The 68,829-nt window shown below is 44.1% G+C and overlaps 1 protein-coding gene across 1 annotated transcript; it reads right to left on the reverse strand.

Annotated features, from left to right (window-relative positions):
* Positions 1-22,917: 22,917 nt before the first annotated feature.
* On the reverse strand, positions 22,918-47,844 carry LOC121536178 (interferon-induced GTP-binding protein Mx2-like). Its single transcript, XM_045219709.1, is given in 13 exon segments — positions 22,918-23,139; positions 25,843-26,060; positions 26,560-26,616; positions 38,060-38,218; positions 38,393-38,525; positions 39,122-39,244; positions 39,346-39,424; positions 40,252-40,450; positions 40,534-40,672; positions 41,033-41,187; positions 42,854-42,991; positions 43,453-43,634; positions 47,822-47,844. Coding segments are annotated over 13 exon segments (1,827 nt in total).
* Positions 47,845-68,829: the final 20,985 nt, after the last annotated feature.

A 68,829-nucleotide genomic window follows, 5' to 3' on the forward strand; every position in this document is an offset into this window, starting at 1 on the left:
CTTTCCTGGGGTCCTGCAACATTAAGACAGTTGTATACAATTTAAAATATTACATGACATTATATTTCATAACACCTTACCCAATGCATTTAGTGTGTTTCCCTCAGGCCACTACTCCACTATCACATATTTACAATACAACATCCATGTGTACGTAGGTGTAGAGTGAGTGTCTATATGTATGTGTGTATGTACCTGTGTGTGTGTTTCTTCACAGTCCCCACTGTTCCACAAGGTGTATTTTTACCTGTTTTTTTAAATCTGATTCTACTGCTTCCATCAGTTACCTGATGTGGAATAGAGTTCCATGTAGTCATGGCTCTATGTAGTACTGTGCGCCTCCCATAGTCCGTTCTGGACTTGGGGACTGTGAAGAGACCTCTGGTGGCATGTCTTGTGGGGTATGCATGGGCGTCCGAGCTGTGTGCCAGTATTCCAAACAGACATTATTCCGGTACATTCAGCTCGTCGACACCCCTGTAGGACCTGCCTAGTTGATAGTGTTGTTAAGAAGGCAGAGCAGCGCTTAATTATGGACATACTTCTCCCCATCTTAGCTACTGTTGTATCAATATGCTTTGACCATGACAGTCTACAATCCAGGATTACTCCAAGCAGTTTAGCCACCTTAACTTGCTCAATATCCACATTATTCATTACGAGCTGTAGTTGAGGTTTAGTGTTTAGTGAATGATTTGACCCAAATACCATGCTTTTAGTTTTGGAAATATTCAGGACTAACTTATTCCTTGCCACCCATTCTGAAACTAACTGCAACCCTTTGTTAAGTGTTGCAGTTATTTCAGTTGCTGTAGTAGCTGACGTGTATAGTGTTGAGTCATCTGCATACATAGACACACTGGCATTACTCAAAGCCAGTGGCATGTCATTAGTAAAGATGGAAAAAAGCAAGGGGCCTAGACAGCTGCCCTGGGTAATTCCTGATTCTACCTGGATTATGTTTGAGAGGCTTCCATTAAAGAACTCTGTGTTCTGTTAGACAGGTAACTCTTTATCCACAATATAGCAGTGGGTGTAAAGCCATAACACATATGTTTTTCCAGCAGCAGACTATGATCGATAATGTCAAAAGCTGCACTGAAGTCTAACAAAACAGCCCCCACAATCTTTTTATCATAAATGTCTCTCAGCCAATCATCAGTCATTTGTGTAAGTGCTGTGCTTGTTGAATGTTCTTTTCTATAAGCATGCTGAAAGTTTGTTGTCAATTTGTTTACAGTAAAATAGCATTGTATCTGGTCAAACACCATTTTTTCCAACAGTTTACTAAGGGTTGGTAACAGGCTAATCGGTCGGCTGTTTGAGCCAGTAAAGGTGGCTTTACTATTCTTAGGTAGCGGAATGACTTTTACTTCCCTCCAAGCCTGGGGGCACACACTTTCTAGTAGTTTTAATTTGAAAATATGGCAAATAGGAGTGACAATATCGTCCACTATTATCCTCAGCAATTTTCCATCCAAGTTGTCAGACCCCGGTGGCTTGTCATTGTTAATAGACAACAATAATTTGTTCACCTCTTCCACACTCACTTTACAGAATTCAAAATTACAATGCTTGTCTTTCATAATTTGGTCAGATATACTTGGATGTGTAGTGTCAGCAATTGTTGCTGGCATGTCATGCCTAAGTTTGCTAATCTTGACAATGAAAAAATTATTAAAGTAGTTGGCAATATCAGTTGGTTTTTTAAATGAATGAGCCATCTGATTCAATGAATGATGGAGCTGAGTTTGCCTTTTTTCCCAAGATTTCCTTTAAGGTGCTCCAAATACTTTTTACTATCATTCTTTATGTCATTTATCTTTGTTTCATAGTGTAGTTTCTTCTTCTTTTTATTCAGTTTAGTCACATGATTTCTCAATTTGCAAAACGTTTGCCAATCGGTTGTGCAGCCAGACTTATTTGCAATTCCTTTTGCCTAATCCCTCTCAACCATTCATTTTTTAAATTCCCCATCAATCCAATTTAATAGTTTTTACAGTCATTTTCATAATGGGTGCATTCTTATTAGTAACTGGAATAAGCAATTTCATAAATGTGTCGTACAGTGTCTGTTTGCTCCTCATTACACACCATGGACCAACATATATTCTTTACATCAACAACATAGGAATCACTACAAAATATATTGTATGACCTCTTATACACAATATAAGGCCCAGCCTTTTGAACTTTGGTTTTCCTAGATATGGCTACTATATTGTGATCACTACATCCAATGGATTTGGATACTGCTTTCAAACAAATCTCTGCAGCATTAGTAAAGATATGATCAATATATTACATGTTGATGATTTAATTCCTGTAATGTTTGTAACCACCCTGGTAGGTTGACTGATAACCTGAACCAGGTTGCAGGCACTGGTTACAGTTTGAAGCTTTCTCTTGAGTGGGCAGCCTGATGACAGCCAGTCAATATTTAAATCACCCAGAAAGTATACCTCTCTATTGATATCACATACATTATCAAGCATTTCACACATGTTATCCAGATACTGACTGTTAGCACTTGGTGGTCTATAGCATCTTCCCACCAGAATGGGCTTTAGGTGAGGCAGATGAACCTGTAGCCATATTACTTCAACAGTATTTAACATGAGATCCTCTCTAATCTTCACATGAATGTGGTTCTGAATATAAACAGCAACACCTCCACCATTGGCATTTCTATGTTTTCTGTAAATGTTATAACCTTGTATTGCTATCATCAAAGGTATTATCTAAGTGAGTTTCAGAGATAGTCAGAATATGAATGTCATCTGTTACTAGCAAATTATTGATTTCATGAACCTTGTTTCTTAAACTACACACGTTAACCTGAGCTATAATGAGCACTTTTCTTCTGGGATGCTTACTTGTTTTTATTGCTTTACTGGGAAGCTTAGCAGCAGTAGATGTGCTCATGTTGTTTATGTTAGTGCAGGGTGAGCTGCACACAGTGGTCTGCCTCCTCGGGTACACCGGCTCAGTGCTAACAGTATAAATCTGGTTCTTATCATGATTACTGCACACAATAGCTGTAGGATCAGCGGTGGCATTCAGGGCAGTTAGAGGGACATAAATTAGGTTACTTATATTGTGACTACCGACGCCCCTGATGTAATGTAGATTTGCTGAAGCATTTAGACAACTCTGCATCACAATGGTAGGGATTAGCAGAGCTGGGCTTGGGTCATAGCTAAGTAATTGACTCAACGCAGCCTTTAATGCTGTGAAAGGATCCAGGAACACAAATTATTTGGGTGGATCCCATCCTTCTTATAAAACGTGTTTTGTTTCCAAAAGGTATCGAAATTGTCAACAAAAGTTACACCCATTGAGCTGCAATAATCAGGTAGCCAGTTGTGAAGAGCAAGAATCCTGCTAAAGAGAGAGGGCACAGGGCCAGATATGATTGTTTTTTTGTTAGTGTCTAACAGCTCTTTTAAAATCCAGTTTCAACTGTTCAGAGCTGCCTTTCATAATGTCATTAAAAACCACATGGACTACGAGTAGAATCAATTTCCATGTCCTGACATAGTACGTTTGGAGCAGCTTATTAATGTAATTTACTCGAGCTCGGGATAGGACATTGTTTTTGCACCAGGAACGGTCACATTTCTTAGCATGGAGCTGCCCAAAATCACGGCTGGTGAGAAGGACGAGGAAATTTGCCCACTCCCACGCTTCAGATGGAGAAGCCCCGCTCGATTCAGAGCAGGGACGGAAGGTTGCCGACGTCGACTTCGAAATTGTTGTAGTAGGCACTGCGGCCGCAGACACAGGCACCCCCAGCGACGAAGGTGCAGGAAGATTAGGCTCTCCTCATGCTGTGCTCCTTCGACAGCGCTATCAGATGGGGGAGCTCCGGGCAACACCGGCCAGTCAGATAACGACAAACGACAAGGCGGAGATGTATCCAAGAAGCGTAAATGCCGTTCAGCCGCTGGCGTAGAAAACGTAAACATGCCACTCTGCGTTTTCCCCAGTTTCTTACGTAGGCTGGCGACCTGCGACCTGCGACCTGCGACCTGTGACCTGCGTGATCAAGGAAGCCACCTCAAGACTATAATCCTCGGCAAGTAAACAATTGCCGCATTGGAACTCAGAGTGATCCCGTTTGTCCCGAAACAAAGCGTAGTAGAGCACAGCTCCTACACCACTGGAACCGTTCATTTAGTTCTCCAGACAAAGAGGACTCCATTGAAAAACTCATCAGGTACCAACTTTGTTAGCTTGATGGTGTCGTATCGGGTGAATGGTGGCAATTATTGCTGTCAACAAAGAGTCCGCTTAGGCTGCACAATGATTAGAGGCTTTTATTAATATCACAAGGTTACAGCATAAGTTACAGACCCGCGGTGTCTGGAGAACGGCGTCCCAGATTGCAATGGCCGTTCTGCCCTTTCTGTGTCAAGCCCCTATTTATAAACAATGCAAAAAGATGGGTGGCTCCCTCTTCTGGCCAATCACCAGTCTCCCCTGGGGCGTCACCCTCCAACTGCTACATTCAAACTTAACATAAACAACATTCCATTTCTTCAAGAAAAACATTTAACTACGTCATAATCTCAATACACGACAATGGCTAGCAGCTTAGCGTCTCTGTTAAGCAGGCTCAACCTGTCTCTTGATGGCTAGCAGCTTAGCTAGGTTAGCGGCTCTTTCAAGCAGACTTTAACCTGTCAGTTAAGTGAGATTCCAGAACAAGAGATAGTGGTCCAACTGGTAAAAGCTAACTGCGATGCGGAATCCATGCAAAAACACGTTCGGTATTTATGTTTGTATAGAGAGGAGAAGCCTGCAGTCTCTCAACATCTAGATCTCTGCCAGTCCACCACCATGTACCTGCACCTCCTCATCCTGTCACGAGTTACTAAGCCAGAACCCAGAAGCAGACCAGGACAAGGTAAGTTGAAACGAAGGTGAGTGTATATTTACAAATTCAAGAGTGATGCTGAATCATCCAGGGAACAGAGCGGGCGGCGTGATTAGTTGTTAGGGGTGTAGTGGTTGATCCAATCATGGCTCGGCAGCCGCCCGACCACCAGGCAGAGGTTGGATGAAGGTTCCGGACGAGTGACTGCAGATGGAACAAAAGCGGAGGTAAGTAAACAACAAACCAACAAGGTGCAAACAACAAAACTAACGCTAGACGCTCTAAGACTGATACTCTGATAAACCTACTGTTCATGCTACCCGATCCGGCAGGGAATGGATGTTAGGCCAGAGCCTAAGAAGGGTGATGATCAGGACCAGGTGTGCAGATTGCAGATGGGATGCAGGTGCGGAAATCAAGAGAGCTCCCCGGAGGCGTTCCAGAACCCTCGGGAAACTGGAGATCCCGAGCAGAAAAACTAGTCCACAGACAGGACCCGACTCAGACTGCCGGGATCGTTACAGTACCCCCCTCCGACGAACGCCACCGGGCGGACTCCCGGAGCGCCAGGATGGAGGCGGTAGAAGTCACGGATGAGGTCAGCATCTAGGATCTGTCGCGCCGGAATCCAACTCCTCTCTTCAGGACCATACCCCTCCCAGTCCACGAGATACTGGAAACCCGGCCCCGCCGTCTGGAATCCATGATGCGTCGCACCGTGTAGGCAGGACCACCTCCGATCATCCGAGGAGGAGGAGGAGGAGGCGGAGGAGGCAACAGAGGACTGAGGAAAACAGGCTTGAGGCAGGAGACATGAAAGGTGGGGATGGACTCTGAGCGTCTCGGGAGTTTGAGTCGAACTGCCACCGGATTGATCACCTTCTCCACCACAAACGGACCAATGAACTTCGGCACAACTTCCTAGACTCAGTCCGTAAAGGAAGATCCCGTGTGGCCAACCAGACCCTATCTCCGATGGTGTAGGTGGGAGCGGGGATCCGGCGACGATTCGCCTGGAGCTGATACCGGTCCGAAACTCTAAGGAGTGCCTTTCTGGCCCGATGCCAGGTCCGTGGCAACGACGAATATGGGCCTGAACAGAAGGCACTGAGAGCTCCTTCTCCTGAGAAGGGAACAAGGGAGGTTGGTAGCCATACAGGCACTGGAAGGGAGACATCCCAGTGGCAGATGTAGGGAGAGTATTGTGGGCATACTCAACCCAAGGCAACTGAGAGACCCAGGAGGTGGGGTTGGAAGAGGCCAGGCAGCGTAGCGTGGATTCCATCTTCTGGTTGGCTCTCTCCGCCTGACCATTAGATTGGGTGAAAACCAGATGTGAGACTGACTGTAGCTCCAATGGCCAAACAGAAGGACTTCCAGACAGCAGAGGTAAACTGAGGGCCACGGTCGGAAATCGATATCACTGGGCAACCCGTGGACCCTGAAAACCTCCCTAACCAGGATCTCGGACCGTCTCCGAGGCAGAGGGAAGCTTGGCAATAGGGCACAAAGTGGGGCGAACTTGCTGAATCTGTCCACGATAGTCAGAACGACCGTGTTCCCCTCAGAAGCGGGCAACCCAGTGACAAAGTCCAGGGCCAGATCGACCATGGTCGCGGGGAATAGGGAAGGGGGTGAAGTAGTCCAGAGCTGGGCCGATTGGTACCCTTATTCTGCGCACACACTGGACAGGCAGCAACATAACCCCGAGTATCCTCGGCCATGGCAGGCCACCAAAAACGTCTGCGAAGAAACGCCATCGTCCGAGCCACGCCAGGGGACAAGCCATCTTGCTGGCGTGGGACCATTTGAGGACCGCAGGACCGAACCGACTCAGGCACAAACAACCGACCGGGTGGACCGTTACGGGACCGGGCTGCGTCGAAGAGCCGCCATCACCTCCTCCTCAATCTTCCACCTAACAGCTCCCACGACGCAGTTCCGGGGAGAATTGTCTCGGTCTTGGACCCACTCTCCCTCCGTCTTGGAGAACATCCGAGACAAGGCGTCCGCCTTGCCGTTCTTAGATCCAGGTCGGAGCGTCAGGGAAAAATTGAATCGTCCAAAAACAACGACCACCTGGCCTGACGGGAGTTGAGGGCGCCTAGCCGATTGCACGTAAGCAAGATTCTTGTGGTCCGTCCAGACAATAAACGGTTGCTCCGCCCCCTCCAACCAGTGGCGCCACTCCTCCAAGGCAAGTTTCACCGCGAGAAGCTCCCGGTTACCCACATCGTAATTCCTCTCGCAGGCTGAAAAGGCGACGAGAGTAGTAGGCGAGGGATGGAGTTTGCTGTCCGTGGAGCATCGCTGCGACAGGATGGCGCCAACTCCCACATCAGACGCGTCCACTTCAACGGCAAACTGACGGGCCGTGTCCGGTTGAGAGAGAATCGGTGCATTGGTGAATCGCCTCTTCAAATCCAGAAACGCTCGATCCGCCTCCGGATTCCACTCGAGCTCCTGATACTGGAAGTCAAGGCAGTTAACGGAGGCTGGCCACACGGCTGTAATCCCGGATGAATCTGCGGTAGAAATTCGCAAACCCCAAAAATCTCTGGAGCTGCAATCTCGTACATCGGGCTGGGCCCATTCCAGAACCGCTCTAACCTTCTCTGGTCCATCCTAATCTCTCCCCTGGAGATGATGTACCCGGAAAGGATGTCGTGTGGGCGTGAAACTCGCACTTCTCGGCCTTCACGAACAGGCGATTCTCCAACAATGCTGCAGAACCTGCCGGACATGCTGGACGTGGTCGGAAGGTTCCTTGCGAGAAGATCAGAATGTCATCCAGGTAAACAAACACAAAGAGACCGATCATATCTCTCAGGACGTCCGTTCACCATACTCTGGAATACCGCTGGAGCATTGGTCAGTCAAACGGCATCACCTGATACTCAAGTGACCCATCGGTGTATTGAAACCCGTCAACCACTCGTCTCCTCTCTGATCCGGACCATGTGATCGCATTGCGTGGGTCTAGCTGGTGAACACCGTAGCACCCTGTAAGAGTCGAAGGCAGAACTCATCAAGGGCAGGGGGATACTTGTTCTTGACCGTGATGTCATTCAACCCCCGATAATCAATACACGGTCGAAGAGCCATCCTTCTTACCCACAAAGAAGAATCCCTACCCCCAGGGGTGATGCGAGGGACGAACGAGACCAGCAGCTAGGGACTCCTTGATGTAGGTCTCCAAAGCCTCACGTTCAGGGCGGGAGATACTGTATAACCCTTTCCCTTGGGGTAGACAGCTCCAGGGAACAGGTTGATGGCACAATCATATGGTCGGTGGGGAGGGAGTGACAGAGCCTTCTGCTTACTGAACACTTCCCCCAAATCGTGATATGTCTCGGGAACCAGGGACAAATCTGGGGGTTTAGCTCAATCACAAAGGCTATCCTAGCCTTGTCTGTGGCATAAGAGTAGGGCTGTAGATCGAATACTAATCCACACTGCATAAGGAAGGGAACGGCATCTTCCCAGCTCCCCCTCTATTTATCCGGCGTCGAACCTTGGGCTCACGGAAGGACACAGCTCCAGAAGCGGCAGGCGAGATGGGTGAAACCGGTAGTGGATCCTCCACCGGACTCTTGCGTTGGTTCTGGACCTCCGTCAGACCGGTAGAAAGGTTCCAACTGACAAGCGATCTCCTGTAGTACCGTGCTATGATGGCCCAACATCTTCTCCTGATGGGTAATGGCATGGCGAACAGAGTCCAGGTCCGCTGGGTTCATTACTGGCCGGATCGTTCTGTCACGAGTTACTAAGCCAGAACCCAGAAGCAGACCAGGACAAGGTAAGTTGAAACGAAGGTGAGTGTATATTTACAAATTCAAGAGGATGCTGAATCATCCAGGGAACAGAGCGGGGCGGCGTTGATTAGTTGTTAGGGGTGTAAGTGGTTGATCCAATCATGGCTCGGCAGCCGACCACCAGGCAGAGGTTGGATGAAGGTTCCGGACGAGTGACTGCAGATGGAACAAAACGGAGGTAAGTAAACAACAAACCAACAAGGTGCAAAACAACAAAACTAACGCTAGACGCTCTAAGACTGATACTCTGATAAACCTACTGTTCATGGCTAACGATCCGGCAGGAATGGATGTTAGGCCAGAGCCTACAGAGGTGATGATCAGGACCAGGTGTGCAGATTGCAGATGGGATGCAGGTGCGGAAATCAGAGAGCTCCCCGGGAGCGTTCCAGAACCCTCGGAGAAACTGGAGATCCCCAGCAGAAAACCTAGTCCACAGACAGGACCCGACTCAGACTGCCGGGATGGTCACATCCTCCTCAACTCCTTTCCCTCTGCTGGTGAGTTCATCTAATCTGTACATTATATATCTACAAAGAACCAGCTAGTAAAGAGTATAGCTGATTATTCTCTACAAAGAACCAGCTAGTAAGAAGGTATAGCTGATTATTATCTACAAAGAACCAGCTAGTAAAGAAAGTACAGTTGATTATTATCTACAAAAGAACCAGCTAGTAAGAAGGTATAGCTGATTATTATCTACAAAAGAAATCCAGCTAGTAAAGAAGGTATAGCTGATTATTATCTACAAAGAACCAGCTAGTAAAGAAGGTACAGCTGATTATTCTCTACAAAGAACCAGCTAGTAAAGAAGGTATAGCTGATTATTATCTACAAAGAACCAGCTAGTAAAGAAGGTACAGTTGATTATTATCTACAAAGAACCAGCTAGTAAAGAAGGTATAGCTGATTATTATCTACAAAGAACCAGCTAGTAAAGAAGGTACAGCTGATTATTCTCTACAAAGAATCATTTGGTAGCAGACAGTAACGAAGGTACTGTATTTTATTTTAAACAATTCTGTGTTGTTGAACTGAAACTGTGTTGTTGATTTCTTCTGGTTGTTTCATCTGATTTCATATCTGTAAAGAAAAAGGAATACAATGCCTTGCAAAAGTATTCATACCCCTTGGATTGCTTCACATGTTATTGTGTTACAAAGTGGGATTAAATGATTGTGATGTTATCAAAATGTATGTGAGATTCTTGAGCATTTTCATGTATTTAGAACATATGTTGAGTACATGATATATATTTAAATGTTTTTGTTCTGTATGCAGAATGGTATCCATGAGTTCTTCTGTCTCTGGGTAGAAAAATAGGGCTTTACTGCCAAAATGACCACCATCCCTTTAAGTTGTGTGTGTGTGTGCCTTTTCAAGGGAGATTCAGGGGACTTCTTATTTGCAGAGAAGAAAAATGTGGCACAGGGTTTTGTTGCTTTTACTAATTCAACAAAATGTGAGGGGGAGGGACCTCTACTGTTTCTACAGGATTAGCTGAGTATGTTTTTTCTTTCAATAACCTGTTGTTGGTATAGTCTTTCTTGGTCTGTTACGGATACAGGTATCCTGTGTCTTTTTGTGTTTTTCCTCTCCTTCTGCCCTAATCACAGGTGTCCGGTATGTTCCTGATTGGTGGTCGTTGAGGTGTCTGCTGATTGCTAAGGTGGACCAATCAGTGAACATTCCTCTGCATTGCACCACCTGTAGCTGGTTTTTCAATCACACATCCCATTGTTTAAAAGCCGGTCAGTTGTGTTTGTTGTTAGAGACTATTTCCGTATGTGAGTATGGATACTGTGATGTCCTGTGTTTTGTTTACTCACTAAGTTGCTGGTTACTCTGTTTGGTAACTTTGTTAGAGACTATTTTCGTATGTGAGTATGGATACTGTTGTGTTTTGTGTACTCACTCATTTGCTGATTACTCTGTTTGGTAACTTTGTGTGTTTCTGGGAAAAGGGGAGTTTAAGCAAGTTGCCCTTGGGCGTACATTACCCGTAGGAAGAAATCTGTCTAAAAACATTAGTTAGACCTGAGCGGACCACCCCCTGTACTTTTGTATGATTAGCAGTAGCTTAGCGGTTCTTGAGGCAGGCAAGATCAGTTTGGGGGTGTTTTCACTATTGTTTCATTTCTTGGGTCCTGCTCAGCCCTTTTTTCCCCCAAACCTTTACCGTGTGCTCAGCAATAAACCTTTTATGTTTGACGGTAGTTTATGGTTGTCGTGTAGTTTTTGTTCTCACTGTTCCATGTCACGAGTCTAATTTGCATGAATTATGTTACGGGTCTCATGTCCATCCACCTAGACGTTTAAAGCCACAGGGGTTCGTAGCATAAAGTGGGGGTTCGTCCGGGATCATTCTCATTGATACCCATGCTACTCATGCAAATTAGTTAGTGTCTGGTTCAGTGTTGAGCTTGACAGCTGTTACTACCAGTTTTTTTTGTGTGTTCAGTATTCGACGGCTCATGTTGCTAGTTTAGGATGGCTACTTTTGAGTTGGATGCATTTTTGGAAAACCCTACGTGGGAGGTTTTTGAGAATTGCCGTAGAGGGGATCTACAGGCTTTGGCTGACCACTTTTCTGTACCCATATCAAGGGTTTTAGTGAAAGCTGAAGTGAGGAAAGCAGTGTTAGAGATATTGTTGAACGAGCGAGTGCTTGAGTTACCGCCGCCTGAGTCTGCTGCTCCTGTAGGGGATGTGGTTGCTGCTCCTGTAAATAAACCACTACTAAATGACACCAATAAGAAGAGACTTGCTTGGGCCAAAAAAATACAAGCAATGGACATTAGACCGATGGAACTCTGTCTTTATGTCTGATGAGTCCAAATTAGAGATTTGTGGTTCCAACCGCCATGTCTTTGTGAGATGCAGAGTAGGTGAACAATCTCCGCATGTGTGGTTCCCACCATGGAGGAGGAGGTGTGATGGTGTGGGGGTGACACTGTCTGTGATTTATTTAGAATTCAAGGCACTCTGAGCCAGCATGGCTACCACAGCATTCTGCAGCGATACGCCATCCCATCTGGTTTGTGCTTAGTGGGACTATCATTTGTTTTTCAACAGGACAATGACCCAAAACACAACTCCAGGCTGTGTAAGGGCTATTTGACCAAGAAGGAGAGTGATGGAGTGCTGCATCAGATGACCTGGCCTCCACAATCACCCAACCTCAACCCAATTGAGATGGTTTCGGATGAGTTGGACGCAGAGTGAAGGAATATCAGCCAGCAAGTACTCAGCATATGTGGGAACTTCTTCAAGACTGTTGGAAAAGCATTTCAGGTGAAGCTGGTTGAGAGAATGCCAGAGCGTGCAAAGCTGTCATCGAGGCAAAGGGTGGTTCTTTGAAGAATCTAAAATCTAAAATATATTTTGATTTGTTTAGCACTTTTTTGGTTACTACATGATTCCATATGTGTTATTTCATAGTTTTGATGTCTTCACTATTATTCTACAATGTAGAAAATAGTAAAAAAATAAAGAAAAACCCTTGAATGAGGTAGGTGTGTCCAAACTTCTGACTGGTACTATATATATATATTGCTAAACAGGTGGGGCTCAAAACAGGTGGGGATCTGACCCACCTGCCTGATTGACGGAGTCGCCACTGGGAGTCATGGTCTTTATCTACAATATGTATGCATATGAGATTGAAATCTGTATTGCTTGATAATTCTGTTATTTCTGAGTCAATCTCATATTTTGTTCATTATCTTAAGTATTCTTTAATTAACTTGCCACTTTCTCTTTTTAAGCACAACTAACTCCGTAATAAAACAGGTCCTCTATTCCATCTCAACAGTCCAAATACAAACTGATAAACACAGGTAGGAAAAAACAGATGATGTACCAGTAAACCACAATATCATGTACGAGGTGGGGAAAGACAAGTCAATCCAAGCTATACGTCAGTCAATGGCCACATTCCAGGCAGACTACATTGCAGACGCCTGCCAGACCTCACAAAGCCTTGATTGCTATTGGCTAAAAAACATCTACTATGAAGTCGGACTGGAACGCATCCATTGGCTCGATTTTAACCAACAGGCAGATTTTAACATGCTCCTCCTGTAGGTTACCGGGCTAAACTAAACTAGATTGCAACGGGGGGGAAAAACAGCAGATCAAGGATAAAACAGCAGATCAGTTGATCTCTCGTTGTTAGGCATTATAACGGACTTGATGCAAGTTTTGATAAAAAAGTGAATAACAACGGTGATAATGTCTTTAAGGAAATGTACATTAGTCAGCGTTGGTTTCCGAAGTTCCTGATAAGTCGATGTTTAATTGGACCAGCTGTCTGGTATCAATCCTAAAGTGTTTCTCTACATTGATGCGCTCTGACCAATCAGAAAACGGATACAACCTTTATTTCATTTGTCACATATTTCATTAGTACAACCAAGGCTAACGAATATACATTTACAATATAGAAATAGCCTATATTTCATACAAAGCGCTTCACCTTAAATGGCAAAATAAATAAAATAACATAATTTAATATAAAACAATAAATGATGTTTGCTATTGAAATCATCGTATGGGCGTGATTTTGCTGGTATTGATGGTTTAATGAGTGACCAGGTTGGCGATAATCTAGTGACCATCAGTAGTTGCAATTGACCCATTATGTTTAATTTATAGTGTGTGATAGTACCATGAAAATTAAGTGTTCTCATGTAAACATATATATATATATATAGTAACTGTTAAAGTATATTATATACCTAGTACAAAATGTTATAAGAAGAAATACTATAAAATAATCGTAATTATCCATAATATGAAATAATAACATGACTACACAGATACAGGATCAAAAATGAAACACATATGGTGAAAATAATTGTTAGAATAATATGACAAAACAACAACAACAACAACCTAACAAAAGGAAAGTTTGATCCAGCAATAACTGAGAGGAAAAACCTAATCCAAATCTTCAGCGCGTTCACACTATCTCCTCTATTACATACAGTAGGAGACACAACTCATACAAAACTCATTCACTCAATTAATCTCAGCTCCTCCACCACACTTACTTAACTCAACCACCAGAGGGCAACACAATCCCATTGCATTTATATACTACCATACTAGCGGGAGTAGGTACACACATCACACATGATGGCTACAGTGCCTTGCAATAGTTTTCATCCTCCTTGGCGTTTTTCCTTTTTTGTTGCATTACAACCTGTAATTTAAATGGATTTCATGTAATGGACATACACAAAATAGACCAAATTGGTGAAGTGAACTGAAAAAAAAAAATATTGGAAAAGTGGTGCGTATTCACCCCTTTGCAATGAAGCCCCTAAATAAGATCTGGTGCAACCGATTACCTTGAGAAGTCACATAAATAGTTAAATAAAGTCCACCTGTGTGCAATCTAAGTGTCACATGATCTGTCACATGATCTCGTATATATATAGGTAATATATATATATATAATATAATAATAGCATTTGAATGTGTTTTTATTGAATAGAAATGCCGTAAATCAATGTCCTTCCAGACCTCAGTAAAAACTCAAACCCTGGTTACAGCTCTAGAGAGTTATAAGGTTCTCCATCATCTGCAGGTGATCTGTCATCTGGTCAAGATCATGGATATAGGTCCCCCTCCCTCTGATAATAGGTATAGAGATAGCTGGATTCAAATAAAGCCTTTTCTTAGATTGGCCCCAGAATACACACCTATACAGCTCAGTGTAGATTTACAGTTTTCTCAGGTATTTATATTATTGACACACTTATAATACAGTCGAATGCATTGAGTATTGAGACCCCCTTGAATTTGTTACGTTCAGCAGGGTTCTTCAATTCCGGTCCTGGAGGGCTGGAAACACCTCTGTTTTTCATCCTCTCCTTCTAATCAGGGCTAATTCAGACCTGGGACACCAGGTGAGTGCAATTAACTACCAGGTAGAAATAAAAAAACAGAATTGTTTCTCGTCCCTCCAGGTCCGAATTGAAGAACCCTGCGTTACAGCCTTTTCTAAAACAGATTAAATTGTTCCCCCCCATCAATCTACACACAATACCCCATAATGACAAAGCAAAAACTGTTTTTGAGAAATGGTTGCTAATGTATTAAAAATAGAAAAACAAAATATCACATTTACATAAGTATTCAGACACTTTACTTTGTTGAAGCATGTTTGGAAGCGATTACAGCCTCGAGTCTCCTTGGGTATGACGCTACAAGCTTCGCACACCTGTATTTGGGGACTTTCTCCCATTCTTCTCTGCAGATCCCCTTTGTCAGGTTGGATGGGGAGCGTTGCTGCACAGCTATTTTCAGGTCTCTCCAGAGATGTTAGATCGGGAACAATCTTAAAATGATCTATTTTGGTTTAGAGACAAGCGTCATGAAACATCTAACAAAATACATTAATTTGACATGGTGGAAAAAAAGAATTGGGGGGCCAAATGTACACAATTTAGCTTCAATGTCCAAATAAAGACGTAGGGTTGTGTAAAGGTCTGCTATGGTCTTCTCTGTTTAATATCTCTTTGTCCAAATAAAGACATAGGGCAGTGTAAAGGTCTGCTATGTTCTTCTCTGTTTAATATCTCTCTTTAGAATAGGTCTTTATCTCCTTCAAATCTCCTTAAACATAATTTATAACTAAACCATTCCAGTTTTAAAGAGGGACCTGACATTATCACGGTTGTTGTTCACTTTTTATCAAAACTGGCATCAAGTCCGTTATAATGCCATCCTAGTGTTTCTCTACATCGATGCGCTCTGACCAATCAGAAAATGGATACAACCTTTATTTCATTTGTCACTTTAAATAATAATATCAACCATCTTCACATATTTCATTAGTACATTATGAGATGAAAACATAATAACACTCCACGTTGCAGATATGTGATGATACAACTGTCACATCGTTTTCTCTGAATCACAATTTTGACAACTCTAAAATGTAGAGATGACCATCATTTAAAATGTTTCTGAATGCTGAGATCAAATGTAGGTATAATTATTGTAGTCTTTGTTGGCTACATCTCAGAATTTCTGCATTGACAAATTGTCAACCACAGTCTACTAGTCTTGCCATTGGCCAGTCCAAGGTGATCCGCTTGGTACCACAACCTTTTGCGTTTCTGGCCGCCCTCTGGTTCCTCCTGTTGGATTTCACTGGGGTCGTCTGAACAGCAGACACAACATCTCACTGATCTTAGCCGATCTTATACATTTGTTGAATAAAAATATACAAAATACAGCTTATTTTACACATAATCATTTAAAATAAATTGCATTTGGCCATTAGTGCCCTTTCCAAAAATCTGGTTATACTCCTATTAAAACTTATTGAGGATAGGACCCTTCATCTCAATTTCTGTCTAAAATGACATACCCAAATCTAACTGCCTGTAGCTCAGGACCTGAAGCAAATATATGCATATTCTTGATACCATTTGAAAGGAAACACTTTGAAGTTTGTGGATATGTGAAATTAATGTAGGAGAATATAACACATTAGATCTGGTAAAATACTTTAAAAAAATAAAAAAAACGTTTTCTATTTTTATTTTTGTTGAATCATCTTTGACATGAAAAGGCGAGGCCATACATTGAGATAGGAAGCTGGAGGTAATTCAGATGTTGTCCACAAGAGGGCAACAGTGTGTGTGCAAAGTTTCAGACTGATACATGAAAGAACGAGAGAGCTACACACTATTTTGAACGGAGTCTCCCAGGTGTCCCTCACGAGTTTGCCCACATGTACCTAAGTGGCCGAATTGGTAAATTGATACATTTTCAAGTACATAACTATAGAGAACATACAAAAATGCTATGGTAATAAAAAAATAACGTTTACACACTCCCAGGAATGTCATACATGACGGATCATTAGCTTCCCTACATAAAAGGAACACATTTTCACACCTCTTGATGGCCGGGCGGGGTGGGTGGGGGAGCCAGAGACCGCAGAGGGGTCAGACTGGAGGAACCAGTTCCTACGTTTAAATGAGTTGGGGGATGGAGGACTTGAATTTAGTCTCTTTGGTGTTTGCTCCCAGAGGTCATCTGACTCTCTACCACTATTGAGGATTTTTAAAAATTGAGTTAGAACTCAAGTTAACTATTACTTATTTTATTTCACCTTTATTTTACCCGGTGGTAAAATACTTTTATGGATGAGCACTGCATCAATACATTAAATACACAACACATATTTATAAACATGTATATATTATATAGAGTATAGAACACAATCACTATAATGAAATATGTGGACCAATAGGCAATAAGACACTCAAACTTGACCAGGTTAGATTTCATAAATTGTTTTGTTGCAAGTTGAAAGAGTCGGAATTCATGCAAAACGCTATATATAAAACATGGATCGTGTTAGTGTTAGGCCTACTGCTGCTAGGTAGCTCTCTCTGCTCTCTCCCTCCCCTCTGTCTGTCCTTGATTGCAGGAGTGAAGTCTGGTGTGCGGGAGTCAGGGTTCCAGCTGCAGCTCATTCACCATAATCACCTCAGCCTTTAAGACCCGGTCAAACTTACCACTCATCGTCAGATCATAGTCAAGACGACCATGTTAGTCTCGCTGCCGACTCAACCTGGTTATTTTTGCTCTTTGTGTTTTTGGTCTGTTCTATTTACTTTTTCTCCTGTGCCACAGATATTTGGAACCTGACTCCTGCCTCCGCTTCACTCTCCTGCCACCACCATCCTGCTCTCCAATACCGGACCTCTCTTTTGGACTCATCACGGACACTAGGACATTACGGTACCACACCTGCCCTGATCTGGATCTGTTACCCTCCCTGTAACCTGGACTTGCTCTTCCCATATATTTGGAAACCTGGACTTTGAACATTGTAAATAAACCTGTTAAAACTTCTATGGCTTCGTGTACTTGTCTGCATTTGGGTTCTTATCCAGTTAAATCTAAGCAGTATGATCTGACCAACATGAACCCAGCAGACAGTAGCTCGGATACCACCCCAGAGTGCACTGAAATTTGGACTGCCATAGCCAATCAGGGCATTTTACTTGGCCAACATGATACCCTGTTTAAAGACGATTGCTGAGGACAGTCAGGTGCTGCTTAATCAGGTTTCAATTACTCACCAATCAAGTGTCTGCCCTTACTACCCCTTCAGCCCAGATCGGAGAGCCTTTTGTTCCTGCTCCAGAGCGCTATGGCGGGAACATGGGAACCTGTGGCGATTTTTTGACTCAATGCTCGTTAGTGTTTGAACAACAGCCCCTCACCTACGCCTCAGAAAGAGCCCGTATTGCCTACCTTATTAACTCTACTAGCGGTTCCAGCTCGTGCCTGGGGATCCGCGGTATGGGAGAGTCAGTCGGACATTTGCAACGCTTACGTTGCCTTCACCACGGAGATGAGGAAGGTTTTGACCACCCCGTACGAGGCAAGGAGGCTGCGAACGGTTGTTCTCTCTTCGACAGGGGGCTCGTAGTGGGCGGAGATGGCAGTGGAGTTTCGGACTTTAGCAGCAGTGAGTGGTTGGAATGACGAGGCATTACAAGGAGTGTTCATCAATGCTTTGTCTGAGATTTTAAAAGATGAATTGGTGTCATATGATAGAATCGGCTACGCTGGATAATCTTATTTCACTCACTATCAGGTTGGATAATCGGATTCGGGAGCGCCCGCCGGGAGAGGAGTGTTAGTTCCAAGCAACCTGTCTGTCATCAACAAACTCCTCCTGCATCTTCCCTACGGGAGAAAGCCGTGTCTTCCCGAGTCGTCCACGAGGAGCACTGAACCCGAAGCCATGGAGGTGGGTCGTGCACGGTTGTCCTCAGAGGAGCGTGCACGTCGTATTCAGGCTCGGGTCTGCCTGTATAGTGGAGAAGCTGGTCTTTCGTTCTTCCTGCCCAGTTCGTCCGGGGAAAGAGCCGGCTCATCATTAATGGGGGAGAAGTTTTGGTGAGCCGAGCAGCGGATTCTTCCTCTTCTCCCCGCATTCTGCTCAGGCATCCCTCAGTGGCAGTCCCAGAATTTCTCTGTTAGTGCGCAGATTGACTCTGGTGCCGACGAAAGCTTTTGGATAGAGTGGGCTCAACAAATGGATTTGGAGACTGTTCCTATGGACTGTCCGCTGCAGGCTAAGGGTCTAAATGGACAATTGTTGACCCGTATTACCCATCAAACTGTTCCTGTTTGTCTTAGAGTGTCGGGAAATCATCAGGAGAACATTCAATTCCATATTATCGACTGCCCACAGACACCCCTGGTCCTTGGTATCCCCCTGGCTCATAAGACACAATCCACACATTGATTGGGTGACAGGTAACATTGTTTCATGGAGCACATTTTGTCATGTGAATTGTTTGTGTTCTGCTCAGACTCCTGCCAGTACTGTGCCTCAACCTCCACTGGAGTCCATGGATCTCTCTGCTGTCCCTGACCGCGTATCATGACCTGGCATCCGTTTTCTGCAAACACAGAGCTACTTCTCTTCCTCTCACCGGCCTTACGACTGCGCCATTGACCTCCAGCCAGGAGCCCCGCTCCCCAGCAGTCGCCTGTACAATCTCCCGGCCGGAGACGGAGGCTATGGAGAACTACATTCGGGACTCCTTGGCGGCAGGTATTATGCGTCCTTCCTCGTCACCTGTAGGAGCGGGATTCTTTTTGTTGCTAAGAAGGATAAGACCCTCAGACCCTGTATTGATTACCGTGGTCTTAACAACATCACCATTAAGAACAAGTATTCTCTGCCTTTGATTAATTCTGCTTTTCCCCCTCCTTCATGGTGCTACCATCTTTACTGAAACTGGATCTACGATGCGTATCACCTGTGCGCATTCGTAAGGGTGATGAATGGAAGACTGCCTTCAACACACCCTTGGGACATTTTGAGTATCTGGTTATGCCTTTTGGGTTGTCCAATGCCCCTGCTGTTTTTCAGGCACTAGTCAATGATGTCCTTGGGACATGTTGAATCGGTTTGTTTTTGTCTATCTGGATGATATCTTGATTTTCTCAGAGTCCTCCCAGGAACATGAACTCACATGTCGCCAGGTGTTGCAAAGGTTGTTGGAGAACAAACTGTTTGTGAAGATGAGAAATGTGAATTTCATGTGTCTGAGACCTCTTTTGGGTTACATCATAGCTCAGGGGAGTTGCGGATGGACCCAGCTAAGATCTCTGCTGTCACGGACTGGCCAGCTCCCTCTACCCGCAAACAACTCTAACGATTCCCGGGGTTTTGCGAACTTCTATAGGAGGTTCATCAAGGACTACAGCCGCATTGCGTGCGCCACTCACCGCTCTCACCTCCATCTCACGACCGTTCGCTTGGAATGAAGGGGCGAATCAGCGTTCGAAGAACTGAAACATCGCTTCGCCTCGGCTTCCATTCTGATGCAGCCGGACCCCGACCGCCAGGTTTGTCGTGGAGGTGGATGCATCCGACACTGGGGTAGGTGCAGTGTTGTCACAACGTTCTCCTGAAGATAACAAACTGCATCCCTGTGCTTTTCTCTCGGAAACTTTCTCAGGCAGAGAGGAATTATGATGTTGGCAATCGTGAACTGCTCGCCGTTAAGCTGGCTCTCGAGGAGTGGCGACATTGGTTGGAGGGGCGGAACAACCCTTCATCGTTTGGACGGATCATAAGAATCTGGCACCTCCAGTCAGCGAGCAGCTCAACCCCCGTCAAGCCAGGTGGGCACTATTTTTTGGGAGATTCAATTTTTCTCTGTCTTACCGTCCTGGGTCACGCAACGTCAAGCCTGACGCCCTGTCTACGTGTTCATTCGGCTGTTGATACTGGTGTAAACCTGAACCCATTTTTGCCTCCTACCTGCAGTATTGCAGTCATCACATGTGACATCGAGGGGATTGTTAGACAGGCTCAACATCATCAAGCTGACCCTGGGAGGGGTCCTCCTAACCGGATGTTTGTCCCTGAGTCTGCCTCGCTCCCAGGTACTTCAGTGGGCTCACTCGTCTCCCCCTTACCTGTCACCCTGGAGTTCGGACCCTTGACTTTGTGCGGCGTAAGTTCTGGTGGGCCACGATGGAGCGGACACTCGAGCCTTCATTGCTGCTTGTACGGTATGTGCACGCAGTAAGAACTCCACCCAGGCCAGCGCTGGTCATCTACGACCTCTACCTATACCCAGCCGGCCCTGGTCGCATATCGCTATGGATTTTGTCACTGGACTTCCCCCCTCGTCTGGTAAGACTGTCATTCTTACGGTGATTGATCGTTTTTCTAAGTTCGCTCATTTTTGGCCCTACCTAAACTGCCTACTGCCAGAGAGCGGCTGATATTTTGGTTGAACATGTGTTCGCCTCATGGTCTACCCATGGATATTGTCTCTGACAGGGGTCCCCAGTTTGTCTCCCAGGTGTGGAAAGCTTTCTGTAAAGCTTTGGGCATTACATCCAGCCTGTCCTCTGGATATCACCCCCAGACCAACGGGCAAGCCGGAGAGAGCGAACCAGGAGATGGAGACCGCTCTTCGCTGTGTCACTGGGTCTAACCCTGGGTCATGGAGCTCCATGCTCCCCTGGGTGGAATATGCTCATAACACCTTGACTAACGCTTCCTCTGGTTTGTCTCCTTTTCTGTGTGCTCTGGGTTATCAACCTCCCCTGTTCCCTTCCCAAGAGAGGGAACTGGCGGTACCCTCGGTGCAGTCCCACATGCGCCGCTGCTTCAAGGTCTGGAGGAAGGCCAGGGTAGCTCTGTCCCGAGCCAAGGCGTACATGCAGAGGCAAGCCAACGTCACCGGTCCCAGGCTCCCGGTTACTCTCCTGGTCAAGAGGTATGGCTGAAGTCACGGGACCTTCCATTGAAGGTGGAGTCTAAGAAGATGGCGCCTCGTTTTATAGGACCGTTCAAGATACTGTCTATTGTTAACCCCCTGCGCGGTTAAGCTTACAGCTTCCTGCCTCCCCTCTACGGGTTCATTCCACCTTTCATGTTTCCCAGATTAAGCCTGTGTCGGTTAGCCCTCTGTGCCCGCCCTCTCGTCCCCCTCCTCCGCCAGGATCGTAGGTGGGGGTCCGGTCTACACTGTCCGGCGACTTCTGGATGTTCGCCGCTCGAGGTCGTGGTTTCCAGTACCTGGTGGATTGGGAGGGTTATGGTCCCGAGGAACGTTCCTGGGTGCCCAGGAGCTTCATTGTGGATCCTGCTCTGGTCCGAGAGTTTCATAGGTTACATCCCGATACCGTCGGCAGCCAGGTGGCGTCCGTAGAGGGGGGTACTGTTAGGCCTACTGCTGCTAGGTAGCTCTCTCTGCTCTCTCCCTCCCCTCTGTCTGTCCCTTGATTGCAGGAGTGAAGTCTGGTGTGGGGGAGTCAGGGTTCCAGCTGCAGCTCATTCACCATAATCACCTCAGCCTTTAAGACCCGGTCAAACTTACCACTCATCGTCAGATCATAGTCAAGACGACCATGTTAGTCTCGCTGCCGAACTCAACCTGGTTATTTTTGCTCTTTGTGTTTTTGGTCTGTTCTATTTACTTTTTTCTCCTGTGCCACAGATATTTGGAACCTGACTCCTGCCTCCGCTTCCTCCTGCCACCACCACCTGCTCTACCGGACCTCTCTTTTGGACTCATCACGGACACTAGGACATTACGGTACCACACCTGCTCCCTGATCTGGATCTGTTACCCTCCCTGTAACCTGGACTTGCTCTTCCCATATATTTGGAAACCTGGACTTTGAACATTGTAAATAAACCTGTTAAAACTTCTATGGCTTCGTGTACTTGTCTGCATTTGGGTTCTTATCCAGTTAAATCATAACAGTTAGGATATAAAAATTGATTTCATCAACCAAACTACACTACATTTTATCTCTGGGATCCTCAGGATGACAAATCAGAGCAAGATTACTGAATGTAAGTACATTATTTACCTTCAGAGGTGAATGTATCAAACCAGTTGCCTTGATAAAAGTGTTTTGTTGTTGTACACTATCCTAAACAATAGCATGGTATTTTTTCACTGTAATAGGTATTGTAAATTGGACACTGCAGTTAGATTAACAATAATTTAAGCTTTCTGACGATATAAGACATGTCTATGTCCCAGAAAGTTGGCTGTTGTTAACAACGCCATTCTATTCAAATATTGCATATTGAGCAGCAACTGTCCCGATTTTGGGACACTGATCCAGCAGTTAATTAAACTGTTTCTTTTTTTTGGCAACATCTCTGAATTTTGTAACTGTCTAGACTTCACCCTCTCAGAGGCTGCTGACTTTGTCATTGGCCAGTAAAAGGCGTTCCACTTGGGCCTGCAACTTTGCACGATAGTGTCCGATCTCCAAGTTCTCCTGTAGGATGTTATCAGTGTCGTCTCTGTGTAGCAGTTCCAGCATTTCACTGCACACAATCTTGGCTGACTGCTTGAGGATGAAGTAACGGATCAGCATGGGCACCTGGTCAGCCAGTCTTTGCACCACAATCTGTGAGAGAGGTGAGATAGGTGAAAGAGCTGAGAGAGAGGTGAGGTGGGAGGGAGCGTGAGGGCCTGAAGTGATGAGATGGCCACAAGGCACCAAAATATTGCCAAACGGCAACCAAGGCTCAGCAAGTTGAACATATAGACTTCAGAGTTGGATTGGTACGCAAAATGCAACTTACCATAAAGCAACCCTGCCACAACAATTCATGTTTGAAAGATTTGTCAAAAAAGCATTCATGAGAGATCTGATCATGCCCATTGATGATGTCATGGATTCATTGTACAGGCTGGAGCAGAGCTATATACTGTACATAGAGAGTTGGGCTAACTTTTAGAACGGACGCCATGTTACCACCTTTGAGCATTCTATTTATCCATTAATGACAAGTATGTGGATTCAAATTCAAATTCTAGATTTTCAGTTACACAGCTATTGGTCAATATTGCCCATCGGGAGTAAACACGGCTGCCATATGGACATTTTGATTATACTGTGTAATGTAAATGCATCATAATGTTATTATTGAATATACCATGGCATTGTTGAATAATCGTTTCTGATTGGCTTGAAGGGCATTCTAGAGCGTGCATTATATCCCTATAACACACGGTATATCAGCACGGTACTGCATTGTTGAGGGAATTAGCACAAAAGCATTTCGCTGCACCTTTATACCAGCTGTAAACTGTGTATGTGATGAATACAATAGATTTTATTTGATGCGAAACCTGTGTCCAATCTCTAATCTGTCTCTGGGGTGGAGTACCAGGCTAGCTGTAGTCCATACATACACGTTGAGATCTCCCCAAATTTGTGGAAGACCCTGATGAGAAAGTTTGTCGATAAGTACGCTACATTGGCTTGCGAAAGTATTCATCCCCGTTGGCATTTTTCCAATTTTGTTGCCTTACAACCTGGAATAAAAATGGATTTTTGGGGGGTTTGTATCATTTGATTTACACAACATGCCTACCACTTTGAAGATGCAAAATATTTGTTATTATGAAACAAACAAGAAATAAGACAAAAAAAACAGAAAACTTGAGCGTGCCTAACTATTCACCCCCCGAAAGTCAATACTTTGTAGAGCCACCTTTTGCAGCAATCACAGCTGCAAGACTCTTGGTTTATGTCTCTATAAGCTTGGCACATCTAGCCACTGGGATGTTTGCCCATTCTTAAAGGCAAAACTGCTCCAGCTCCGGGGGACTGCCCAGGGACTGCGGTTGAAAATTAGCCGGCTGGCTAAAACCGGCACTTTTACTGAAACGTTGATTAATGTGCACTGTCCCTGTAAAAATAAACTCAAACTCAAACTCAAACTCAAATTGGATGGGTTCCGCTGGTGTACAGCAATCTTTAAGTCGTACCACAGATTCTCAATTGGAATGAGGTCTGGGCTTTGACTAGGCCATTCCAAGACACTTAAATGTTTCCCCAAACCACTCAAGTGTTGCTTTAGCAGAATGCTTAGGGTCATTGTCCTGCTGGAAGGTGAACCTCCGTCCCAGTCTCAAATCTCTGGAAGACTGAAACAGGTTTCCCTCAAGAATGTCCCTGTTTTTAGCGCCATCCATCATTCCTTCAATTCTGCCCAATTTCCCAGTCCCTGCCGATGAAAAAACATCCCCCGCATGATGCTGCCACCACCATGCTTCACTGTGGGGATGGTGTTCTCGGGGTGATGAGAAGTGTTGGGATTGCGCCCAGACATAGCGTTTTCCTTGATGACCAAAAGCTCAATTTTATTTGATTCTGACCAGAGTACCTTCTTCCATATGTTTGTGGAGTCTCCCACATGCCTTTTGGCGAACACCAAACGTGTTTGCTTATTTTCTTTAAGCACTGTCTTTTTCTGGCCACTCTTCCATAAAGCCCAGCTCTGTGGAGTGTACGGTTAAAGTGGTCCTATGGACAGATACTCCAATCTCCGCTGTGGAGCTTTGCAGCTGGTTATCTTTGGTCTCTTTGTTGCCTCTCTGATTAATGCCCTCCTTGCCTGGTCTGTGAGTTTTAGTGGGCGGCCCTCTCTTGGCAGGTTTGTTGTGGTGCCATATTCTTTCAAATTTTTTATAATGGATTTAATGGTGCTCCGTGAGATGGTCAAAGTTTCTGATATTTTTTTATAACCCAACCCTGATCTGTACTTCTCCACAACTTTGTTCCTGACCTGTTTGGAGAGCTCCTTGGTCTTCATGGTGTCGCTTGCTTGGTGGTGCCCCTTGCTCAGTGGTGTTACAGACTCTGGGGCCTTTCAGAACAGGTGTATATATACTGAAATCATGTGACAGATCATGTGACACTTAGATTGCACAGGTGGACTTTATTTAACTAATTATGGACTTCTGAAGGTAATTGGTTGCACCAGATCTTATTTAGGGGCTTCATAGCAAAGAGGGTGAATACATACGCACGCGCCACTTGTCCGTTAATTATTTTTTAGAATTTCTTGAAACAAGTAATTTTTAAAATTTCACTTCACCAATTTGGACTATTTTGTGTATGTCCATTACATGAAATCCAAATAGAAATCAATGGAAATTACAGGCTTTAATGCAATAAAATAGGAAAAATGCCACTGGGGATGAATACTTTTGCAAGGCACTGCCAGCTGCAGGTTTTAGTTAATTACATTTTATTTCTGGAACTTCTCCTATTCTCTTTAAGCAAAACATACTTTACAGTACTTGTGTTGCATTGTACCTCATAGTATGACTTGAGCAGCCCTGGGTACTTGCTCCTGGTGTCGTGCTCTGAGTTGTCTCTTGTTTCCCCCTCCTCAAGATTATGCTTGTTGAAGATTTCATCCTGTGTGTAGACCTGCATCTCCATCTCAAACTGCTCCTTGATCCTCTCCTTCACTATTTTTGACTGATATTCCTGGATTCTTTCAATTTTTTTCTATGAGATTAAACAAAGATTAAGATATCATGAGCACATAAAGAACCTTGGATGCAGAGAGGCAGTATATAATATAATAATAATATGCCATTTAGCAGACGCTTTTATCCAAAGCGACTTACAGTCGTGCGTGCATAAATTTTTGTGTATGGGTTGTCCCGGGGATCGAACCCACTACCTTGGCGTTACAAGCGCCGTGCTCTACCAGCTGAGCTAATGTTAATGTTTCAGATAAAAGTTAAGTTCGACATGCTTTAAGTATCTTGTGGTGTTTTATTTTGAACATTTCAGGCTACAATCCTACAAAGGACAACCTGTAAATTTGAATTCCTCACAAAAAAATATTGTGATTTTTAAGTGCTACTTTGCCTCATGTTTTCCTGCCTTCTTGCTAGTCCCACTAACCTCGTAAGATTTCAATTCAGGCTAAAATCACAGAATACAGAATTGTATGATTATCATTTCAGAGTGCTTAACAATTTACTATTTTAATTACCGTTGAGAACTTTTTTGAAGATAAGGGAAAATTCTTAAAGCTCTCTCTGGACAAATGATCAAATTGCTTCTGCACCATTTCTGAAAAACAAAAACAAATGAATTTGGTAAAGAGAGTCCACAAAATGTTTATATTTAAAGGGGTAGTTCAGCCAGATTACAAAATGAAGTCAATAGTCCCAATATTAGAATTTGTTTGTGCTTCATGTCCAAATAATCAATAAATAACTTAATTGGAGTTACACAATTTGAGATACATTAGGATCATTTGGACACGAAGTATGAAACATTTGGATGAACTATCCTATTTAGTCAATTAAAGTTTAATGTCACGTGCACAAGGTCAATGAAATCCCTTTCTTGCAAGCTCTAAACTCAACAATGAAGCATAAAAATAACACAAGGTAGAACAAAAACACTCGAGGAATAAAAATAAGAAATAATAAAAGGATGAGAAGTAAGAAACGACATACAAGGTCAGTTCCAGGGTCAGTTCTAATACCATATTTACAACATGCAGGGATACGGGCGTGATAGAGGTAGATATGTATAGGGGTAAGGTGATTATATACAGGGTCAGTTCCAGGGTCAGTTCTAATACCATATTTACAATGTGCAGGGATACTGGAGTGATGGAGATAGATATGTATAGGGGTAAGGTGACAGGGATACTGGAGTGATAGAGGTAGATATGTATAGGGGTAAGGTGACAGGGATACTGGAGTGATAGAGGTAGATATGTATAGGGGTAAGGTGACTATAAACAAGGTCAGTTCCAATACCATATTTACAATGTGCAGGGATACTGGAGTGATGGAGATAGATATGTATAGGGGTAAGGTGACAGGGATACTGGAGTGATAGAGGTAGATATGTATAGGGGTAAGGTGACTATAAACAAGGTCAGTTCCAATACCATATTTACAATGTGCAGGGATACTGGAGTGATGGAGATGAGATATGTATGGGGTGAAGGTGACAGGGATACTGGAGTGATAGAGGTAGATATGTATAGGGGTAAGGTGATTATATACAGGGTCAGTTCCAATACCATATTTACAATGTGCAGGGATACTGGAGTGATGGAGATAGATATGTATAGGGGTAAGGTGACAGGGATACTGGAGTGATAGAGGTAGATATGTATAGGGGTAAGGTGACTAGGCATCAGGATATATGATAAACAGAGTAGCAGCTGTGTATATGATGAATACATGTGAGTGTGTGTGTGTGTGTGTTTAGAGTCAGTATAAATGTGTGTGGATGTTATGTGTTTGAGCAAGTTGTGTGTGTGTGTGTGTGTGTGGGAGCGACAGTGTGTGTGCGTCTGTAGAGTTCTGTGAGTGTGCATAGAGACAAAAAAAATTTATACAAATAAATACAGGGGTCAACTCAGATTGTCTGGTAGCCATTCTGTTATCTGTTTAGCAGTCTTATGGCTTGGGGATAGAAGCTGTTCAGGAGCCTGTTCAGGAGTCGCTTACGTGCAGAAGTAGAGAGAACAGTCTATGGCTTGGGTGGATGGGGTCTTGATATAGAAATTAAAATATATACAGGTTAAAAGTAATGACTAAATGTTCCACCCTTAAATATAGTTGTGAAATGTTCTTGTTTTAAGTATGATTAGTACTTTCTTAGTAGTGACAAATTATTACACTCCGAAACTGTGTGAGATGTGTTAGAATCTACTACCTGGTAATGTGTGAGTGTAGGACCAGTAAAGATTATGACATTGCGCTACTATTTAGCAATGTGAGTAAGAGTTAGGCCAGACAACAAAGGACAAGGAGAACTGTCTACAGGCAACAGAGAAACCAAGATAAAGAGGCCTCTCAATTTAGGGAGGAGAGCGACTATGATAAGAACGTGTGTGTGTATGTGTGTGAATGTGTGTGTGTGTGTGTGTGTGTGTGTGTGTGTGTGTGTGTGTGTGTGTGTGTGTGTGTGTGTGAACTGATGGTCAGGAGAGCAGTTTTAAAGTGGAAAACTACAGCCCGCCTACAGAGGGGTGGGTTTTTTGTATGACGTGTGTGTATAAAAATATTGTATGACCATTTTGTGGCAGAATTCTCAATGAATAAAGATCTGACTATTGCAACTGGGAGCTCTGTCCCTTTCTTGATCCAAAAGACTTACAACCTTTTGGGAGACGCACAGAGACACTTATTGTTTAGAAGAGGGTTAAAGATGTGTTTAACGTAAACAGTGGCATACCCGAGCCAGACCAGAGACAGGGGAATGATACACCCTACCATCAGCAACTAAAAATATAGCATTCCCCAGTGGAATGAGACCAGAGATAAGCAGAACCATTAAAAAGGCCCTGATTGGCTGGGGCACAGCAACACTCATTAAGAGAGACCTAAAGGGAGTTCAGTCATGCCAACTCTAGCGGAGATAGTGAGGCCAGAAACAAAGGGGCAGTGTCCTGGAAATCACAGTCTTTTTTTTTTTTTTTCTGCTGGGAGTATATTTGATTATGGGAATTTGAGAGGCTAGAGACGTACATCATGGGTGAGACATAATTAATATATTATTGTACAAAGCCAATTTAGGGTCTCCATTAAGGAATGTCAATCACTACATTGGAAATGAATACTATGGAGATAAATTCAATATATGCTGGTCAACTATGGCATTTGTGTTTGGTGTTATTTGTAGCCTACTTAGAAAGCACAGTTACCTATATCTGCTGTATTTTAAACAATTACAGATTGGGAGGTTTCATAAGAGGTGGCTATAATTTTAGTTGATAACAGAGGTAATTAGATTTGAGAAATGTTGAAAGTAATGTTAGATGGAAAGTCAGCAATAGAGTGGGTGATGAGAAAGAAGCATTGTTTAAGCAAGAATGTCATTAAATTCATGCTTTCTAGTTATGTTTATGCAAATATGTTATTCGTTTTTGGTGGTGTGTGGATATAATTTACTAATGCCAGGATTTAGTAAACAAAGCCGATAGATGTAGTGAGAGCAGCGGAAGGGATACCCCACCCTAAGACAGGGGTACAGCAGTTTCAAAGAGATATGGACGGGCTGACCGCCAGCTTTAAGCTGAATACAGGGGAACTAGAGGGCAGTCAGACAGATAGTGTTGAAGGACTGAGCAGCAGTAAGGGAAACTGGGTTCCGGAGATGGGAACCCCCTGGTGTTAGAGTGGGAAGAGGGAGGGGCTTATGGAGATAAATTGGCACAACTCTGTGATAATCTGAGAGAATATTATCACAGACATGCCGACTTCTCCAAAGTCCACGAGTGTAAGCAGGGAGACAGTGAGACTATTAGTCAATACCTAGAGAGACTGAGAGATGTGTTCAATGCAAACAGTGGATTTATTAAACAATAGGTTTATATTTTAATAAATTAATGCAACAGGTTTAAATCAGTAGATTACCGGAAGGTGGTTATTGGCTTGTTATTTATAGGTTTAGTGAATTTAATGAAACATGGAGTTATCCGATGTGTTCTGAGAGGGATTATTATTTTTTTTATTTATTTTTCAGGACTGAGGAAAATCCCCTACAGTATATGTTAAGGGACAGTAGGAGACAACATATCAATTTTTTTTTAAAATAGATACCTGGAATAAAATATCACTGCTTACTTACAGTGGGGAAAAAAAGTATTTAGTCAGCCACCAAATGTGTAAGTTCTCACACTTAAAAAGATGGGAGAGGCCTGTAATTTTCATCATAGGTACACGTCAACTATGACAGACAAAATTAGAAAAAAAAATCCAGAAAATCACATTGTAGGATTTTTAATGAATTTATTTGCAAATTATGGTGGAAAATAAGTATTTGGTCAATAACAAAAGTTTCTCAATACTTTGTTATATACCCTTTGTTGGCAATGACACAGGTCAAACGTTTTCTGTAAGTCTTCACAAGGTTCTCACACACTGTTGCTGTTATTTTGGCCCATTCCTCCATGCAGATCTCCTCTAGAGCAGTGATGTTTTGGGGCTGTCGCAGGGCAACACGGACTTTCAACTCCCTCCAAAGATTTTCTATGGGGTTGAGATCTGGAGACTGGCTAGGCCACTCAGGACCTTGAAATGCTTCTTACGAAGCCACTCCTTCGTTGCCCGGGCGGTGTGTTTGGGATCATTGTCATGCTGAAAGACCCAGCCACGTTTCATCTTCAATGCCCTTGCTGATGGAAGGAGGTTTTCACTCAAAATCTCACGATACATGGCCCCATTCATTCTTTCCTTTACACAGATCAGTCGTCCTGGTCCCTTTGCAGAAAAACAGCCCCAAAGCATGATGTTTCCACCCCCATGCTTCACAGTAGGTATGGTGTTCTTTGGATGCAACTCAGCATTCTTTGTCCTCCAAACACGACGAGTTGAGTTTTTACCAAAAAAGTTCTATTTTGGTTTCATCTGACCATATGACATTCTCCCCAATCCTCTTCTGGATCATCCAAATGCACTCTAGCAAACTTCAGACGGGCCTGGACATGTACTGGCTTAAGCAGGGGACACGTCTTGCACTGCAGGATTTGAGTCCCTGGCGCGTAGTGTGTTACTGATGGTAGGCTTTGTTACTTTGGTCCCAGCTCTCTGCAGGTCATTCACTAGGTCCCTCCGTGTGGTTCTGGGATTGTTGCTCACCGTTCTTGTGATCATTTTGACCCCACGGGGTGAGATCTTGCGTGGAGCCCCAGATCGAGGGAGATTATCAGTGGTCTTGTATGTCTTCCATTTCCTAATAATTGCTCCCACAGTTGATTTCTTTAAACCAAGCTGCTTACCTATTGCAGATTCAGTCTTCCCAGCCTGGTGCAGGTCTACAATTTTGTTTCTGGTGTCCTTTGACAGCTCTTTGCTCTTGGCCATAGTGGAGTTTGGAGTGTGACTGTTTGAGGTTGTGGACAGGTGTCTTTTATACTGATAACAAGTTCAAACAGGTGCCATTAATACAGGTAACGAGTGGAGGACAGAGGAGCCTCTTAAAGAAGAAGTTACAGGTCTGTGAGAGCCAGAAATCTTGCTTGTTTGTAGGTGACCAAATACTTATTTTCCACCATAATTTGCCAATAAATTCATTAAAAATCCTACAATGTGATTTTCTGGATTTTTTTTCCTCATTTTGTCTGTCATAGTTGACGTGTACCTATGATGAAAATTACAGGCCTCTCTCATCTTTTTAAGTGGGAGAACTTGCACAATTGGTGGCTGACTAAATACTTTTTTTCCCCACTGTATATGCAGTAAGGGATTATATTGACAAATGAGTGAATTATGACATTAAGAAGGGTGACAGGAACAATATACGGAGAAACAGATATTTCCTATGTTCTTGATTATATTTTGCATTTGGGCCATTTAGCAGACGCTCTTATCCGGAGCGACTTACAGTTAGTGAATACATATTAATGTTCATACTGTAAAGAAAGGGGCAATCCTACGAGATAATGTCTGGCATATTACATTTATTAAGTCACTGTTTTGATATGCAGAAATATTGACATAAAGGTAAAACAATGTGTCAATAGGGGGAATGGTAGAGCAGGTTAGATGGTAGAGCAGGTTAGGAAACACTTTGTGGCCTATGGTATAACGAATTACTAAATTTTTTTTACAAATAAAAAAAAAAATCACCAAGGTAGACAGAGAGCACCGCAGGGGGAATATCCCCCTGTCAAAATATCCAGTCCAGCAATTGGAAATGGATTTTATAGAGTTATCACGGAGTGAAAGGAAGAAATTGCGTACAATGTCTACCGATAGTATTAATGACGATTAGGGTAACACCAGATAAATTGGGTTGTCCCCCTTTGAGAAAGTGTTTGAAAGACCTTACAGAATGCCACAGTTGGCAGGACCAGAAAAGGCAGACATAGAACTAGAGAATACAATAGCAGAACACATGAGAAAATTGTTCGTAACCATACCCGTATGTCTAAGAATTTTTGTTCTAGAGGAGAATTAAAGGAGAAGGTGACTCATAGTATACAACCTGGAGACTGGGTGTGGATCCAATCGTTGAGGAAAAAGGATTGAAAGCAGTCACGCTGGGAGTGTCACGCTCTGGCTCTGGGACTCTGTTATGTTGAGCCAGGGTGTATTGTTTCTATGTGTTTTGTGTTCTAGGTTGATTATCTAGCTCATGTGTTTCTGTGTTGGCCGGGGTGGTTCTCCAATCAGAGGCAACGAGTATCAGCTGTTGCTTGTTTTTCTCTGATTGGTAACCATACCCTAGGCAGGCTGTTTTCCACAGTGTTTTGTGGGATCTTGTTCCGTGTATGGTTTGTGTCTGTTACCTAGGACTTCACGTATCGTTTTGTTGTTTTTGTTTCGTGTGGTGAATCTAAATAAAGTATGTTCACTCATCACGCTGCGCATTGGTCCACTTCTATCGACGAGCGTGACAGAAGATCCCACCATAACTGGACCAAGCAGCGTGTCCAGGAGCCAACGCCAGAGGTGAATCTAGCGGATATCCACCTCGACTGGGTCAAGCAGCGTGTCCAGGAGCCAACGCCAGAGAGGACTGTAATGGATATCAACCCTCGACTGGGTCAAGCCGCGTGAGGAGGAGAGAGAGGTTGGACTTGGGAGCAGAGGCTGGAGAGTCTGGCGAGAGCCATGGAGGCCATAGCCACGGGGAGAGACGAACCCAAGACATTTTTAGGGGGGCTCACACCGTGGACGGCGGGACTGCTGGAGGCAGATAAGGGGTGAGTTAGTGGACGAGAGAGAAGGCCACCGGGTTACGGGGAGACATTGGCGAGTAGAGGGAAGGAAAATGTAGAGGCACGGCGAGAGGTACTGAGGTGTGTTGCCAGTCCGGTCCGGCCCGTTCCTGATCCCCGGGTAAGGCCAGTGGTGTGTGTTCCCAGTGCGGTCCGGCCTGTTCCTGTCCCTCGCACCAGGCCTGTGATGCGCGGTCGCCAGCCCGGTCCGGCCTGTTCCTGCCTCTCGCACCAAGCCCTATGGTGCGCGTCGCCAGCCCGGCCCAGCCTGTTCCTGCTCCCCGCACCAAGCCAATGGTGCGCGTCGCCAGCCCGGCCCGGCCTGTTCCTGCTCCCCGCACCAAGCCAATGGTGCGCGTCGCCAGCCCGGCCCGGCCTGTTCCTGCTCCCCGCACCAAGCCAATGGTGCGCGACGCCAGCCCGGCCCGGCCTGTTCCTGCTCCCGCACCAAGCCAATGGTGCGCGTCGCCAGCCCGGCCCGGCCTGTTCCTGCTCCCCGCACCAAGCCTATGGTGCGCGTCGCCAGCCCGGCCCGGCCTGTTCCTGCTCCCGCACCAAGCCAATGGTGCGCGTCGCCCGGCCCGGCCTGTTCCTGCTCCCCGCACCAAGCCTATGGTGCGCGTCGCCAGCCCGGCCCGGCTTGTGCCTGCTCCCTGCACCAAGCCAATGGTGCGCGTCGCCAGCCCGGCCCGGCCTGTTCCTGCTCCCCGCACCAAGCCAATGGTGCGCGTCGCCAGCCCGGCCCGGCCTGTTCCTGCTCCCCGCACCAAGCCAATGGTGCGCGTCGCCAGCCCGGCCCGGCCTGTTCCTGCTCCCCGCACCAAGCCTGTAGTGCGCTCGTCCAGCCCGGTTCGGCCCGTCCCTGCTCCCGCACCAAGCCTGTTGTGTGCGTCGTCCAGCTCGGTCCGGCCCGTTCCTGCTCCCCGCACCAAGCCTGTGGTGCGCGTCGTCAGTCCGGCCCAGCCCGTGCCTGGGTCACCGGTGCCTGGTCAGGTACCGGTCAGCTGCTCCACATCGGAGCCTAAGCAATCCGCTCCACCGATGTCCAGTCCAGCTCCAGCCAGCGGGGCCAGACCGGATCAGGGGCGCTACGGAGGGTGGTGGTCAAGCCCGGAGCCGGAACCGCCTCCAAGGAGGAATGCCCACCCGGCCCTCCCCTGTTCGGTTTATGTTTGGCGCGGTCGCTGTCCGCGCCTTTGGGGGGGGGTACTGTCACGCCCTGGCTCTGGGACTCTGTTATGTTGAGCCAGGGTGTGTTGTTTCTATGTGTTTTGTGTTCTAGGTTGATTATCTAGCTCATGTGTTTCTGTGTTGGCTGGGGTGGTTCTCAATCAGAGGCAACGAGTATCAGCTGTTGCTTGTTGTCTCTGATTGGGAACCATACTTAGGCAGCCTGTTTTCCACAGTGTTTTGTGGGATCTTGTTCCGTGTATGGTTTGTGTCTGTTACCTAGGACATCACGTATCGTTTTGTTGTTTTTGTTTCGTGTGGTGAATCTAAATAAAGTATGTTCACTCATCACGCTGCGCATTGGTCCACTTCTATCGACGAGCGTGACAGGGAGGGACCATACCAAGCTCTATTGGTAACTGCCTTCGCTATAAGAATAGCTGAGAGAGACACTTGGGTCCACGTTACCCACTGCCAAAAAGGAAGGCCCACATACCAACACCGTTGATTACACACTGAGTTAAAGAGAAGAACTGTACCACTAGGGTTCGGGGGTAAACTCTGTTAACGAAGAAACCCTACCCCGACCTTTCATCACTGTGGGGTGTTTATAGAGGTGTGGGAAGTACATTTACATTTACATTTTAGTAATTTAGCAGATGCTCTTATCCAGAGCGACTTACAGTTAGTTAGTGCATACATTATAATTTTTTTCATACCCCCTGTGGGAATCTAACCCACAACCCTGGCGTTGCAAACACCATGCTCTATCAACTGAGCTACATCCAGCAGGTGTATGTCAGGGACAGGATTGGGATGGCGGTTTTGGGGATTTTGGGGGACTCTGAGCTGCATCATCGTGTTAACCATATTATGGATTAATCCAGGTCAACCTAAACAGGGAAATTATTATTTTATAGTTAAAGTCAGTTTAGGATAAGATGGGGGATTCAAGATACCATTCGACCTCCCATGAAGAGATAGGAGGTTTTGGGGGCTTTGGTAAGAAGGGGGCGTGTACAAGAAAGTTAGGTCCTAGAAGGTATGGTAAATACATTTGCACTGGGGAACGCTCATGTCCTTGGGCAAGGGTGTTTAAACATACCTGGGGAACATACTATGAGAATGGGATGGACGCAGTACACCGATGGGGAATCAAACAAACCCATGATAAATATAAAACGGAACTGGTGATAACGGTAAAGTAAATTATGCAAGATGACATTGCAAGGAACTATTGGGCCTGTGTTGATGATTCCGGGGCAGATATATGTTTGAGGTTCATTTTACAGGAGAGAAATTAATCTTCCACCCCCGAGACAGATCAGCAGGTAGATCCAATGTTATCACCAGAGGTATCAAAAACTAGCCTAACACCCCTTGGAAGGCCCTCAGAAGGAATCCTAAATAGCACTAAACCACCAAGGGTAGAATATTTCCTCTTGCAGGAAATTAACCAAGGAGAAGTAGAAGCAATTTCAAATGAGAACTTCTGGTTAAGGTGGGTGAACTACACAGCTAGGGCATTGGGTCAAACTAATTATTATGCCTGTTCAACAGGTAGGCCAAACCTTCTAACTGCACCTATGTCTCAGACCATGTTCTCTTGTGTGATAGATTTGGGATCAAACCAAACCTCACCTAATTGTTCTGATATTAAAATAACCACTCTTAAAAAGGATAATACTAAGGCACCCCAATTCACCATGACCCCCGGAGATTATCAATGTTATAGACACCAAAGTAATGTGAATCACAGATCAAATTGGAGAAGGGTTTACAACAACGTTTTTCTGGTGGGTTACAATTGATAAAAATGTTGACTGGATTAATTACATCTACAAAGGTTTGTTAATTAGACAAGGGATGCAGTGAAGAGAATCTCAGGCCAACTATCCGCCACCTCACTCATGACCTGCAGAATAGATTGGCTCTCGATATGCTTTTAGCAGAGAAGGCCGGATTTACAAGATGGTGGGAGGTCATTGTTGTATGTTTATCCCCAACAATACAGCCCCAGATGGTACAGTAACTAGAGCACTGGCAGGTCTCACTGCATTAAGTAAAGAATGGGCTGAGAACTGGGGGGTGAATACATCAATGACTGGTTGGTTTCATAACATGTTTGGAAAATGGAAAGCTATTGTTGCAACTGTTCTGTGTGCAGCTATAGCTTCTATGGGTATGTTTGTTCTTTGTGGATGTTGTCTTATTCCCTGTGTCCGAGGGTTGGTGAATGCAGTTTCCCAACAGATGGTGAGATACGGCCCAATCCCGGACTCCGACCTAAGGAATGAAGAATATGACCCACCAGGCTTGGTGGAGGACGACGACGATTCAGATAGTTTGAGACTGGATGTTTTCCTAGAACTATAAATATCTAGGTTAAATGTAATTTTAATGATTTTCTGTGTATTAAAGTGTGGATAATTTAGTCAAAGGGTGGATTGATATAGAAATGTAAATACATACAGGTTAAAAGTAATGACTAAATGTTCCACCCTTAAATATAGTTGTGAAATGTTCTTGTTTTAAGTATGATTAGTACTTTCTTAGTAGTGACTAATTATTACACTCCGAAACTGTGTGAGATGTGTTAGAATCTACTACCTGGTAATGTGTGAGTGTAGGACCAGTAAAGATTATGACATTGTGCTACTATTTAGCAATGCGAGTAAGAGTTAGGCCAGACAACAAAGGACAAGGATAACTGGCTACAGGCAACTGAGAAACCAAGATAAAGAGGCCTCCCAATTTAGGGAGGAGAGAGACTATGATAAGAACATATGTGTGTGTATGTATGTGTGTGTATGTGTATGTAGTGTGTGTGTGTGTGTGTGTGTGTGTGTGTGTGTGTGTGTGTGTGTGTGTGTGTGAACTGATGGTCAGGAGAGCAGTTTTAAAGTGGAAAACTACAGCCCGCCTACAGAGGGGTGGGTTTTTTTGTATGACGTGTGCGTATAAAAATATTGTATGACCATTTTGTGGCAGAATTCTCAATGAATAAAGATCTGACTATTGCAACTGGGAGCTCTGTCCGTTTCTTGATCCAAAATACTTACAACCTTTTGGGAGACGCACAGAGACACTGATATGGTTTGTTAAATAATTATCATAACAGGTCTTTAACAATTTTCCGGGTCTTCCTTTCACACCGCCTGCTATAGAGGTCCTGGATGGCACGGAGCTCGACCCCAACAATGTACTGGGCTGTCCGCACCACCCTCTGTAGCGCCATGCGATGGAGGGTGGCGCTGTTGCCATACCAAGCGGTGATGCAGCTAGTCAAGATGCTCTCAGTGGTGCAGCTGTAGAACTGTTTGAAGATTTGAGGGCCCATGCCAAACCGTTTCAACCTCCTGAGGGGGAGAGGCGCTGTCTTGCCTTCTTAACAAGTGTGCGCGTGTGTGGACCATTTTAAGTCATTAGTGATTTGGACACCGAGGAACTTAATGCTCTCGACCCCGGCCACTTCAGCCCTGTCATTGTGGATGGGGGTGTGATTCACCAATACTTGCTTTCTTGGGTGCTTACTGCTTAATATAATAGGCATGTTTGTCTTGTCAGAAGTACCATAGAGACCCATGCATGATGTTCAATAAAGGGGCTTTTGGAAAATCACATCAAACCTAGGGCTTTTTGGTCACTTACCTCTGATTTTCTCTAGTGTCGCCATAGCTGGAGCCTTAAGTTTAGCCACTAGTTTCTGAACAACATGTTGAAATGCCCTGTAGTTACTGAAACCGGGCAGCTCGCTTCCCCTGTGTTCCCTGTCATATTCATTGACCACATGTTGCACTTCATCGTTGTCTAAATTGAGGAAAACAATGTTAATAATTTATTGGAGATATAATGGATTATAATCACTATTGTATGACATAACTATTAGTAGTATAATAATTATATCAGTAAATATTAGGGATATTTAGAAACATAAATATTTATTTGGTGAGCAATATCCTGTCTATTCAAAATTTTACCTACAATTTGATTCGGCACATTTCAGACATTCCATCCAGTCTTTAAATGCCTTTCGCATGAGCTCAAATAGATTTTCCTCAACGATAATATCCCCTGTGGACAGTTGGGTAATCTGCTCATTGAACTCTGTTATGACCTGAAGAAGGAAACATAACACTATAAAAACATAACACAATAAAACCTACCTGTATAAATGTTTCCTATTTAGTCCTTTTAGATTACTGTTTTATGAGATGGCTCCACAAGACCCATCCATCCTTACGTCATCTACAGATATTAAGCAAGAACTATCTTACACTGGTGTGTCCAAGTGTTTTTACAAGATCTGCTGTCGAGGCAAAGTATTGTTTAACCTGGTGACAAACATAATCCGTGGGAAATTAAGGAAGGACAGTGGAGGAAGTGGGAGAGTGGAGAAAGTTTTGATGCTGTTTTATTTGTCTTTCTGGACAGTACTTCTACTCTTACAGCTGTGTTGCAAATCTGACCAATCCAATTGGCAGAGGATGTGCAACAGAGTTGATGCCTTTACTGTCTATAGGAGTGATAGAAACATACTTTGTCTCCCAAGGACATGCTCCTGACAATTTACCAAACCATGACAATAACACAGCTGGACCACTGTGCAACAGTGGTGGTTTCCAAACCTTACATCATACATTTGTGTGGCAATTTTGTAGAAAAGAAGCCGTTTACGAAGCTGAAAGATGGAAAGGTGAAAGATTGACTCACCTGAATGAGGTACTTTCTCTTCTCTTCAGGTTCCAGGGGAGGCCCACACTCTATTTTACTCAATGCAATCTTTATGTCCGCCAGCTGCTCCTTTATCTTCTCTGACATCTGGGGCAGGTATTTCTGACCAGGAGCAAACATACAACAAGTTAATAGGTACCAGACCACATGTTTTCCAGTGTGCACTGGAAACAGATAATCATAGGGTATGTGGTTGGACTAACCTTGATCTGTTTGACCAGGGCATTGCTGAGCTTAGTGGCTAGGCACTTGGTGGTTGCCTTCTCCTGATGCAAGAGGGATCTATACATTAAAAGGAAGAGAAGTTTAACAAACACAGTATTTCATCCCGAAAATGGTATAAAAAATGTCAAATACAAATGTCAGTTAACCCCTTGTCCTACAATGGTCGCGCCCCCATGGAAATCTAATTAACATAATAAAATAATCCCCATCAAAATCCGTCTGTTTAAGCTTGAGATATGTGCATGAGCTAAATTAACATGTGGAATTGTTTAAAGATGATCTCACAAAGGATCATTTAGCTATTTGATTTTGAATGTTAAAAAGTACTATATGTAGAAATGTAAGAGAATGGAGGTGAGTGAGCAATAAAAAGGCCTGGGACTCAGAAGAAAATACCATTCATCAATACTACATGGAACCACTCTCAGTGGATATGTGGGAAAATATACTTTTCATAAAATCCTGAAACATACAGTTTGTGGCCCTGAACATTTTCAGATGTGAAGCCATCAAAAACAAAGATGCTAGTTACATTTACATTTTAGTCATTTAGCAGACGCTCTTATCCAGAGCGACTTACAGTTAGTGAATACATTTTTTCATACTGGCCCCCCGTGGGAATCTAACCCACAACCCTGGCATTGCAAATGCCATGCTCTACCAACTGAGCTACATCCCTGCCGGCCATTCCCTCCCCTACCCTGGACGACGCTGGGCCAATTTTGCGCCGCCCCATGGGTCTCCCGGTCGTGGCCGGCTACGACAGAGCCTGGATTCGAACCAGGATCTCTAGTAGCACAGCTAGCACTGCGATGCAGTGCCTTAGACCACTGCGCCACTCGGGAGACTTAGTTCACTTAACACATGGCAAGAACACATTTTACCTGAAGTGTTCATGATTTTGGAAGAATTCCAACTCATCCTCAATCGCACGAGTTATGGACATGTTTTCATCAATTTGCTTCTGACCACGACATTTCACAATGACATAGCCCATATTGAGAACGATGATTTCATTGTGGACAATTTCCAACACATTCTTCTCTGCTCCCGGGTCTATCAGGTCTGGCTTTGTCAGAATGGCTTGAAGGCAAATGAAAAGCATGATGATAACTGCTAATACATAAACCCTATAAAAAATACATGTATCTATATCATTTCTTTACCCAGAGTTCTTGTGCCTTCAGTATCCACTTCTTTTGCCATTTTCAGGGCCTCTGTTGTTGCTATGTCAACATTACATGGTACCACCACCAAAATAATGGTTCTCTTATTCTTGATGTATTTTGTAATGAGATTGTTGATCTAGCAAAAAAGGAAGAAGAATGTGACAGACAGTCAGGATGCAAGCCTTTGACCGAGTTATTTGATTAATCCACAAGAGGGTAGCCGACCGCTTGTTACCCGTGATATAGCCCTGTGTGGGGCACTCTGTTTTTCATGGTTCTGAAGCTTAACCTTCTTCAAACCCAACACATTCAAAGTACCTTTCACCAGCTTTAACCATCATAGCTACCTTTCTAGCAATTATGGTAAAAAGTCCGTACACCTGGCTAAAACAATTCATCATTAGTGTATCATGAGATGAGAACCAATAGCTATGAGATAACCAAGCAATGTACTGGACAAAAGTCCAAAAGCTATACACTCTAACGTTAGACTTACTTGGGCTCCAATGTCATCTGGTTGTCCTTTCACAGCTACCCTGGTGATCCCGGGTAAGTCAATCAGACTGAGGTCACACACCGTGGAGGATGTGATCTGTAGAGTGATCAGGTCTTCACATATCCCAACTCCCTTTCCAGCTAACGTGTTCTGAGCTGTTAAATCAATTACAATATTGAGGAAAAAACAGATGAGTTTATTATTTTGTATGTCTGTCTGATTTATACCCCAACAGAACTCTTATTATTATAATATATTACGTATTCTGTGGTTGTCTATGGTAAATACCGTATCAACTTTTCCACCAAAAAATAAGAATAGATATGTCAATGTCAGTGGCGGTCGGGGCCGTTTAAAATAAAGGAGAATATATTTTTTTTGAATCAGGGATGACATTTTTTCTATTACAGCATATTGGATGACTGACATACGTATTCCATTAACCCAGCTCAATGTCACATCGATAAGTTTAGGCTACTATATCATACTCTAAGTTTCCCTATACCCATCGTGAGGTTGCTACAACCTAGCCTACAAATGAAAGTTTACAACATAAGTCGAGAGACATTTTCGGAATCAAGGTGACAGACATTGACACATTCAATACCGCCTTGCACACTCTTGTCTGCATCTAACTGATCTAGGGTGTAATCATTAGTCCAACAGTTGCAAACGAGAGTTTCTATTGGACAAATTCAGGTATGTTTGTCCCTTTTTCAATCCGTTTGCTTCCGTTTAAGAAACATTTTTCAACATAATTGGTGGAATGAATACACCCCTGATCACACGCAATCACAGTTCACTTTCATAGCAGCAAAATACAAACAGCATGATCCCTTTGATCATTGTATAGCTAATTCCTTCTCCCATATACGCACTCTCCACCTCTCACCTTTTCCCTTCGCTTGTAGACTTAGGGGCACAAAACATCAGCTGCTAAAATGATGCAGTACAGTTTTCAGTCAGCAGCAAGCAGTTTAGCAGTGACACAGGCAGTGTTTCAGAGACAGTGGCTAAAAACTAATTAAACATAAAAGCTTACCTTGACTTGGAAGAGTTCCTGTGTTGGATTGCCATAGCCAGCTAGCTAACATAGCATCCCTCTCTGTTTGAGCATTGTGTTTGACTAGGCTAAACTAGCTAGCTGCATTCGCTAGCTAATTAAGTAAAAATGAAATATAGATAGCTCTCTCTCTCTCCTGCTTCTCCTTAATTTTTGAAGACATTAATTTGTTGAAAACTGTTCAACTATTGTTTTTCTCTCTTTGAGTCAAATACTCATCACATTTTATGTATTGCAGTGCTAGCTAGCTGTAGCTTATGCTTTCAGTTCTAGATTAATTCTCTGATCCTTTAATTGGGTGGACAACATGTCAGTTCATATTGCAAGAGCTCTGACAGGTTGGAGGACATCCTCCAGAAGTTGTCATAATTGCTGTGTAAGTCTATGGAAGTGGGTGAGAACCATGAGCCCCCTAGGTTTTGTACTGAAGTCAATGTACCAAGAGGAGGACGGAAACTAGCTGTCCTCCGGCTACACCATGGTGCTACCCTACAGAAGGCTGTTGAGGCTAATGTAGACCTTCATTGCAAAACAGTGGGTTTTAATCAATTATTTGGTGATATTTAGTACCGTTTTATTTAAAAAATATATATTTTTTAAATGTTTCACTATTTACATTTTTCTGAAATTCACTGAGGAGGATGGTCCTCCCATTCCTCCTCTGAGGAGCCTCCACTGGTTAATATACAGTATAAAATAATGTGTGTGCGTGTGTGTGTGTGTGCGTGTGTGTGTGTGTGTGTTCGTTCCCATCTGACCTTGTTCAACGTGTCTCATGACTTCTGAGGGTTCGTCAAATTCATGTCTTAATTTGCCTCCGTATGAGATGACAGCCTCCCATTTCACTGACCTGTCATTACACAGTTTAAGTAGCAGTGGGCACCTGGTGACAATACCTGTAAACAAGCAAGTACCAATGACAGATCATTATACTGTATAACAGAACAATCAATGATCTAAAAGCATGTCAGACATTTACAGTGTCACTAAATGGTTAGAAAACTCATGTACAGTAAATACGCATTTAACAGGTTTGCTGCGGTTATCAAGTTAATTTGAATATTCTAAACATTTCAGCAATGTCCGTGTCTCTGTGGTCCTATTGTACTGTCTATATTTCCTGACCTTGTCTATGGACAAGGATAGTGTGAAAACCTGCTTCAGGGTTGTTTACCTTGCCAGTGTCCTAAATCGCCAACTTCAGCATTTTCAAACCAAAAACTAGTCAATGCCCAAATCAAGTCTAAGTTAAACAACCACTTTCAGAGACTTTGGGTGATTTGGGCATGACATTTAAAATGCTAATATAGATTTCAATTTTTTTTTTGTATATTCAGGAAACAATACAGAATCTCACCAGTCCCTCTGGGCAGCGCCACCCCAGAAAGGGTCTCAAGCACAGAGGTCTTTCCTGAACTCTGGTCTCCCACCACAGCAATGGTTGGCAGTGGCAGCTCCTTATCTATCCCTATGGATCTCAAGTCATCTATTAAGTCTATGAAAGGCCGGACCTTCTCCGCCAGCTGGTCTTGGAACATGCTGGGGGTATGTCAGGAGTACAAAACAATGCAATTATGAATGGTTAATTTCTTGATAGACTTATGCATGGCTAAATTGATCATTTTACACAGATTTTCTAGTTAGTAACTAACTATCATTTGGCGTACATGGAACAAGAAAATGTATCCCCCCAAAAAAAATTATACTGCACCAAGTGTAACAAAATGTCACACTATTTACTGTATAAATAGTCACCACTGTATAAATAGTCACCACTGCATAAATAATCACCACTGTATAAATAATCACCACTGCATAAATAATCACCACTGCATAAATAATCACCACTGTATAAATAATCACCACTATCTAAATAATCACCACTGCATAAATAATCACCACTGTATAAATAATCACCACTATCAAAATAATCACCACTGTATAAATAATCACCACTGCATAAATAATCACCACTGCATAAATAATCACCACTGTATAAATAATCACCACTATCTAAATAATCACCACTGTATAAATAATCACCACTGCATAAATATTCACCACTGTATAGATAATCACCACTGTATAAATAATCACCACTGTATAAATAATCACCACTGCATAAATAATCACCACTGTATAAATAATCACCACTGCATAAATAATCACCACTGCAGAAATAATCACCACTGTATAAATAATCACCACTGCATAAATAATCACCACTGTATAAATAATCACCACTGCATAAATAATCACCACTGCACAAATAATCACCACTGTATAAATAATCACCACTGCATAAATAATCACCACTGCATAAATAATCACCACTGCATAAATAATCACCACTGTATAAGTAATCACACTGCATAAATAATCACCACTGTATAAATAAACACCACTGCAGAAATAATCACCACAGTATAAATAGTCACCACTGCATAAATAATCACCACTGTATAAATAATCACCCCTGTATAAATAATCACCACTATCTAAATAATCACCACTGTATAAATAATCACCACTGCATAAATATTCACCACTGTATAGATAATCACCACTGTATAAATAATCACCACTATCTAAATAATCACCACTGCATAAATAATCACCACTGTATAAATAATCACCACTATCAAAATAATCACCACTGTATAAATAATCACCACTGCATAAATAATCACCACTGCATAAATAATCACCACTGTATAAATAATCACCACTATCTAAATAATCACCACTGTATAAATAATCACCACTGCATAAATATTCACCACTGTATAGATAATCACCACTGTATAAATAATCACCACTGTATAAATAATCACCACTGCATAAATAATCACCACTGTATAAATAATCACCACTGCATAAATAATCACCACTGCAGAAATAATCACCACTGTATAAATAATCACCACTGCATAAATAATCACCACTGTATAAATAATCACCACTGCATAAATAATCACCACTGCACAAATAATCACCACTGTATAAATAATCACCACTGCATAAATAATCACCACTGCATAAATAATCACCACTGCATAAATAATCACCACTGTATAAGTAATCACACTGCATAAATAATCACCACTGTATAAATAAACACCACTGCAGAAATAATCACCACAGTATAAATAGTCACCACTGCATAAATAATCACCACTGTATAAATAATCACCCCTGTATAAATAATCACCACTATCTAAATAATCACCACTGTATAAATAATCACCACTGCATAAATATTCACCACTGTATAGATAATCACCACTGTATAAATAATCACCACTGTATAAATAATCACCACTGCATAAATAATCACCACTGCATAAATAATCACCACTGCATAAATAATCACCACTGTATTAATAATCACCACTGCATAAATAATCACCACTGCATAAATAATCACCACTGTATAAATAATCACCACTGCAGAAATAATCACCACTGTATAAATAGTCACCACTGCATAAATAATCACCACTGTATAAATAATCACCACTGCATAAATAATCACCACTGCATAAATAATCACCACTGTATAAATAATCACCACTGCATAAATAATCACCACTGCATAAATAATCACCACTGCATAAATAATCACCACTGTATAAGTAATCACACTGCATAAATAATCACCACTGTATAAATAAACACCACTGCAGAAATAATCACCACAGTATAAATAGTCACCACTGTATAAATTATCACCACTGTATAAATAATCACCACTGCATAAATAATCACCACTGTATAAATAATCACCACTGTATAAATAATCACCACTATATAAATAATCACAACTATATAAATAATCACCACTGCATAAATAATCACCACTGTATAAATAATCACCACTGTATAAATAATCACCACTGCATAAATAATCACCACTGCATAAATAATCACCACTGCATAAATAATCACCACTGCATAAATAATCACCACTGCAGAAATAATCACCACTGTATAAATAGTCACCACTGCATAAATAATCACCACTGTATAAATAATCACCCCTGTATAAATAGTCACCACTGTATAAATAGTCACCACTGAATAAATAATCACCACTGTATAAATAATCACCACTGCATAAATAACCACCACTGCATAAATGATCACCACTGTATAAATAATCACCACTGCATAAATAATCACCACTGCATAAATAATCACAACTGCATAAATAATCACCACTCTATAAATAATCACCACTGCATAAATAATCACCACTGTATAAATTATCACCACTGTATAAATAATCACCACTGCATAAATAATCACCACTGCATAAATAATCACCACTGTATAAATAATCACCACTGTATAAATAATCACCACTATATAAATAATCACCACTATATAAATAATCACCACTGCATAAATAATCACCACTGTATAAATAATCACCACTGTATAAATAATCACCACTGCATAAATAATCACCACTGCATAAATAATCACCACTGCTTAAATAATCACCACTGCATAAATAATCACCACTCTATAAATAATCACCACTGCATAATTAATCACCACTCTATAAATTATCACCACTGTATAAATAATCACCACTGCATAAATAATCACCACTTTATAAATAATCAGCACTGTATAAATAATCACCACTGCATAAATAATCACCACTGCATAAATAATCACCACTGCATAAATAATCACCAATTTATAAGTAATCACCACTGCATAAATAATCACCACTGTATAAATAATCACCACTGTATAAATAATCAACACTATATAAATAATCACCACTATATAAATAATCACCACTGCATAAATAATCACCACTGTATAAATAATCACCACTGTATAAATAATCACCACTGCATAAATAATCACCACTGCATAAATAATCACCACTGCATAAATAACCACCACTGCATAAATAACTACCACTGCATAAATAACCACCACTGCATAAATAACCACCACTGCATAAATAATCACCACTGCATAAATAATCACCACTGCATTAATAATCGTCACTCCATAAATAATCACCACTATCTAAATAATCACCACTGTATAAATAATCACCACTGTATAAATAATCACCACTGTATAAATAATCACCACTGTAAAATAATCACCACTGTATAAATAATCACCACTGTATAAATAATCACCACTGTATAAATAATCACCACTGTATAAATAATCACCACTGTATAAATAATCACCACTGCATAATAATCACCACTGCATAAATAATCACCACTGCATAAATAATCACCACTATATAAATAATCACCACTGTATAAATAATCACCACTGCATAAATAATCACCACTGCGTAAATAATCACCACTGCATAAATAATCACCACTGCATAAATGATCACCACTGTATGAATAATCACCACTGTATAAATAATCACCACTGCATAAATAATCACCACTGTATAAATAATCACCACTGTATAAATAATCACCACTGTATAAATAATCACCACTGTATAAATAATCACCACTGCATAAATAATCACCACTGCATAAATAATCACCACTGCATAAATAGTCACCACTGTATAAATAATCCCCATCACCATAAAATTCAGAATATTAGGATTATAGTACGGTGGTACAGTGTAGTGCAGAGTAGTACTGCAAGGGTGCAATAACAAGTGGAAAATGGAGGCCTTCATCATTTCAAAACTGAAAACTGAAGTAATGTTGTCCCACCTCGGTCCATCTTCATATGACATTTCTTTCTCCCCCTGAAATAAAAAAGAATGCAAATAAACATTAACAGGAATGTATCTGTATTTTGAACTAAAGTTATGTACAGTGGGGAAAAAAAGTATTTAGTCAGCCACCAATTGTGCAAGTTCTCCCACTTAAAAAGATGAGAGAGGCCTGTAATTTTCATCATAGGTACAAGTCAACTATGACAGACAAAATAAGAAAAGAAAATCACATTGTAGGATTTTTAATGAATTTATTTGCAAATTATGGTGGAAAATAAGTATTTGGTCAATAACAAAAGTTTCTCAATACTTTGTTATATACCCTTTGTTGGCAATGACACAGGTCAAACGTTTTGACCAGGTCAAGGTTTTCACACACTGTTGCTGGTATTTTGGCCCATTCTTCCATGCAGATCTCCTCTGGAGCAGTGATGTTTTGGGGCTGTCGCTGGGCAACACGGACTTTCAACTCCCTCCAAAGACGTTCTATGGGGTTGAGATCTGGAGACTGGCTAGGCACCCCTACAGGACCTTGAAATGCTTCTTACGAAGCCACTCCTTCGTTGCCCGGGCGGTGTGTTTGGGATCATTGTCATGCTGAAAGACCCAGCCACGTTTCATCTTCAATGCCCTTGCTGATGGAAGGAGGTTTTCACTCAAAATCTCACGATACATGGCCCCATTCATTCTTTCCTTTACACGGATCAGTCGTCCTGCTCCCTTTGCAGAAAAACAGCCCCAAAGCATGATGTTTCCACCCCCATGCTTCACAGTAGGTATGGTGTTCTTTGGATGCAACTCAGCATTCTTTGTCCTCCAAACACGACGAGTTGAGTTTTTACCAAAAAGTTATATTTTGGTTTCATCTGACCATATGACATTCTCCCAATCCTCTTCTGGATCATCCAAATGCACTCTAGCTAACTTCAGACGGGCCTGGACATGTACTGGCTTAAGCAGGGGGACATGTCTGGCACTGCAGGATTTGAGTCCCTGGCGGCGTAGTGTGTTACTGATGGTAGGCTTTGTTATTTTGGTCCCAGCTCTCTGCAGGTCATTCACTAGGTCCCCCCGTGTGGTTCTGGGATTTTTTCTCACCGTTCTTGTGATCATTTTGACCCCACAGGGTGAGATCTTGCGTGGAGCCCCAGATCGAGGGAGATTATCAGTGGTCTTGTATGTCTTCCATTTCCTAATAATTGCTCCCACAGTTGATTTCTTCAAACCAAGCTGCTTACCTATTGCAGATTCAGTCTTCCCTTTCCTGGTGCAGGTCTACAATTTTGTTTCTGGTGTCCTTTGACAGCTCTTTGGTCTTGGCCATAGTGGAGTTTGGAGTGTGACTGTTTGAGGTTGTGGACAGGTGTCTTTTATACTGATAACAAGTTCAAACAGGTGCCATTAATACAGGTAACGAGTGGAGGACAGAGGAGCCTCTTAAAGAAGAAGTTACATGTCTGTGAGAGCCAGAAATCTTGCTTGTTTGTAGGTGACCAAATACTGATTTTCCACCATATTTTGCAAATAAATTCATAAAAAATCCTACAATGTGGTTTTCTGGAGAAAAAATGTCTCAATTTTTCTGTCATAGTTGACGTGTACCTATGATGAATATTACAGGCCTGTCTCATCTTTTTAAGTGGGAGAACTTGCACAATTGGTGGCTGACTAAATACTTTTTTCACCCACTGTATATCTAAAACATAACATAACATAATACAACATAAGAGGAGATACAGTCTCACATGCCTGTTCGGAACCTTAGAATTTGCCAACTGTAATACACTTGGTATACCAAACATTAAGAACACCTTCCTAATATTGAGTTGCTAGATGAGAATCTTGTAAAAATGAAAGTGTAGAGTATCAACTGAATGAGTAAAATACTTTCATGATGTTAAAGATTAGACTAAACTATTAGATTAGAATGTATTTATCCCCTAGGTCAACGTCTATTGGAGCATAACTTGATACACCATATACACAAAAGTCTGTGGACACCCCTTCAAATTAGTGGATTCGGCTATTTCAGCCACACCCATTGCTGACAGGTGTATAAAATCGATAACACAGCCATGCAATCTCCATAGACAAACATTGGCAGAAGAATGGTAAGCCAGTTGAGAACAAGTTCTCATTTACAACTGCGACCTGGCCAAGATAAAGCAAAGCAGTGTGATAAAAACAACAACACAGAGTTACATATGGGGTAAAACAAAACATAAAAGTCGAAAATACAACAGAAAATATATATACAGTGAGTGCAAATGTAGCAAGTTATGGAGGTAAGGCAATAAATAGGCTATAGTGCAAAATAATTACAATTAGTATTAACACTGGAATGATAGATGTGCAAGAGATTATGTGCAAATAGAGATACTGGGGTGCAAATGAGCAAAATAAATAACAATATGGGGATGAGGTAGTTGGGTGGGCTAGATTCAGATGGGCTGTGTACAGGTGCAGTGATCGGTAAGATGCTCTGACAACTTATGCTTAAAGTTAGTGAGGGAGATAAGAGTCTCCAGCTTCAGAGATTTTTGCAATTCGTTCCAGTCATTGGCAGTAGAGAACTGGAAGGAATGGCGGCCAAAGGAGGTGTTGGCTTTGGGGATGACCAGTGAGATATACCTGCTGGAGCGCATACTACGGGTGGGTGTTGCTATGGTGACCAATGAGCTAAGAAAAGGCGGGGATTTGCCTAGCAGTGATTTATAGATGGCCTGGAGCCAATGGGTTTGGCGACGAATATGTTGTGAGGACCAGCCAACAAGAGCGTACAGGTCACAGTGGTGGGTAGTCTATGGGGCTTTGGTGACAAAATGGATGGCACTGTGATAGACTACTGAAGAGCTCAGTGACTTTCAACGTGGCACCGTCATAGGATGCCACCTTTCCTGCAAGTCAGTTCATCAAATTTCAGCCCTGCCAGAGCTGCCCCGGTCAACTGTAAATGCTGTGTGGCTGAAATGATTGAATGATATACTATACTGTTTAATTAGACCTACTACGATGTTTTTACCTTGAGAATTGTCCATTGTTATATGTTAGTATTTTTTATTTTATTTTTATTTTATTTTTGGGGGGTAGATCAGCTTAATATTGCAGATAGATTGTAACTTCCATCAATGTAATTGTCTACATCACTTCCAATCCCCCATGTTTTTTATATATATATTCCCCTTTATTACTTTCCAACCCCGCCACCCTTTCCCTACTTGGGGTAAATTAGTGAACGACAATGCTTAGGCCTCTACTTCCAGTTTATACTTACTATCTACATTTTATGGACACAGTCAAGTTTACAATAATTATATTTTTATTTGTTTTTTTCTCCTGAACTTCTTCTACTCTCAACCTCTCTGATCATTTTCATGATGTCCATCCGGTTTGCTTCTATATGCCATATCTTTCTAACTGTACTCTTTCCCAAAAGCTCCCAACATACAACCTATATACTTATTATGGACATTCTTCAACTCCATTGTTATGTGTTAGTATTTTTTGCTGATACAGGATTGTCTTATGTGACTTAGTCATACGTATGGGCGTACAGAGTTCTGAGCTTTTTAGGTGCGACCTCAGTATGTGACATCCTGTTTTCACAATCTACAGGAATTTAAATGGTTGGAAACATGCAGGAAGGAACAGACAATGGTGGCATCGTCAGCTATCTTAATCTGCACAAGCTAAATCAGCTTTTACACACCATGTTCCGCCCCTGTTTCCACCCATCTGCTAAACTGTTCCGTCCCTGTTTCCACCCATCTGCTAATCTCTTCCATACCTGTTTCCACCCATCTGCTAAACTGTTCCGTCCTTGTTTCCACCCATCTGCTAATCTGTTCCATTCCTGTTTCCACCCATCTGCTAATCTATTCCATACCTGTTTCCACCCATCTGCTAAACTGTTCCACCCCTGTGTCCACCCTTCTGCTAAACTGTTCCGTCCCTGTTTCCACCCATCTGCTAAACTGTTCCACCCCTGTGTCCACCCATCTGCTAAACTGTTCTCCCCCTGTTTCCACCCATCTGCTAAACTGTCACATAGACAAAATAGGTTGTACTTTTTCTAGAAGAGGAGAGAGACAACTCTGATTATTTGGCTTTCCTAACGATGCACTGTTGAGTGGTTGTTATTGATTGCTTCTATTTTGCAAATCTTATAATAAAGTTGTTTTGAAGAATACAGTCTTTCTCCTTTTGGTAAGAATTACCACGACAATTGGCGACGATGATGGGATGCTAACTCCGCTTGCTGATTGCTCTCGGGAGACCGAGGTTAAACTGCGCGCTCAATTAGACGTGGCTCAGGGTAGCCCACACTCCGACTAAAACGGAGCAGAGAGGGACCCGCCTCGGACTTGCCGGAAGTGTCAGTGAGTGGATACGTCATTCCGGAAAGATAAGATAAAATACCACAACAGCTGTTATTGTGAGGTGGAAGCAACAACAGCTCAGCCGCAAAGTGGTAGCATCGGCTGGAGTGGTGTAAAGCTCGCCGCCATTGGACTCTGGAGCAGTGGAAACACGTTCTCTGGAATGATGAATCACGCTTTACCATCTGGCAGTCTGACGGACAAATCTGGGTTTGGCGGATGCCAGGAGAACGCTACCTGCCCCAATGCATAGTGCCAAGTGTAAAATTTGGTGGAGGAGGAATAATGGTTTGGGGCTGTTTTTCATGGTTCGGGCTAGTCCCCTTAGTTCCAGTGAAGGGAAATCTTAACTCTACAGAATACAATTACATTCTAGACGATTCTGTGTTTCCAACATGGTGGCAAAAGTTTGGGGAAGGCCCTTTCCTGTTTCTGCATGACAATGCACCCATGCACAAAGCGAGGGCCATACAGAAATGGTTTGTCAAGATCGTTGTGGAAGAACTTGACTGGCCTGCACAGAACCCTGACCTCAAACACATCGAACACTTTTGGGAAGAATTGGAACACTGACTGCGAGCCAGGCCTAATCGGCCAACATCAGTGCCCGACCTCACTAATGCTTTTGTGACTGAATGGCAGCAAGTCACCGCAAAAATGTTACAACATCTAGTGGAAAAACCTTCCCAGAAGAGTGGAGGCTGTTATAGCAGCAAATGGGGGACATACTCCATATTAATGCCCATGATTTTGGAGATGTTCGACGAGCAGGTGTCCACATACTTCTGGTCATGTAGTGTAGTTATTTAACTACCATAAAAATAATTTTAAAGAGCTGTCATAGTTTTCTCCCAAAATAAAAGCCTAAAACTGTCACACCCTGGCTCTAGGACTCTATATGTTGAGCCAGGGCGTGTTCATTCTATGTATTGTATTTCTGTGTTGGCCAGAGTGGTTCCCAATCAGAGGCAACAAGTGTCAGCTGTTGCTGGTTGTCTCTGATTGGGAGCCATATTTATAGAGGCTGTTTTCCCACAATAGTTGTGGGATCTTGTTCCAGTTGGTTTGTTCCGTGTTGGTTGTTAACCTAGGACGTCACGTCATCGTTTGTTGTTTTGTTTGTTCATGTATTCTCTAAATAAAAAAGAAGTATGTTCGCTCATCACGCTGCGCCTTGGTCCACTCACTCTAACGATCGTGACAGAAGATCCCACCATACCAGGACCAAGCAGCGTGTCCAGGAGCAGGCAGTCTGGACATGGGATGAAGCGCCGGGAAAGGAGCTGGAGAGGTTGGCGATGGCCCAGGTGGGCAAATCGTGGTCCTGGGAGGACATGCTCGGGGGCAAAGGGCCATGGGCTAAGATTAAGGCCCTGGCGAGAGAGGAGCAATGCGCGTCAACAGTGTCGTCGCCGGACGGACGAGAGGCAACCCCAGAACATTTTTAGGGGGGCACACGGCATGAGGCGACTGGGCAGCAGGAGGCTGCCACAGGGCGAAATGGGAGACGAGGAGAGAAGGCCACCGGGTTACGGGAGCCATTGGTGAGAGGAGGGAAGGAAGTTGTAGAGGCACGGCGAGAGGTACTGAGGTGTATTGCCAGTCCGGTCCGGCCCGTTCCTGATCCCCGTTTAAGGCCAGTGGTGTGTGTTCCCAGTACGGTCCGGCCTGTTCCTGTTCCTCGCACTAAGCCTACGGTTCAGCGCCGCCAGCCCGGCCCGGCCTGTTCCTGCCACTCGCACCAAGCCTACGGTGCGCGGTCGCCAGCCCGGCCCGGCCTGTTCCTGCCACTCGCACCAAGCCTACGGTGCGCGTCGCCAGCCCGGCCCGGCCTGTTCCTGCTCCACGCACCAAGCCTACGGTGTGCGTCGCCAGCCTTGGCCCGGCCTGTTCCTGTCCTTCGCACCAAGCCTACGGTGTGCGTCGCCAGCCCGGCCCGGCCTGTTCTGTCCTTCGCACCAGGCCTACGGTGTGCGTCGCCAGCCCGGCCCGGCCTGTTCCTGTCCTTCGCACCAAGCCTACGGTGTGCGTCGCCAGCCCGGCCCGGCCTGTTCCTGCTCCACGCACCAAGCCAGGGTTACGAGTCGTCAGCCCGGTCCGGCCCGTTCCTGCTCCACGCACCAAGCCAGGGGTGCGCATCGTCGGTCCGGCCCGTTTCCTGCTCCACGCACCAAGCCAGGGGTGTGCGTCGTCAGCCCGGTCCAGCCCGTTCCTGCTCCACGCACCAAGCCAGGGGTGCGAGTCGTCAGTCCGGTCCGGCCCGTAGCTGCTCCACGCACCAAGCCAGGGTGCGCATCGTCAGCCCGGTCCGGCCCGCCAGTGGGGCCAGACCGGACCAGGGGCGCGACGGGGGGATTATTGGAGGGTGGTGGTCAAGCCCGGAGCCGGAACCGCCTCCGAGGAGGAATGCCCACCCAGCCCTCCCCTTGTTTGTTTATGTTTAGGCGCGGTCGCAGTCCGCGCCTTTAGGGGGGGGTACTGTCACACCCTGGCTCTGGGGACTCTATATGTTGAGCCAGGGCGTGTTCATTCTATGTATTGTATTTCTGTGTTGGCCAGAGTGGTTCCTAATCAGAGGCAACGAGTGTCAGCTGTTGCTGGTTGTCTCTGATTGGGAGCCATATTTATAGAGGCTGTTTTCCCACAATAGTTGTGGGATCTTGTTCCAGTTGGTTTGTTCCGTGTTGGTTGTTAACCTAGGACGTCACATCATCGTTTGTTGTTTTGTTTGTTCGTGTATTCTCTAAATAAAAAGAAGTATGTTCGCTCATCACGCTGCGCCTTGGTCCACTCACTCTAATCGATCGTGACAAAAAAAGTTCTAATCATTACGTCATCATTCAACTAAAACCAAACTTAATTTACACTAAATGTTTTACAAAAGTGAATTGTGCATCTATTTATCTGAAACCCACAGCAGAGTTAAAATGTATTTTCTCTTGCGACATATTCATAAACTCGCAATAATTATTATTTTGATGGAAAACCGAATTTAGCTTCTTAGCCTACATCGTTGCTAATTCCGTCGATATTCTTTCTTAATTCGCTCAATAACATGATGAAAAAATAGTTTATTGGATAAACAACTCCTCTCTTGCTGCGAACAAAACATTTTATTTTATCACATTTTACCACTTTTCAGGCCTTGTTGGAGGGTTTTGAGAGGTCATTGGGTTAGACATTTTTTGCTAGACGTGGCAACCCTGCTATCAACGTTATTACTTTGGATTGTGAGGCAGTTAGGTCACATATTTCATCACAAATAACTACACTCAGACTAGCTTACTACACTTTAATACAGTCTCCTACTAGAATACCACAGTACAGTGCCTTCAGAAGGTGACCTTGACTTAATCCACATTTTGTTGTGTTACAGCCTGAATTCAAAATGGATTAAATGACAAAGTGAAAACACGTTTTTAGACATTTTTGCAAATTGATTGAAAATGAAATACAGAAATAGCTTTCCACACCTGGATTGTGCAACATTTGCCCATTATTCTTTCCAAATCCTTCACGCTCTGTCAAATTGGTTGTTGATCATTGCTAGACAACCATTTTCAGGTCTTGCCATAGATTTCAGTCAAAACTGTAACTCGTCCACTCAGGAACATTCACTGTCTTATTGGTAAACAACTCCAGTGTAGATTTTGCCTTGCATTTTAGGTTTTGCCCTGCTGAAAGGTGAATTCATCTTCCAGTATGTCGCTCTGGATAAGAGCATCTGCTAAATGACTAAAATGTGAAACGTAAATGAGACTAAACCAGGTTTTCCTCTAGGATTTTGCCTGTGCTCAGCTCCATTCCATTTATTTTTTTATCCTGAAAAACTCCCCATTCCTTAACGATTACAAGCATACCCATAACATGATGCAGCCAACACTATTCTTGAAAATATGGAGAGTGGTACTCAGTAATGTGTTGTATTGGATTTGCCCCAAACATAACACTTTGTAAACAGGACAAAAAGTGAATTGCTTTCCCACATTTTTTGTAGTTTTACTTTAGTGCCTTGTTGCAAACAGGATGCATGTTTTGGAATATTTTCATTCTGTACAGGCTTCCTTCTTTTCACTCTGTCAATTAGGTTAGTATTTTGGAGTAACTACAATGTTGTTGATCCATCCTCAGTTTTCTCTTATCACAGCCATGAAACTCTGTAACTGTTTTAAAGTCACCATTGGCCTCATGGTGAGATCTCTGAGCAGTTTCCTTCCTCTCCGTCAACTAAGTTAGGAAGGACGCCTGTATCTTTGTAGTGACTATGTGTACAGTGCCTTGCAAAAGTATTCATCCCTCTTGCCGTTTTTCCTATTTTGTTGCATTACAACCTGTCATTTAAATTGATTTTTATTTGGATTTCATGTAATGGACATACACAAAATAGTCCAAATTGGTGAAGTGAAATGAAAAAAATTACATTTTTCAAAAAATTCTTAAAAATGAACAACCGAAAAGTGGTGCGTGCATATGTATTCACCCCCTTTGCTATGAAGCCCCTAAATAAGATCTGGTCTAACCAATTACCTTCAGAAGTCACATAATTAGTTAAATAAAGTCCACCTGTGTGCAATCTAAGTGTCACATGATCTCAGTATATATACACCTGTTCTGAAAGGCCCCAGAGTCTGCAACACCACTAAGCAAGGGGCACCACCAAGCAAGCGGCACCATGAAGACCAAGGAGCTCTCCAAACAGGTCAGGGACAAAGTTGTGGAGAAGTACAGATCAGGGTTGGGTTTTTAAAAATAGTCTGAAACCTTGAACATCCCACGGAGCATCATTAAATCGATGATTTAAAATGGAAAGAATATGGCACCACAACAAACCTGCCAAGCTAGGGCCGCCCACCAAAACTCACGGACCAGGCAAGGAGGGCATTAATCAGAGAGGCAACAAAGAAACCAAAGATAACCCTGAAGGAGCTGCAAAGCTCCACAGCGGAGATTGGAGTATCTGTCCATAGGACCACTTTAAACTGTACACTCCAAAAGCTGGGCTTTATGGATGAGTGGCCAGAAAAAAGCCTTTGCTTGAAGAAAAAAATAAGCAAACACGTTTGTTGTTCACCAAAAGGCATGTGGGAGACTCCCCAAAAATATGGAAGAAGGTAATCTGGTCAGATGAGACTAAAAGTGAGCTTTTTGGCTATCAAGGAAATCGCTATTGTAACGATCCCGGCAGTCTGAGTCGGGTCCTGTCTGTGGACTAGTTTTTCTGCTCGTGATCTCCAGTTTCCCGAGGGTTCTGGAACGCTCCGGGGAGCTCTCTTGATTTCCGCACCTGCATCCCATCAGCAATCTGCACACCTGGTCCTGATCATCACCCTTCTTAGGCTCTGGCCTAACATCCATTCCCTGCCGGATCGTGTAGCCATGAACAGTAGGTTTACCAGAGTATCAGTCTTAGAGCTTCTAGCGTTAGTTTTGTTGTTTTTGCACCTTGTTGGTTTGTTGTTTACTTACCTCCGTTTTGTTCCATCTGCAGTCACTCGTCCGGAACCTTCATCCAACCTCTGCCTGGTGGTCGGCGGCTGCCGAGCCATGATGGGATCAACCACTGCACCCCCAACAACTAATCAACGCCGCCCGCTCTGTTCCCTGGATTATTCAGCATCACTCTTGAATTTGTAAATAAACACTCACCTTCGTTTCAACTTACCTTGTCCTGGTCTGCTTCTGGGTTCTGGCTTTAACTCGTGACAGAACGATCCGGCCAGTAATGAACCCAGCGGACCTGGACTCTGTTCGCCATGCCATTACCCATCAGGAGAAGATGTTGGGCCATCATAGCACGGTACTACAGGAGATCGCGTTGTCAGTTCGGAACCTTTCTACCGGTCTGACGGAGGTCCAGAACCAACGCAAGTTTCCGGTGGAGGATCCACTACCGGTTTCACCCATCTCGCCTGCCGCTTCTGGAGCTGTGGCCTTCCGTGAGCCCAAGGTTCCGACGCGGATAAATATGAGGGGGAGCTGGGAAGATGCTGCTCCTTCCTTATGCAGTGTGGATTAGTGTTCGATCTACAGCCCTACTCTTATGCCACAGACAAGGCTAGGATAGCCTTTGTGATTGAGTTGCTGCGTGGTCGAGCGCTGGAGTGGGCTTCAGCCGTTTGGGAACGACAGGATCCCTGCATGGCTTCATACCAGGGGTTCACGGCCGAGATGAGGAAGCTCTTCGACCATTCCGTCCGAGGGAGGGACGCAGCTAGGCGCCTGTTTTCGCTTCACCAAGGAACTCGCGAGCAGTGGCCGACTTCGTGATCGAGTTCAAGACGTTGGCTGTGGAGAGTGGGTGGAATGAGGAGTCTCTGCAAGCGGCCTTTTACCAGGGTCTGTCGGAGCAGCTCAAGGATGAGTTGATCTCCTATCCGGAGCCTAGTGACCTGGACAGCTTGGTAGCCTTGTCTATTCCGGGTGGATAATCGAGTCCGAGAGCGAAGGAGGGAGAAGCAATGGGTTCCGTCCAACCGATCAGCTCCTCAGGTTCCAGTCGGGTCGGGGATTGGATCAGAATACGTCGATCATCGGCCACCACACAGGATTAGTGGAGAGGTTCTGTCTCCCGATTCTGAACCCATGCAAGTGGGGCGGCACGGGTTAACCAAGGAGGAGCGCCAACACAGACGTAGGACTAACTGTTGCCTCTACTGTGGTGGTTCGGGACATTACCTCGCCACTGGTTCCCGGCGGTCGATCAAACTGCGCGGCTCGCTAAAGTTGGGAGGACTTTTAGCGAGCCAGTTTCGACCTCTCAATACCTCTGTCAGACCCCGTTTCCCGGCTACCCTTATGAACAGGAATCAGAGCTTAGCGATTAACGCTTTTATCGATTCAGGTGCCGATGGAAGCTTTCTAGATGCCGAGTTGGTGGAACAGCTGGGGCTTTCCAAGGAGCAATTGCCGGAAGCCATTGAAGCTACCACTCTGGACGGCAGTAGTCTGGCACGTATCACGATGAGGACTGAACCGGTTAAGATGCTGTTGTCGGGGAATCATTCTGAGATGATTTCATTCTTCATTCTCGCCGTCTTCCCATGTTCCTCTGGTCCTTGGATACCCCTGGCTGAAGGAACACAATCCCACGTTCGATTGGGTGACGGGGCAAGGTAACGAGTTGGAGCCTTGATTGTCATGCTAACTGTCTCAAGACTGCCTGTCCCCATTCGGTTCCCAGTCAGGTGATTGAGGCTAAACCCCCAGATTTGTCCCTGGTTCCCGAGACATATCACGATTTGGGGGGAAGTTTTCAGTAAGCAGAAGGCTCTGTCACTCCCTCCCCACCGACCATATGATTGTGCCATCAACCTGTTCCCTGGAGCTGTCTACCCCAAGGGAAGGTTATACAGTATCTCCCGACCTGAACGTGAGGCTTTGGAGACCTACATCAAGGAGTCCCCTAGCTGCTGGTCTCGTTCGTTCCTCGTCATCACCCCCTGGGGGCAGGATTCTTCTTTGTGGGTAAGAAGGATGGCTCTCTTCGACCGTGTATTGATTATCGGGGGTTGAATGACATCACGGTCAAGAACAAGTATCCCCTGCCCTTGATGAGTTCTGCCTTCGACTCCTTACAGGGTGCTACGGTGTTCACCAAGCTAGACCTACGCAATGCGTATCACATGGTCCGGATCAGAGAGGGGGACGAGTGGTTGACGGGTTTCAATACACCGATGGGTCGCTCGAGTATCAGGTGATGCCGTTTGGACTGACCAATGCTCCAGCGGTATTCCAGAGTATGGTGAACGACGTCCTGAGAGATATGATCGGTCTCTTTGTGTTTGTTTACCTGGATGACATTCTGATCTTCTCGAAGGAACCTTCCGACCACGTCCAGCATGTCCGGCAGGTTCTGCAGCGATTGTTGGAGAATCGCCTGTTCGTGAAGGCCGAGAAGTGCGAAGTTTCACGCCCACACGACATCCTTTCTGGTACATCATCTCCAGGGGAGAGATTAGGATGGACCAGGAGAAGGTTAGAGCGGTTCTGGAATGGGCCCAGCCCGGTACGAGATTGCAGCTCCAGAGATTTTTGGGGTTTGCGAATTTCTACCGCAGATTCATCCGGGATTACAGCCGTGTGGCCGCTCCGTTAACTGCCTTGACTTCCAGTATCAGGACCTTCAAGTGGAATCCGGAGGCGGATCGAGCGTTTCTGGATTTGAAGAGGCGATTCACCAACGCACCGATTCTCTCTCAACCGGACACGGCCCGTCAGTTCGGTCGTTGAAGTGGACGCGTCTGATGTGGGAGTTGGCGCCATCCTGTCGCAGCGATGCGCCACGGACAGTAAACTCCATCCTGCGCCTACTACTCTCGTCGCCTTTCGCCTGCGGAGAGGAATTACGATGTGGGTAACCGGGAGCTGCGGTGAAACTTGCCTTGGAGGAGTGGGCGCCACTGGTTGGAGGGGGCGGAGCAACCGTTATTGTCTGGACTGACCACAAGAATCTCGCTTACGTGCAATCGGCTAGACGTCTCAACTCCCGCCAGGCCAGGTGGTCGTTGTTTTCGGACGATTCAATTTTTCCCTGACGTTCCGACCTGGATCTAAGAACGGCAAGGCGGACGCCTTGTCCCGGATGTTCTCCAAGACGGAGGAGAGTGGGTCCAAGACCGAGACAATTCTCCCCGGAACTGCGTCGTGGGGAGCAGTTAGTGGAAGATTGAGGAGGAGGTGATGGCGGCCCTTCGGACTCAGCCCGGTCCCGGTAACGGTCCACCCGGTCGGTTGTTTGTGCCTGAGTCGGTTCGTCCTGCTGTCCTCAAATGGTCCCACGCCAGCAAGATGGCTTGTCACCCCTGGCGTGGCTCGGACGATGGCGTTTCTTCGCAGACGTTTTGGTGGCCTGCCATGGCGAGGATACTCGGGGTTTTGTTGCTGCCTGTCCAGTGTGTGCGCAGAATAAGAGTACCAATCGCCCAGCTCTGGACTACTTCACCCCCTTCCTATTCCCCGGCGACCATGGTCGCATCTGGCCCTGGACTTCGTCACTGGGTTGCCCGCTTCTGAGGGGAACACGGTCGTTCTGACTATCGTGGACAGATTCAGCAAGTTCGCCCACTTTGTGCCAATTGCCAAGCTTCCCTCTGCCTCGGAGACGTCCGAGATCCTGGTTAGGGGAGGTTTTCAGGGTCCACGGTTTGCCCAGTGATATCGTTTCCGACCGTGGCCCTCAGTTTACCTCTGCTGTCTGGAAGTCCTTCTGTTTGGCCATTGGAGCTACAGTCAGTCTCACATCTGGTTTTCACCCCCAATCCAATGGTCAGGCGGAGAGAGCCAACCAGAAGATGGAATCCACGCTACGCTGCCTGGTCTCTTCCAACCCCACCTCCTGGGTCTCTCAGTTGCCTTGGGTTGAGTATGCCCACAATACTCTCCCTACATCTGCCACTGGGATGTCTCCCTTCCAGTGCCTGTATGGCTACCAACCTCCCTTGTTCCCTTCTCAGGAGAAGGAGCTCTCAGTGCCCTCTGTTCAGGCCCATATTCGCTGCGTTGCCACCGGACCTGGCATCGGGCCAGAAAGGCACTCCTTAGAGTTTCGGACCGGTATCAGCTCCAGGCGAATCGTCGCGGATCCCCGCTCCCACCTATACCATCGGAGATAGGGTCTGGTTGGCCACACGGGATCTTCCGTTACGGACTGAGTCTAGGAAGTTGTTACCGAAGTTCATTGGTCCGTTTGTGGTGGAGAAGGTGATCAATCCAGTGGCAGTTCGACTCAAACTACCGAGGACGCTCAGAGTCCATCCCACCTTTCATGTCTCCTGCCTCAAGCCTGTTTTCCTCAGTCCTCTGTTGCCTCCTCCGCCTCCTCCTCCTCCTCCTCGGATGATCGGAGGTGGTCCTGCCTACACGGTGCGACGCATCATGGATTCCAGACGGCGGGGCCGGGGTTTCCAGTATCTCGTGGACTGGGAGGGTATGGTCCTGAAGAGAGGAGTTGGATTCCGCGGCGACAGATCCTAGATGCTGACCTCATCCGTGACTTCTACCGCCTCCATCCTGGCGCTCCGGGGAGTCCGCCCGGTGGCGTTCGTCGGAGGGGGGTACTGTAACGATCCCGGCAGTCTGAGTCGGGTCCTGTCTGTGGACTAGTTTTTCTGCTCGTGATCTCCAGTTTCCCGAGGGTTCTGGAACGCTCCGGGGAGCTCTCTTGATTTCCGCACCTGCATCCCATCAGCAATCTGCACACCTGGTCCTGATCATCACCCTTCTTAGGCTCTGGCCTAACATCCATTCCCTGCCGGATCGTTAGCCATGAACAGTAGGTTTACCAGAGTATCAGTCTTAGAGCTTCTAGCGTTAGTTTTGTTGTTTTTGCACCTTGTTGGTTTGTTGTTTACTTACCTCCGTTTTGTTCCATCTGCAGTCACTCGTCCGGAACCTTCATCCAACCTCTGCCTGGTGGTCGGCGGCTGCCGAGCCATGATGGGATCAACCACTGCACCCCCAACAACTAATCAACGCCGCCCGCTCTGTTCCCTGGATTATTCAGCATCACTCTTGAATTTGTAAATAAACACTCACCTTCGTTTCAACTTACCTTGTCCTGGTCTGCTTCTGGGTTCTGGCTTTGTAACTCGTGACAGCTATGTCTGGGGCAAACCCAACACCATCCAACTTGAAGGAGCTAGAGTAGTTTTGCCTTTAACCCTTGTGCTTTGCTGGAAAAAAATGACATCCATTATGTTACGGGTCAAATTGACCCGCACAGTTTAAACACACTCAAGACAGTCAAAGAATTAAGTAAAAACAGAAACAACTTTATTTTGTCTTATCAGACATTTCAGAAAGAAGAAATACAATACTTTTTATTTTTTTTAAACAATATTTAAGAACTATTTGTTAAACATATTTCCTTTCTCACAAACAAGATTTTTCAGTTTCCCCAAGTAGGTTTTTTCCCCCTATTGGTCCATATTATCCCTTCAGTCTTTCTCTCTACATGTTGAACACAATGTGTGTGTGTGCTTTCTGCAGATGTATTTATTGCATTCTACACAAGTGGTGCTTGTTTTACTGTCTTGTCGAGGGGGCAGAGCTGGCATCTTTTCCGTTTCTTGCCACTGCCTGTATCCACTGGATCCATTTCTGGTTGATTGAGGCATGTGTTGATGGTCCAGCTTGAATTTTCTGGACGGCAGATGCAGCTGCTGTCGACCGAGAGGCCGGACTCTCCTCTGGATCTTGGGAGTGATGAGAGCTTTGCCGAGCTCCTCTAGGAAAAGCCGGCGTCGGTACAATTTGCCACCATTCCATTGCTGGTTGATTTCAGTCCACAGGACATAGGCATTGTAAGCAGACACATCCACAATGTTGTAGAAAATCACCAAAGGCCAGCGGGCAGTCATGCGCTGACAACTATATGTTGCTGTGACTTTATCCAAATTGTCAACTCCTCCTTTGGTGGAATTGTAGTCCAGTATTATTTGTGGCTTGATGTCCTCTCTTGCACTCAGCGATGCATCTTTGTGCATTGTGCTCATTACAAGAACATTCTTGTTCTTCTTTGGGCAGTATGAAACAACAGTTGCATTTTCAGAGAAAGCAAATTTAGAGGAATGCACAGTTCTGCCCTGCATTTTCAGAAGCTCACTGGGAAGTTCAGGTTTGTTTTTTCTGATTGTTCCAACCATGGTCAGCTTTCTCTTCTGTAGTTCAACACCAAGGCGGTAGGATGTGAAGAAGTTGTCACACGTGATGTTATGACCTTGCAGCCCTTCACTCATGTCCAGCACCACCCGCATCCCCTGGTTTTTCTCAGGCACTCCGCCGGGTGGCTTCCCCAGTGTAAACTTGCATATTCCATGCATAGCTTGATGTGGCATCACATGCTGCCCATATTTTGATGCCATATTTTGCAGGCTTGTTTGGCATATACTGTCTGAAGGGACAACGTCCTCTGAATGGAACAAGGCGTTCATCAACTGTAACATGAGGACTGGGATTGTACAGTAACGGTAGAATTTCCACCCATTTATCCCATACATCTCTGATTGCAGCTAGTTTGTCTCTTTCACGTCGACCCGGTCTGGTATCACGGTTATCAAAGCGAATCACCCGAGAAATTATGTGGAATTCTTGTAGAGACATTGTTGCCCGAAATATTGGCCTTCCATTCTCTTCATTCCACAGGCTGGCCGTTGCTTCTCCGTTTGACCGGTAGACTCCAGCTAATATGAGCAATCCAATGTATGCATGCAAGTCAATCCGATCCAGTGGCTTCCAGTTCTCTTGAAACACACGGCTCCCCTCCGTTGGTCATGTCCAGAACAATCTTCTCTATTGCTTGGGGTAAAAAGAGCTCAAAAGCTGATTGTATGTCATGGACTCGAGTGACAGCAAATCGTGTAGGTCCTGGAACCATTTTTATTACATTGGAAGCTGAGAGTCTACCTTGACCTCAAGTTGTGGTGACGGTGACCATTCAATATGACCATCTTTAGACTTCCATGTCTTCTCTTCTCTTGATGATGCTTGTTGCATGCTCTGTCTCTCATCTGATGTAGGGGATGGTACGGCAGACTCCTCCTCTGAATCCTCTTCAATGAAGACAAAATCTGGATCATCAACAGCATTGTCCTCTATCTCTGAAATATCCTCTGTCTCTGAAACCTCTTCTTCTTTTTCACTGTCACAGTCCAGAATTTGTGATAAGACTTCATTGATTGAAAATCTTTTGGAGCTCATTTTTGAGTGTCTGTGTCAGGGACCTGCTGCTCTCACACTGAGGAGAAGCTTGGGAAAGCCCTTTTAACCCAAACACAATTCTAAAAGTGCAACCAGACCAGTCAAAACAAAATACATCAAAGACACTTTTTTGTTTTGCACCTGTGCAAATATATATACACATGAAAGCCTCCCGGGTCAAAATGACCCACAACATCATGTTTGTATACAAAATGTACACAGACATTCCACAACACATCAGTGTGTCCACATTTTTGCAGTTAGGTTCATGACCCTAAATGAGGAAAAGTCATGTAATTTCATGGCGAAAAAGAGTGGTTAACTAGTATTTTAGACAACGCAAAAGTGGAAACGGGTCAAATTGACCCACAACATAACAGGAGGGTTAAGAATGGGCAAAATTCCCAGTGGCTAGATGTGCCAAGCTTATAGATAATTTGATTTACTCAACATGCCTACCACTTTGAAGATGCAAAATATTTTCTATTGTGAAAGAAACAAGAAAGAAGACAAAAAAAAACAGAAAACTTGAGCGTCCATAACTATTCACCCCCCAAAGTCAATACTTTGTAGTGCCACCTTTTGCAGCAATTACAGTGTCACGATCGTCATTAGATGAAACGGGCCAAGGCGCAGCGTGATAAGCGTACATGATTTATTAGACTGTACAAACACACGAACAAAAACAACAAACGATACGTGAAGTCCACAGGTTCACCAACACAAACCTACACGGAACAAGATACCACACCACACAAATGCCAAAACGACTACCTAAGTATGGTTCCCAATCAGAGACAACAAGCAACAGCTGATTCACGTTGCCTCTGATTGAGAACCACCCCGGCCAACATAGAAACACAAAGGATTGCTGTTATACAATTCCAAGTATTCCTTCAAGAGGTAGGGTTTCAAGTGTCTCCGGAAGGTGGTCAGTGACTCATGGGGGAGATTGTTCCACCATTGGGGTGCCAGAGCAGCGAATAGCTTTGACTGGGCTGAGCGGGAACTGTGCTTCCGTCGAGGTAGGGGGGCTAGCAGGCCAGAGGTGGATGAACGTAGTGCCCTCGTTTGGGTGTAGGGTCTGATCAGAGCCTGAAGGTAAGGATGTGCCGTTCCCCTCACAGCTCCGTAGGCAAGCACCATGGTCTTGTAGTAGATGCGAGCTTCAACTGGAAGCCAGTGGAGTGTGCGGAGGAGCGGGGTGACATGAGAAAACTTGGGAAGGTTGAACACCAGACGGGCTGCAGCGTTCTGGATCCTTAAGTATATTTAAAACCAAATGCTTTTGCTCAAGTAGGATTTTACTGGGTGACTTTCATTTTTACTTGAGTCAGTTTCTATTAGGGTATCTTTACTTTTAGTCAAGTATGACAATTGGGTACTTTTTCCTCCACTGCATGTTCCAAACCCTGTCAAAACTCAACATATGCAAGCACATTCAGATTGACCACACAGTGGCGCTACCACAGGCAGATATTTATATCGCTTGATCTTTTTGACTCAGTGTTGAAATTGAAAACCTCTGTGGTTATTGTGATGTGTTGATGTGTTTCCCATTATAGGTCTGGATTGTGATTCCTAAGATTTTAGTTGTTATTTATTTTGCTCTTTTGTTCTGTTATTTGAAGGTGCTGTCAGAGAGAAACACTTTCACATCCAGATGGAGAGACGGAGAAGTTCGTCATTAGGTGGCTGCAGCTAGCACCAGACAGAGGCAGAAAGGAGCGGACCGAACACAGCATGGAAAGGGTGGATAGACCCAGAGAGACATAGATACGTTTACAGTGGATTCGGAAAGTATTCAGACCACTTGACTTTTTTTTTCTTTTTTTCTTCTCATCAATCTACACACAATACCCCATAATGACAAAGCTAAAACAGGTTGTTCGAAATTTTAGCAAATATCACATTTACGTAAGTATTCAGACCCTTTACTCAGTACTTTGTTGAAGCACCTTTGGCAGCGATTACAGCCTCGAGTCTTCTTGGGTATGATGCTACAAGCTTGGCACAACTGTATTTGGGGAATTTCTCCCATTCTTCTCTGCAGATCCTCTCAAGTTCTGTCAGGTTGGATGGGGAGCGTCGCTGCACAGCTATTCTCAGGTCTCTCCGGAGATGTTGGATCATGTTTAAGTTCGGGCTCTGGGTGGGCCACTCAAGGACATTCAGAGACTCGTCCCGAAGCCATGGGGTATTGGGGTATTGTGTGTAGATTGATAAGGACATTTTTTGTATTTAATCCATTTTAGAATAAGGCTGTAACCTAAATAAATGTGGAAAAAGTCAAGGGGTCTGAGTACTTTACGAATGCACTGTACATACAGTGGGGAAAAAAAGTATTTAGTCAGCCACCAATTGTGCAAGTTCTCCCACTTAAAAAGATGAGAGAGGCCTGTAATTTTCATCATAGGTACACGTCAACTATGAACAGACAAATTGTGGAAAAGAAATCCAGAAAATCACATTGTAGGATTTTTTATGAATTTATTTGCAAATTATGGTGGAAAATAAGTATTTGGTCACCTACAAACAAGCAAGATTTCTGGCTCTCACAGACCTGTCACTTCTTCTTTAAGAGGCTCCTCTGTCCTCCACTCGTTACCTGTGTTAATGGCACCTGTTTGAACTTGTTATCAGTATAAAAGACACCTGTCCACAACCTCAAACAGTCACACTCCAAACTCCACTATGGCCAAGACCAAAGAGCTGTCAAAGGACACCAGAAACAAAATTGTAGACCTGCACCAGGCTGGGAAGACTGAATCTGCAATACGTAAGCAGCTTGGTTTGAAGAAATCAACTGTGGGAGCAATTATTAGGAAATGAAGACATACAAGACCACTGATAATCTCCCTCAATCTGGGGCTCCACTAAAGATCTCACCCCGTGTCAAAATTATCACAAGAACGGTGAGCAAAAAATCCCAGAACCACACGGGGGGACCTAGTGAATGACCTGCAGAGAGCTGGGACAAAAGTAACAAAGCCTACCATCAGTAACACACTACGCCGCCAAGGACTCAAATCCTGCAGTGCCAGACGTGTCCCCCTGCTTAAGCCAGTACATGTCCAGGCCCGTCGAAGTTTGCTAGAGTGCATTTGGATGATCCAGAAGGGATTGGGAGAATGTCATATGGTCAGATGAAACCAAAATATAACTTTTTGGTAAAAACTCAACTCGTCGTGTTTGGAATGCTGAGTTGCATCCAAAGAACACCATACCTACTGTGAAGCATGGGGGTGGAAACACCATGCTTTGGGAAGCTGTTCCTTCTGCAAAGGGACCAGGACGACTGATCCGGTAAAGGAAATAATGAATGGGGCCATGTATCGTGAGATTTTGAGGTGAAAACCTCCTTCCATCAGCAAGGGCATTGAAGATGAAACGTGGCTGGGTCTTTCAGCATGACAGTGATCCCAAACACCGCCCGGGCAACGAAAGAGTGGCCCGTGAAGAAGCATTTCAAAGTCCTGGAGTGGCCTAGCCAGTCTCCAGATCTCAACCCCATAGAAAATCTTTGGAGGGAGTTGAAAGTCCATGTTGCCCAGCGACAGTCCCAAAACATCACTGCTCTAGAGGAGATCTGCATGGAGGAATGGGCCAAAATACCAGCAACAGTGTGTGAAAATCTTGTGAAGACTTACAGAAAACGTTTGACCTGTGTCATTGCCAACAAAGGGTATATAACAAAGTATTGAGAAACTTTTGTTATTGACCAAATACTTATTTTCCACCATAATTTGCAAATAAATTCATTAAAAATCCTACAATGTGATTTTCTGGATTTTTTTTCTCATTTTGTCTGTCATAGTTGACGTGTACCTATGATGAAAATTGCAAGGCCTCTCATCTTTTTTAAGTGGGAGAACTTGCACAATTGGTGGCTGACTAAATACTTTTTTCCCCACTGTCACACACATAC

This window comes from Coregonus clupeaformis, unplaced genomic scaffold (genome assembly GCF_020615455.1).
Source record: "Coregonus clupeaformis isolate EN_2021a unplaced genomic scaffold, ASM2061545v1 scaf2654, whole genome shotgun sequence".
Taxonomy (NCBI): Eukaryota; Metazoa; Chordata; class Actinopteri; order Salmoniformes; family Salmonidae; genus Coregonus; species Coregonus clupeaformis.